This window comes from Magnolia sinica, chromosome 2 (genome assembly GCF_029962835.1).
Source record: "Magnolia sinica isolate HGM2019 chromosome 2, MsV1, whole genome shotgun sequence".
NCBI classification, from domain to species: Eukaryota; Viridiplantae; Streptophyta; class Magnoliopsida; order Magnoliales; family Magnoliaceae; genus Magnolia; species Magnolia sinica.
In genome coordinates, this window is record NC_080574.1 from 6,345,727 (window position 1) to 6,417,815 (window position 72,089).

General features: G+C 41.0%; 3 protein-coding genes and 1 non-coding gene across 5 annotated transcripts in view; all 4 read left to right on the forward strand.

The window, feature by feature from the left end:
- The first annotated feature begins 20,715 nt into the window (after nt 1–20,715).
- On the forward strand, nt 20,716–38,812 carry LOC131233026 (uncharacterized). 2 transcript variants are annotated; one of them, XM_058229594.1, is made up of 4 exons: nt 20,722–21,301; nt 24,259–24,854; nt 27,553–27,639; nt 38,437–38,812. In XM_058229594.1, exons 1-4 carry the CDS (start codon nt 21,062–21,064, stop codon nt 38,750–38,752), a joined length of 1,239 nt encoding a protein of 412 aa, XP_058085577.1. In that variant the 5' UTR covers nt 20,722–21,061; the 3' UTR covers nt 38,753–38,812. The 2 variants fall into 2 exon arrangements, with proteins under 2 accessions (XP_058085584.1, XP_058085577.1); XM_058229601.1 differs by lacking the exon at nt 27,553–27,639 and having other exon boundaries at nt 20,716–21,301.
- Nucleotides 38,813–59,848: 21,036 nt separating this feature from the next.
- Nucleotides 59,849–59,929, forward strand: TRNAL-CAG (transfer RNA leucine (anticodon CAG)). Its single transcript has one exon. It is a non-coding gene; the product is annotated as a tRNA-Leu (tRNA).
- A 2,087-nt stretch (nt 59,930–62,016) lies between these two features.
- Nucleotides 62,017–63,840, forward strand: LOC131233039 (elongation factor 1-alpha-like). The gene is made up of 2 exons (XM_058229608.1): nt 62,017–62,478; nt 62,687–63,840. The coding sequence occupies exons 1-2, from the start codon at nt 62,017–62,019 to the stop codon at nt 63,566–63,568; spliced, it is 1,344 nt and encodes a 447-aa protein (XP_058085591.1). The 3' UTR covers nt 63,569–63,840.
- Nucleotides 63,841–70,983: 7,143 nt separating this feature from the next.
- Nucleotides 70,984–72,089, forward strand: part of LOC131233044 (uncharacterized) — a 6,137-nt gene continuing 5,031 nt past the window's right edge. The window contains exon 1 of the mRNA XM_058229615.1: nt 70,984–71,448. Within this exon, the coding sequence (XP_058085598.1) occupies nt 70,999–71,448 (450 nt within the window). The 5' untranslated portion in view covers nt 70,984–70,998. The remainder of the gene's footprint in view (nt 71,449–72,089) is intronic.

The following is a 72,089-nucleotide window of genomic DNA, read 5'->3' on the forward strand; positions in this document are numbered from 1 at the left end:
GGCGCGTGTACGTAAAATGTGCATAGTCGTAATGCACCGGATCGGGAATCCCGGTCAAATCTGGTTGACCCGATGAAGCCATGAAAAGGAGGATTTTCCTCTCATTTCCTTTCTTTTCCCGCCAGCGACGAATGGGATTCGTCAATTTGAAGGTGGGTCCACCACCATCGTCCGTTCGGATGAACTAAACCGTCCATCTGTTTTGGACGAGAGGTTTGACCAATCCCCTTGATCTTTCGGCATGAGTCGCACACGCTCGGACGAACGATTTCGGCTGTAAGTAGTGCCGTGCGCGCACGTTTCATTTCCAAAACGGAAACCTTCCTTTGCTGCCTAGCTGGATTAATCCGTGCGGAGGGCTCCTTTCATCTTAGCCGTCCAGACCGAGGCATCTCCGCCACTCACACAGTTTAGGGTTGGGTGTGGAAACAAGCCGCACATATAAATAGAAACTTTCGGCTCCTTTCTCCTAGGGCGTCCGAAAATAGAAAACCCTAGAGAAGATCTTAACCACCCATTTGAATCACATTTCACGAAAGAGATTGAGAGAGAGAGGGAGAGAGAGCGAGAGAGGAGGTGGGAGAGGGAGCTTTTCTGACTGCTGCCTTGGTTGCGGACGACAACGTTTAAGCTTCAAACCCACCGCAATAATGTTGTTGGAGCTTCGTTCTCTCGCTTCTACAAGCATCGCGTGGAAGACCCTGATGCCCTAGCATCATCATTTCGAAGTGAGAGGCCTTCGTCAAAGGACCGCCATTAGAGCGTGCCATTTTCTCTGCTGCATCAGTCGGGCGGACAGCGAGCTGCAGCACAGCGTCTGAATCAAGTCCGAACTCGTTCTTCCCATCATCTGAAAAGGAGGGAAAGAAGAAAAGAAGAAGAGGCAAAGAAGTAAAAGAAAGAGGAAGAAACAGATGGAAGAAGAAGAAAGGGAGAGTAGGCGAGTTGTTGCTGCACCAACTCGCTATCGAGTCTGGACTGAGTTCAGTCCTTGGATCGAGGTTCGGGTTGGCTGGGTCTGGCATGAGTTCAGGCCTTGCTAAAGACCAGAGAAACGAGAGAGAGAGTAGAGTGGCTGCTGCACTGATGCCAAACCAGCTTGACTGGCCGGAATCGCTGTCGAGTCAAGCCCATGACCCGTTAGTTCGAGTCACTGCCAAGTTGGGGCTTGAATCCAGGCTTGGGTCTGGTCCGTGTGATGCAGAAATCCCAGTAGAGAAAGAGAGGGAAAGAAGAAGAATAGGAGAGATAAGAGAAAGAAAGAAAGAAAGAAGTAGTGAGAAGGGTTTGTGCTGCTAAGCCGCTGAGTCGACTCAGTCCAACCCGAATGAAGTCCTGGACTGAGTGGTAGTCGAGTATAGGTGTTGTCAGGCGGGGCAACAGAAAGAGAAAGATAAAGAAAGAGGAGGAGGAGAAGAAGATTTGGGGGAGGGATACAGTAACCAGTTCAATTGGTGTCGCTGAGTCAACTCGGTGAGTTTCACCAAGTTCAGCCCGACTCTTAACTTTTAGGGACGTTTCATCCAGCGACTCAGGGAGGTCTTGCTAGAGGGGCCTCAACTTCACCAGGTTAAAGAGAACTCGGGTCGAGTTATGACAATCCGATTCGCCACCTCCTTACATTTAGTCAACTGAGTCTAGCCGAGCCATCATCTAGGTGAGTCACCTCCAAGGTTGAGTGTGGGTGGATCAATCTCTCAACATTACATATTTCATTTGAATTAGGCTTGAGTAATGATTAATTAAATTAGTGTGTTAATCTGTTTATAGGGACTTGTGTTTTCTCCAAATCCCTCATTTAGAATACTTTCTGATCAAGTGCGAAGAGTACCTACATTTAAAAGTGAGGATTACCTTCAAGCTTTTCTACATCTTGATAGTTAGCGCAACTTGCTTATTTCATCTCTTGCCTAAAATAATACTTAGTGAAATCGTTAATAAATGCTAGTTTCTAATTGAGTACTTTTTGATAATGACTGATGGTTAGATTTATATTCAAATGTGAACATGCGATAGGTCTCAAATTAATTATAGTTTTACATGTGTAATTACTTTTGACAATGTGCTTGCCTCGATTTTGCCACTTGCGGTTATCTTATGGTGTTTGTGAAAGTCCTTGAACTAGTGACCTTTCCGCCAAATAGATTAAATGGAATTTCCTTATTGTGGACTCACTACCCTGTGTATCATTTGTGCCTACATGGCTTTTGGGGAATAATCCCCTTTTTATCACACCACTAGGTGAAATATTTGACCCTTGCGGTCTTTATGAAATAACTGCCCCCACTTGGCTTTAATGAATTATTTTATATAACCTTGCAGTGGTAAGTTCCACTTGTTGGACAATGATTGGCCATTAGTTGGAGAGTTCTATCCTTAAACACTATATTTGTCGGTCTCATGAGCAAGGAATGGTGGAATGGGACACTATACCTGAGTTGTTGGCCTATGATGGGTGATAAACCCCCCATAGTGACCTTTAAGCTTTCTTAAAATGATTGTTTGAAATTTGAATAATAATGGTTGGGCTAATTATACATTTTCATGGCATATTACATGGTCTTTTCTGGGTGGTTAGTTCTCCTTGAGTGTACCTTTATGTACTTTTCTGAGTGGCTAATTCTCCTTGGGCGATCTATATTACTTGGTCTTTTCCGGGTGGTTAGTTCTCCTTGGGCGTACCTTTGTGTACTTTTTCGAGTGACTAATTCTCCTTAAGCGAGTACTTTTCCTGGCGACTAATTATCCTTGGGCAATCTATATTATATGGTCTTTTCTGGGTAGCTAGTTCTCCTTGGGCGTACTTTTGAGTACTTTTCTGGGTGGCTAGTTCTCCTTGGGCGTACTTTTAAGTACTTTTCCGGGTGGCTAGTTCTCCTTGGGTGACTTTTTACCAGCTGGATGTGCATCCCCAGGTCTGTGAGCATGTGCATACATCCATGCATTTAAACAAGATTATTTTGTGCGATTTATTTAATGAATATATATTTGATGAACCTCACCTGATTTTCATAATAATCATTGTGTAATAATTGTTATACAGCGTCTATGATAACTATGCTTAATTATCTTGATGATACGATAAATCTTGGGGGTTATACCTCACTGGATAGTCATTGACGCTATCAAACTGTACTCAGTGTGCAGGAGACGTAGATGATGCGTACGCTGGTGTTCAGGAGGAATGAGAGGAGCCAGATGATCTTGCGACTCTCCATTCCTGATTTTATTTGTATTTAATTTATACTATTATGTTTGTAAAAGTTAAGACATTGGTTTGTATAAGTTTTTGGGTAACCTCTTGAAACATTGGTTATGTATATTTGGACTCCCTCTAATATCTGATTTATTTCCATCCCGCTATATTATTAACTCTGATAAAAGAAAAAAAAATGTACGTGGAATTTGGGTGTTTTCAGAGGTTAACACTCGGGTTTTTGGAAAAAGAGTAATGTACTCGGGTTCCGGGAACCGGGGTATTACAATGACCCATACCTCATGACAATTACGATGCTTACAACATTACAACCACCTAATGCGACCTATGCTACTATATAGATATCATTTGCACGACTATGGCGTGACTCACACTAACTTGGTGAGTACATAGGATAAACGATATCTACGTATGTCATGTACTAACTTTGATGGACGATAAAGATCTTATGTGCAAGTCACGCCATCGTCGTAAGTATGTAGCCATATGGGTTGTGGTTGTCATGTTATATGGGTCGCAGTTGTAATGGAATAGTCATATGGGTCGTAGTTGCCATATGGGTTCCATATGGGTTGTGGTTTGCATAGGTCATGGTTGTCATGTTATATGGGTCGTAGTTCTCATTTCCTGCTCCCAAATTGCATGATAACCATGACCCTTACCTCATGACAACCATGACCCTTACCACATTACAACCACGACCCTTGTGGTTGTCATTGTAAGCCCCGTATCCTAGACCGTACCGTTCCATAGGCTTCCGCGGTCTTCCCGGTCGAATTTCGGCAACCTTCGACCCTTAACCGGTATTTGCTCACGACCTGGATTCTCGTGCCGTCAACCTGAGTCGACTTAACCCAGGACTTATACCTTAGCGACCGCGTCGTCGCCGCGTTTCTGATGCCGCGACTTGCGCGCCAAGGCGATACCCTGGTTGGGAGATGTGGGCCAGCGTTCGGTGCGAGGAAAACACCGCGCGTGCGAATTTCGAGGAAATCTCTATGAGGTGTCACATCAATCAATCAATCCCATCAATCCCATCATGTCAAGTACACATCACCTTTCACCCTTTCCCAAGCAAGCCCCAAAAGTTAAAAGTTTCTTACAACCCATAACTTCTCTTACACCATTAGCCAAAAAAGTCAAAAAGAACTCTTACACCCATCCCTCTCTCTCCCATCCATCACTCCATCACCCATCACTCCCTCTCTCTCTCCCTTTACAACTCTCTCTCTCCTTCTTTTTTTCAAATCCAATCCAAGCTAGAGCTCCTCACGTCCAAGCATTTTCCATGGAGAGAAAAATGCATTTGTGAGGCCCACCTTTCCTACCCCTTCATCTCTCATCTCAACCATCCATTTCTCATCTTCCTCCATCTAAGAGAAGCACAAGGAGCTAAGGAAGCCAAGGGAGCAAGAAGATCAAGTGGTGGGTGTTTTGATAGGGTAGATTTTGATGTTTTTAAGATGGGCCAAGTGAGGCCAACCGATCAATGGTTTGGATCTCACTTTGGACCCTAAGATGTGGCCGATGGCCCACTTAGATCATCATGATCATTCCATGATGGGGCCATTCTCCATGGACCCCATCATGATGTTTATTTCTTTGCATGCTTAGGGTCATCTAGACCGTCTATTTTAGTGGAGAAGGGATCTCCACCGTTGGATTTCGATTTCATGGACCCACATGTAATGGGACCCACTTGATGTATGATTTAGTGCAAGGGAGGGCCCATAGTGCCGGGGTCCCTCCATCACGCGGATCTCACCCTCTATCTCTCTATCCCTCTCTCTTTTATTTTATTTTATTTTTTTTTGTAATGATAATGAGTTTGTGTGGCCCACTTGAATGGACCCCACCATGAGGTAGGTATTTTATCCAAACCATTTATAAGTGGGGCCCATCTTATATGTGTAGTACCCATGACTTGGTGGCCCACCTAAGCAGGGCCCACCTCCAACGTATGTGCCAAGTCCAGCGTCCAGGGACGCTGGACGTTTGCTGGAAAGAAACACAAATATCAGCTTCTTCCCAAGCTTGGGGATGGTCCACTCATGTAGGCCCCACCTTGATGCATGTATTCAATCCATGCCGCCCATTCCTTTCCCAAGATTGTTTTAGGCGTTGAGCCGAAAGATGGGACCAATCAGACTTTCAGGCGGGCCATAACATGGTAAATAGTGGGCTTACCATTGAAACATCCCCTATTGCTTCTATACACTGAAACAGGCCCAATATTGGGCTTGTTTTGCTTGTCTTGAGCCGTGGAGGGCCATTGGACGGAGTGGATTATCGGACGTGGGCCCCACCTGTGAAAAACCACAGGAAATCATTTTAAAAAAAAAAAGAGCTTGGGCAGCAGCAACGCTGCTGCCGTTGTCAGAGAGTAGGCAGCGCCTGCTGCTACCTGCGCCAGCGTCCAGCGGACGGACGGTCGGGCAGCCTCTCACGGCTGTAGCCGTGGGCCCCACCTTGATGTTTATCTCTCATCTGACCCGTTCATCGGGTGGGCCACCCCCTGACAAGGGCTCACTCCAAAAATCACCTTGATCTAAGGCTCAGGTGGCCCACACCGTATGAAACAGTGGGATTTAACCTCTACCTTTGAAACCCTTTTGGGGCCCACAGAAGTTTAGGATCAAAATGAAATTTGTTTCTACCCTTCATCTAGGCCCACGTGGCCTTATCAAGGGGTTGGATGACATATAAATATTATGGTGGGCCCCACATGGAGCCCACAGTGATGTATGTGTTTTTGGCCACCGTCCAGGCGGACGGTGGGGCCAGCTGTGATGTTTGTGTTTTCCCCACCGTCCAGGGACGGTGGGCGTGTGGTGTGCGTGCGTGTGTGTGTTGTGTGTGTGTGTGTGTGTGTATATATATATGATATTATATTATATATAATATTGTATGTATTATATATATATATATTATATTATATTATATTATATTATATTATAAATAATCTAATGGTGATGGGAGGCCCATCTCAGCCTACTTCTGACCCATGGTTGAGGCCCACTTCGATTTATATGTAAGGCCCATGGGTCGAGGCCCATTTGATGTATTAGGGGCCCATGGGTTAAGGCCCATGAAGGTGCATTGGGACCTATGGGTTGAGGCCCATTTGATGCACGTATGGGGCCCAATTGGCGAGGCCCATTTGATACATATAAGGCCCATGTGAGTAGGCCCATTTGATGCTCTCTAAGGCCCACGGGTCATGGCCCATTGCAATGCGCATAAAGCCCATTGGTAAGGCCCATTGATGTGACCTATTTGATGAATATGAGGCCCATATGATACGGCCCATTTGATGTATTGAAGGCCCAATGGGATATACCTAAGGTCCATTGCAATGTGCAATCCCATCATGATTTATGCAATGATGTTTACGACGGGCCACACCTTGGGAGCAATGGCGGTTTGACGTCCCCATTGCAAGTATAGTGTTGGTTAAATGTCCGCATTATGACTTTCCCTAGGGCCCATACGTGTAATGTGTAGGCCGTCTAGGCCCATCTTCATCAGGAACATTATCCATCCCATATAACATGTTTAATTCCATGATTCATGATCATATGCATCATACGTATGCTTGATATGAGAAATGACTGATCATAGCATATGCCCTCGGGCAGATTGTTTAGGGGCTCCCGTACAGGGGGTGTTGCCCTACATGAGCGCACGATACGCGCAGGATTGCTGTATGACTGGATAGTGTGATTCATGCATTTGCATTGTGTGATATGGTTACTGTACGCCCTAGCGACATCAGGGCCGTAGCCTCCACAGACGTATCGTGGTTGGCAGGATTGGATACCGAAAATACTGTTCTACATGGGGTGCGATAGATATCCCTGGGTGAAAGTCCCTAAACCCTTATGGTACCAGGAGGTTGCTCCAACGTCTAGACCGAGTGGGTGCATGAGCGCTGAGTGCCGATTACCACGGTTGCGCTTTCCACCGTGTCGTGGTCGATTGGAAAAGGGTGTGGCCTTATCCGCCCGAGAGTAGGGGCAATGCTAGGCCGAGTCGACCGGCTCGAGGAATGGGTCCGCTATTGACGAGCCGAGCCCGATATTGGCGGGGAGATAGTGAGGTCTTTTCCACTCACCTTATTGCGCGCGATGGGGCGGCAATCTGGCTTGGAGTGTACTAGACCCTGGTGATATTCCAGATTTTGAGCTGTATTGATATGTGGACTTAGATGAGGATTTGCATGCTTGAGTTGCATTTCGCATTGCATGGCCTTGGTATGGCCGACATCATTCTTTGCACCGCATGACCTTGGTACGGCTAATGGTATTCTTGGCATTCATCAGCATGTTCCGCATTACCTTAAGCATACACTTTCACCACCCTCTAAGCTTTCTATAAGCTTATGCACGACTGTTGCGTGCAGGTGACGTTGGATCGCAGCAGCGCTGAGGCTTTGACGCGTTGCTGATCATTTTCGAGTTTTTGTTCATCATCATTGTATTTCCCTTATGCTCATTGTACTTGTAAAGTTTTTTATTATAGTGAAAATGTGATGGAGTTTTTGGTTGTTGTTTATGGGTTATGCCTTTGGTTATGCTTATTACGAATCAAACTGATGTTAAAAATCCTCCTTGTAGCATCCCAGGATCGGAACCTGGCGAATGGGTGCTGGGAGCAGAGAATGGAGTTCTACGGAGGCTGTCGGCGCCAGATTCGGCGATCGGGAATTTTGTAAGCCCGGTTTCCGAGTTTGGGGCGTGACAGTCATATTATATGGGTCGTGGTTCTCATTTCCCAAATTACATGACATCCACAACCCTTACTGCATTATACTAATTTGGTGATGTGCCCATACATGCACATAAGATCTTTACCGTCTATTAAAGTTAGAAAAGTAACGTACTCATCCATACTAAAGCTAGCTTGGTGTTTTTCGAATGTGAGATGACTATTGATAGACTGCAGGAGCATGAAATGTAGGTTATATGGGTCGTAGTTGTTATGAGGTTAGGGTCATGGTTGTCATGTTATATGGGTCGTAGTTGTCATGTTATATGTGTCGTAGTTGTCATGTGGGTCCCATATGGGTCGTTGTTTGCATGGGTCGTAGTTGTCATGTTGTCTGGATTGTGGTTGTGGTTTTCAATGTGTTCATGTAACGCCCCGTATTTTCCTTGGGCGTTATCATCTTTAGACTAGCGTCATGGTGGGAGTGGGACCCATAGAATCAGTCAAATGAAGTGGATTTCACGAACAATTACTGTGGACCCTACTTTTGAATGGCGCATTGTACTATATCTCTAGCCCACTCAATTCGGGCGTAACTGAAAGATTCCAAAAGAAAGAAATCTCCTACTTCCTTTCCCGTGTTCCTACCTAGCTTCGGTTTAAAAGAAAGATTTTCGTTTGCATCGATTGTGGCCCACCATCATGGGCCTTTAGCTAGATCCAAACCGTCCATCTTGCAGGTGGGTAGGTTTCGAGCAAACCCCAATGTGGTTCACACGAAGACGAGCTCACATGTATTCACAGACTCAAACGCAAACTAGCTATGTATTACTGACTTCTGAAAATGGGAATTCTGTTATCCACGTAAGCTTCTGATCCACGTGCGTGGGAACCTTTCGATCTCGCCCCTTCATTTACAAACAATCCTAGCCGTGTATCCCTCCTCGACGTTAGGGTTTACAACTTAAAAATGCAGGAGTCTTTCCATTCGGGTGCCAACTCGATCTTAGCAATCTGTGGGTTTCTGAAAGCCACTCCAGATCAATCCTAGCCCTTCAAATCAGGATATAATATCCCAAATAATCCCAGAACCCTAGCTACAAGGAGAGAATCCACAGCTGCAATTGGTTCTTCCCAGTTTTTTTGAAAACCACCCGATTCCTTCTTCATTTGAACCCACCAAGAAAACTCATCTGGAACTCCGAGTTCTTGCATCCTCAAGCTTCAGTGCGATGATTCAGACCACCCAAAAACTCCGTTTTGAAGAAATACTCGCTGAGTCGGGATCTGCCATTGAAAACAGTCTTCTTCTTCGTCGTTTTTGCACCACCACATGTTCTAGTGGGAGCTTTAATCTGAAATCCAATCCGTCCAAAAGGAGGCCTACATGGTATGCATCTAATTGTCATTCATCAAGCCAATATAAAACCCACCAGTAGTTATGTAACACCCCGTACCTCTGGTACACGAGTGTTACCCTTTTTAAACCCGTATTAACCAAAATTAGAATGGACTAACCAAGTAGTCTGAACTCAACGTATGTAGGATGGGACTTCCGGTCAACGTTAAGGCCATCCATCATGGGTCTATAGGAGATGAAACACACCCTACAACAGTCAAGGAGGCGAGGTTACCCGAACACTCCAAATTTAAAACCATTATGTCAATGGATACTAGTACAACACTCTTGTTATCAACACTTGGGGATTAGTTAGTGACCAAAGAGGCACTCAGGGCCCCTTAAATCCTCGTTTAGCCGTCAAAACAAAGTCTTAGACCCATCCGACCATTGGGTTACGATGTGTGGGCTAATTGGGGCCCCGGAGGGCATTATATGGTCCACCTGGGTCTCACCATCACCCCAAACCGGGCCAGGACCCCTATATGGGGATCCCAAGATAAATGGATGGAGTAGATTTGTCGCAACCATCATGGTGGACCCCCCACACGGAGTGCATGTGCACCCCATTCATGCGTGCACGACGTGCACGGGAACGATGGGCTCAGCCAAATGGCCTTTAACTGAGCCAAATTCGAAAATGAGATAAATGGCTTCTCTCCCACCCGTTTGGGATTCAAACTGATGACCTTTGGACCTTAAAGCGGCCCACCATGGCCACTTTTCGAGCCATCTGAGCCATTCAATTTCTCCGTGGGACCCAACTTAACAAAACCGTATAGGCTTTTGAGCCCTCTTAAACGGACGAAGGTGATGGGTTGCAACCGTCCAATGCATTGCATGTGGCAGATATCTATAAGATGGGACCCATCTATGACCCCATGGGTGGCCTGTAATGGCCCTGATCAGGCCATCCCATCCGTCCATCGCCTGAGAGAGCCGCGCTCTCTCTCTACCAAAAAATGGCCGAGCAAGACCTGTGCTTGGAAAGGCGAGAGGTGAATTTCCACTTCAGGAAATTGCTGCTGATGCAAATTCCAGCCGTCTACGAGACCACGTGGCTCCATCTCTGCCCCTGGTTTTGGGCAAAATGAGTAAGAGACAAGAATACATGCTATCTCATGAGAATTAGAAATTCTCTTGAGATGTTTTGTAAATGACCTTTGGGACCTAAAAAGTGGGCCCCACATTGATCTAAGGCCTCATCTGGACCGACTAGACGGACCGGATCGTGACCATACACATCAGATGATGATCCGCCATTAGAGGCCAGGTCATCTTCCCCAGTAAAACCTCAAACGAAATGACGAGATGGGCCCTACCAGACCAGAAAAAGTGCTTTTCTGGTGGGCCTTGGGGTCAGCTTCCCATCCAAACGAGTGGATGGACCCCATGCAAGGCCAATCTCAAATCCCAGCCGTTGCAAGATGGGTCATTTCCAACCATTGAAGCCCTCTCCTCCACTACTATATAAAGAGCCCTGTAGCTCTTAGGATTCGCACTAAGGAAAATAGAGGGGGAGAGAGAGAGGGAGAGAGGAGAGATTGAGCAGTGGTGAATCTCGGTTCTACACTGAGTCGACCCAGCTATTCAGACTGAGTCGAGCCAGTGAAGGCCAGTGACACCCTATAGGACCATTCGAATCGAGCCACAGCTGAGTGACGAACGTTAAAGTCCAGGTAATGCTCTGGTCATCACTCTATTCCGAGTTCCAGCATTGTAGGACGACATACCTCTTTTAATCTGTCCATTACCGTCCATAAACTAAGCCAAGAAATGCCTGCGTTTTGGACTAGAACTATGACAGATATCGGGCCTCTATAAAGCCGTGTTCCAGACTTACAGCAGGCCAAGCCACTCCATGGTTGCAATTCAGACCAAGACAAGGCTGGAAAACAACTCAGTCTCAGTCCAGGACCAAGCCAATCGATGGTTGTGGGTCAGACTGAGAAACCAGTTAAGATAGGGTCTCTGTTTTGGACTGAAACTGAGCCGATCAATGGTTCTGTTCCGGGCTGAAGCCAGACCATGTAGTGGTAGTGTCTTGGGGCTAAAATCAGACCCAATTGTAGCATCCATCTCAGGCCAAACCTATAATGTGTTCCAGGTTGGAACTTAGTGACGCACGAGCTCTGTTTTGACCTGCAACTAGGCTAAACAATGGCCATAGTTCGGATTGAATCTAGGCCTATTAACGGCTGCAATTCCGGCCCCAAACCAGCCCTCATAATTCCTCTATGTTAGGCTGAGAAACAAGCCATGAAGTGGCTGTACTTCAGACTGAAAATCATGCTAAATGATGGCTGGATTTCGGACCGAAGTCAGGCTAGAATGGTAGTGGCATTTTGGACTGAAACTATGGCCGAGTTTGGGCTGGAAATGTGGCAGGGAATGAACCATGATAGCAGTTGAAAACGGAGCCTAACAAAAGCTCTGTTTTGGGCAAAAAACTAGGCCGAAGTCGGCTTTCAAACTGCCTGTGTTCAAGACCAAGCTCGGCCTCACATTTGGACAAGAAAGGAGGCAGAGTTCGGGCCGTGAGGATGGTGCCAATTGCTGCACAGTTGCAAGCCCAAAGATATGCCCACATCTTGGGGTGAAGCACTTCAGCAGGTTGGGCTGAAATCACCATTTAACCAGAGACTGTAACAGGCCATGGTGTGATCATATTGCAGCAGCAGGCCTAGCCAAGTGACGACCCAGACCTCCAGCAACACAGGTGGGTCGCAGTTGTGCCTAGCAAATCAAACGGCTGTAACGGCCTAGGCCTTGGTTTTCAGGTAGTAAAGGTCTGAGAGGAGGGCGGCACCACGCCATTTGAAATAGGTGGGCCACACCCTCAGCGGGCACTACTACAAATCACAGTGTGATGCACCTAAGATCAGATCTTAGTGGGCCACACCATGTAGATATGGTGTGACGCACCTGAGATCAGCTCCCAGTGGGTTAGGCCGCCAACTATGATGGGCTACACATTGTAAGGTGCTGGTGGGTCACTCACAGCGAGCAGATTGAGAGCCTGTGCACGTTCAAGCCCTACATACTGCAAGTAGACTGCGCCCCAGACCATGGTGGGCCACACACCATACAGTTGGTGGGCAGCACCACGTACAAAGCTCAGTGGGTTGCACCTGAGGGCACCGTGGGCCTCGTCTCACATAGTTGTGGGCCTAGCCACTCTAAGACCGGCCAAACGACCTTAATTTATGGCCTTCCAATCCTCCACCAAATCCTTATGCTTTAAACCTTGGAACTCATTATTTAATGCAAATAAATTTATATAGGGGACTACTTGAGTGGTGTGGAGTCACTATCTTCTCGAGAAAATTTGCATTTATAAGCGTTCCACGACTTGTCTGGTGATGATTTTCTTTCCCTTGAGCTTTTCATCTCCAACTAGACTAGAAATAGTTAACATAAGGGTTTGATAGTTAGTTAGACTAGTGATAATTATTTGTGAGTAGACCGCACTTACTTGATATATTTATTTAGAATAATGACTCCCATGCTTATTACTTGCTTAGGTCTTTGAACATGTGTATTGAAATAGCTAGATGATTAAATCAGTTACTAATTGCATGTGTCATATGTTAGCTCAGTTAGTATGTATTGATAGAAATATATGTGTTGTTCCTTATTTCTTATTCATGATAAGATCTATGATGCTGTTATGCTATTATGATTTACACATTGTTGGAATCTCTCCATGGGAAGTCCTAGCAAAAAAAGAGTTCGTGCTTAGGGTGTAACTAGACTAGTTGTGATGTAAGTAGTTTTGCGCAGCACGCCAACAACGTAGTGAGCCTAGATCCAATCTCAGGCCTCACCCACAAACGATAAACAAGAAGAAATATAAACTAGAAATAGATCAAAGCATTTAAAACAAACCACAAGACAAGATATACGTGGAAAAATCCCAAACTAGGGTAAAAAAACCACGGATGCAAACTTCCACTATGAAGAACGAATATTACAAAACAATATACTAACCTCTCCCTTAGAAGCACATAGAAAACCCTTTGCCCACACATTAGAATAAATTTTCCTTGCTTTTTCTCTATATGAAAAAACCTTAGGAACCTCTGTTTATAGTTTAGGAAACTACCCTTTCCGCATCTCAGTTGCGAAAGGACTTGCGACACAAAATTCGCGCAAAATCGCGGAACGAATCTGCGTAACCTCTATTGGTCGTGCAGCCTGCACGACCGATCGAGAGGACCCCACGACTGGTCGTGAATGGGCTACGACTGGTCGAATACTTCGCGATCAAAAAACAGTGCTCGCTAGACTTTGAGTCGAGCCGGTCCACGACCGGTCGAGCCGGATCCTACGACCGGTCGAGCATGGCTCACGACCAGTCGAGGATGGTCCCAGATGTGGCTCCACATCTTAACAATCTCCCACTTGGAGACACATCACCTTAAACCTTCGTCTTCTTCATCCGGAGTGCATCACCTCCCTGTCTTCAAGCCTGAAGACCAATCAAAGCTGAACAGAGCTTCAGCTTCTCTCGTGTGACCGCCTTGGTCAGCATATCCACAGGATTCTCACTTGTATGAATCTTCTCCAGAACAATCGATCCATCTTCCAGTAACGAACGAATGAAGTGATATCTGATGGCAATATACTTGATCCTTGAATGAAAGGCTGAATTCTTAGTCAAGTGTATTGCACTCTGACTGTCACTGTACATCTTGCAATCCGCTTACTTCTTACCCAACTCTTCCATGAAACCTTGCATCCACACCATCTCCTTGCATGCTTCTATAGCCGCAACGTATTCTGCTTCTGTCATATTAATAGATACCATCTTCTGTAACTGAGAGACCCAACTGACTGCAGCATTACCTAGAGTAAAGACATAACCTGTTGTGCTTCTTCTGCTGTCGATGTCTCCTGCCAAATCTGAATCCACATAGCCTTGTACCTTGATTTCTGATCCACCATAGTACAGCCCTACATCCTTAGTACCTACCAGGTATCTAAGAATCCACTTCACAGCTTCCCAATGTTCCTTCCCGGGGTTGTTCATGAACCTGCTAATAACTCTCACTGCTTGAGCAATGTCTGGCCTCGTGCCCACCATAGCATACATGAGACTCCCAATAGCTGACGCGTATGAGACTTTAGCCATGTAGTCTCATTCCTCCTACGTCTTTGCACCTTGCTCCTTAGATAGCTTGAAGTGGTTGGCTAATGGAGTGCTAATCGGCTTAGCACCTCCCACATTGAATCGATCAAGTACCTTGGCTATGTACTCTGCCTGTGACAAAACTAGTTTCTTGTTTTCCCTGTCACGCTTTATCCTCATGCCTAGGATTTATTTTGCAGCTCCTAAATCTTTCATGGTAAATTTTATAGACAGTTGTCTTTTGAGATCTGAGATGTCCTTTATGCTTGAACCGGCCACAAGCATATCATCAACATACAAAAGAAAGATTATGTATGACGTATCAAACTTCTTCAAATAGCAACAATGGTCTGCATAACATCTCTTATAACCGTTTCCCGATATGAAATTATCAAATTTCTTGTACCACTGCCTCGGAGCCTGCTTCAGGTCATATAGACTCTTATTTAGTCTACACACTTTGTTCTCCTTTCCTGGTGCCACGTATCCTGTCGGCTGATGCATATATATATATATATATATATCTTTTTTAAGGTCCCCATAAAGAAAGACTGTCTTAACATCTAGCTGCTCTAGATGTAAGTCCTCTGTAGCCACTATACTTAAGACCATACGAATCGTAGACATTTTCACCACAGGTGAAAATATTTCAGTGAAATCGATACCTGCCTTTTGTTGAAACACTTTCACAACCAGTCTAGTCTTGTACCGTTTCAAACCATCGTGCTCCTCCTTCAATCTGTAAACCTACTTGTTCTGAAGAGCTTTCTTACCCATAGGTAGGGTGACTAGCTCCTATGTACAATTGGACTCAAGAGAGTCCATCTCCTCATCCATGGCCTGCTCCCACTTAACCCGTGTATCAGTCTTTAATGCCTCTTCAAAACATTCTGGTTCACCATTATCTGTCAACGGTAAATAATGTAAGGAGGGTAAGTATTGGACCGTGGGTCTCCTCTCCCGAGTAGACCTCCTCACAACCGGTGTATGCGGCTTTGCCTCATAATGCTCCTGTGTATGATCATCTTGTAACGATATAACACCCGTGTCCTGTAACTCTTCCATCTCTACGAATTCTTTCTCCTCGGCCTTATTTTCCTACACACTGTCCTTATGCATCACTTTTTCATTGAAGACTACGTCCTTGCTTCTGATGATTTTTTTATTTTCTGCATCCCAAAACCTGTAGCCAAAATCATGCTGCCCGTAGCTTATAAATGTGCACCTCCTGGACTTCGCATCCAGCTTGTTTCTGTGCTCTGCATCAATGTGAACATATGAAGTGCAACCGAACACTTTGAGATGTGCAAGGTTCACTTCTTTCCCAGTCCACGTTTCTTCTGGTAGCCCACCATCCAATGGTGTTGAGGGACTTCTATTGATGAGATATGTGGCAGTATTCACAACATCTGCCCAAAATGTCTTGGGCAACCCTGCATGTAGCCTCATGCTCTTGGCGCACTCAAGGATGGTCCTGTTAATGCGCTCAGCCACACCATTCTGCTGTGGTGTCCTTGGAATCATTTTCTGATGTTTGATTCCATTTGCTGCACAATACTCCTCAAATCTCTTATCACAGTACTCTCCCCCATTATCAGATCTGAGACATTTTACTGTTCTACCTGTCTCGTTTTCTACCATAACTTTTCACTTCTTAAATACGTCAAATACATCAGATTTGTGCTTTAAGAAATAGACCCACAATTTTCTACTAGCATCATCAATAAAGGAAATAAAATAACGTGAGCCACCAAGAGATGATACCTGTGCCGGTCCCCACACATCAGTGTGTACAAGCTCCAACAGATGCGTCTTTGGAGTGCGTCCTGTCTTCTTAAAATTTACCCTCTTCTGCTTGCCATATACGCAGTCCTCGCAGAATTCCAAGTCAATAAACTTCAGCCCTGGTAACTTTCCTTTTGACAATAGCACTTTCATCCCTTTCTCACTCATATGTCCTAACCTCTGATGCCATAACTGCCTGTTCACTTCAGTTGATGCGACTGAGAGTGAACAATACGATCCTAAAGTCACGTATAAAGTACCTTTCTTTTTCCCTCGAGATATCACCAAGGCATCTTTTGTGATCTTCAAGGAATCACTAGTGAATGTTGTCACATAACCGGTATCGGCCAATTGTCCCACTAAGACAAGTAACGTTTCAAACTCGGTACATGTCTGACATCCTTCAATTTCAAAACCGTTCTGTCTTTCTAATTGACATGAACATCTCCCTTTCCAACAATATTGTACGACTCATCATCACCCAGGTAGACTCTCTCAAAGTCGCCTAACACATAATCACGCAGAACTTCCTTACATGAAGTGGCATGAAACGAAACACCCGAGTCTATAACCCAAGACTCATTCCTCGCATCAAGAGACAAGATTAAGGCCTCTGTGTAACTCTCCTCAGATAAATTCACTGAATCCTTCCCACCTTGAGAGCTTCCTTCTTATTTCTTGAGCGTCCTTCAATCACGTTTCATGTGTCCCTTCTTGCCGCAATGCCAACACCCGTCTTTATCTTGAGGTCCCTTGGACTTCTTCCTCGACTTAGAATGGCCATTTTTATTGCTTCCTTTGTTCAGCGATCTTCCTCTTCCTTCAACATTTAGAGCATTCCCTGAATCCCCTGAAAATCCTTATGCCTTTCTTCTAGATTCTTCACTGAGAATTAGACTGGCCACATCATCAAATTTCAACTTTATCGACCCTAAAGAATTGCTCACAGTAATCACCAAACTATCCCATCTGTCTGGTAAACTGGATAAGATCAATAACGCCCTTACCTCATCCTTAAAAATAATGCCAACGGATTCCAACTGGCTCGTGACTATATTAAACTCGTTTAGATGTTCAGCCACGCTCCCACCATCTGACATCTTCATGTTGAATAATTGTTTCATAAGATGAACCTTGTTAGATGTTGATGGTTTTTCATACATGGTGGTTAGGGCTTCCATTAATTCTTTTGTCGTTTTTACCTTGGATATATTGAAGGCGACGCTCTTAGACAAAGAGAGTCGGATCGTTCCTAAAGCCTTCCTATCCAGTAAAAACCATTCATCATCTGTCATCCTTTCTGGATTCTTCTCTTTTCCTCTTAGATAATCTTCCATCTGCATCTTCTAGAAGGTAAAGTTTGAACCATCAAACTTCTCAATTCTAATTTTCCCTTCTTCCGTCATCGCTCCCAATAGAACTAAACCAATAGCTCTGATACCAGTTGTTGCGCAGCACACCAACAACGCAGTGAGCCTAGATCCAATATCAGGCCTCACCCACAAACGATAAATAGGAAGAAATATGAACTCGAAATAGATCAAAGCATTCAAAACAAACTATAAGACAAGATATACGTGGAAAAACCCCAAACTAGGGTAAAAAACTATGGATGCAAACTTCCACTATGAAGAACGAAGATTACAAAGCAATATACTAACATCTCCCTTGGAAGCACATAGAAAACCCTTTACCCACACCTTAGAATAATTTTTCCTTGCTTTTTCTCTATATGAAAAACCCTAGGAACCCCTGTTTATAGTTTAGGAAACTCCCCTTTCCGCATCCCAGTTGCGAAAGGACTTGCGACACGAAATCCGCGCAAAATCGCGGAACGAATCTGCGTAACCTCGACTGGTCGTGCAGCCTGCACGACCGATCGAGAGGACCCCACGACTGGTTGTGAATGGGCTACGACCGGTCGAACACTTCAGGATCAAAAAACAGTGCTCGCTGGACTTTGAGTCGAGCCGGTCCACGACCAGTCGAGCCGGACCCTACGACTGGTCGAGCATGGCTCACGACCGGTCGATGACGGTCCCAGATGTGGCTCCACATCTTAACAAGTAGACCCCTGACATAGAGGTTGGGTTGTTGGCATTTGACTATGGGGTTTACCACCCATGTGTGGTTCCACCTAATTGACTTGGGATGAACCTTACAACCTTTTAAATATCGATGTTTACTTATCTTTGAACCATTCACGCTGTCATATTTTAATCGTCATGTTTAATAATTTTAACATTTCATTTCCAGTCAGCATTGGTGGTGGCCCTTTACATTGAATTGATTGACCATGTGTCAGTGAGTACTATACACACCCTAAGGCAGTAGCCTCATGGGCTGGGGATGGTGGTCATGGGACACTATGCTCGAGCCGTTGGCCCACACTGGGCCGTGAGCTCCCGGTAGTGACCATTGGCTGGTTGTAATTGGACTAATAATGGGTTGGCTAATCAAGCATACATGGCACAAACCAACATCTATTGCTATCGCACGTGACATGCGTATTTGCTTGACTGGATGTTTTTCACGGGGCACAGACCATCATCTATTGTTATCGTATGTATTTGCCCGACTGAATGTTTTCCCGGGGCATAGACCATCTGGATGTTTTTTCTGGGTCGATGATTGCATGGGTAACGAGCCCACTGTTTGCATGGATGAGCATCCCCGAGGCGATGATTTCATTTATGCATTCATGCACATAATAAGACTGCATCTGCTGTGTTTTGGATTGTTTGTATGTTTTATGTTATTCCTTGTCTGGGGCGGTGGTGTGTAATCTTGAGGGGAGATCACACTGAGCTAACTACTCATTCATCAATGTTCAACCGTACAGAGGATGCAGGGACAGATGGATTTACGATGGATCAGGAGGAGGCCACTGTCGAGGAGGAGCCTGGAGATGAGGAGCCATATCAAGAGGCAGCGACGTATTATGGCCTTAATCAGTAGCTTTCCTTTGATAGTTTATTTGGAATTGTTGCATTGAACTTAAAGTTTTGTAATTGGCCCCCAGTTGAGTGGGCTAGAATATTGCTCAGATGTTGGATCAGATATATGTTATATTTCATTTCCGCTATTTACACTTTGATTCACTTGTTGATTACTATTATCATTAGCTAACTCCTAGGTTTTTTGGAATGTTAGTCGTATACTCGGGTTTTGAAAACCGAGGCATTACAAGTTACCCCAATACATATATGGCACGCGGGCGTTATTGAGTGCCTGACCGACTATTTGAAAGGTCTATTCATTTGTTCAACTGGATGTGCATCCCCAAGCTGATTGCATTCATGCATTCATTTATTAATCAAGATTAAGTTAGCGATTGAATATTGTGTATGAAGTGTATTGTATCTTCTTATGTTATACATTAAATTGTAGTTTGGATGTTATAACTATTTGTGTTATATTTGTGGGGAATGGATTGTATCTCTACATGTTATACTTTGAATTCTGAGTGGATATGTAGTTAGTATTGTACTTGTGAATTGTGAAATGTAACTTAGATTTATAGTTCCTTGGATTGTACCTGTAGATTGCGTTTTCTTCTTATATATAAGTGGTATCATCTTATATGTCACTTGGTAAACATAAATTGTATTTTTTTGTATTTTTCTCATGAAGTTTACGTTTGATATTGTATTCTCCTGAGTTATTTGAATTCCATTCTTGACTATTGTAATACTTGGTAATCTTGGAGGGTATACCTCACTGGGATAACCATTGACGCTATCAAACCGTATTCAGTTGCTGGAGGTTATGTAGATGACATGCATGTTAACATTAACGTGGAGCACGAAGAGTTGGATGATCTTACGATTCTTCATTCTACGTTTCTTACTTTTGTCAAGATATTTCATTTTTATATTTGAGTCATTAATTTGTATAAGCTCTATGGGCAACCATTTGTATAGTTGAGATATACTTAGACACTTCCTTTGTGTGTGGTTTGTTTGCTTCCGTTGCGATCGCTCGCTTATACTTATAAAGGAAAAAAAAATATTACCGTGAAATGTGGGCTATCCTTGTAGGTTAACTATCGAGATTTTGGAAAATAAGTATAAAACTCGGGTTACAAGATCCGAGGCGTTACAGTTCACTTCCTTTTCTGCCAAACCATTGATACCATATAGCACCGAGCACCAGCCATTGCCTGGTGACAGGGGGAGTAGCCAATTCATTACTTTCTCGGGAGAATAGTCATTCCATCTCTCCATGACCATATGACTTCTGAAACAAGGACAGGGGCATTTTCATTCGAGATAACATCCAAAGCTTGTCAGAAGGCCACTCTTAAGATATTTGAAAGGGTGAATCTCTTTAGATAATTTGCCCAAACGTCAAGGTGAATACGGTCAAAATTCCATACAATGATCATAGTTGACTTTCTATCAAAAATACAGTTAAGTGAAATCAGAATCTGAATATGCCCTTATCTCCCACGAGTACTTGTCGAGAAAAAGGAATAGATAGATCAAGAGTATCTTGAATATATTGAATGATACACAAGACAATTGCCAAATAGATTAATCAACAAACAAGGGTTGCACGCAACTGGCGTCCAATGCCAAGAAATGTCGACCCTCACGGAATTCCCGGACATTTATGCCCCTCCCTTTATCCAAAATCCGACGCCTTTAAATCCCTTCCCTGCTACTGTAAATGCGGATCAGAGCGACCATGGCGAGAAGTAATCGCCGCTCCAAAACCCTAGATTTCATACTACAGTCTCGACTCGGAGTCTCCTTCCGATTCCGACTCGGAGCCGTTTTGTCTCGCTCATCAGAAGTTGCAACTCGGACAGGCAACTCAGATGGTCGCGTGGAAATCGGCACTCCCGCTGTTGTTTGCTGCAGCCCTGATAATCTTCGAAGAGAGGGTCTCGGTGCCGTCTTGCAAGATCGTGTCCGTCGATCGCAATGATAGTAGCAAAATCCAGAAGAATGGAGAGGATCTAAAGGTGATGATGGTGGCAGATCTGCTATTGACGGGATCGGAAGCTGGCTATACGAGTCTTTACTTCAGAGATTCTTACATGGCCAAGTTCCTCAGGGTAATAATCTCAATTTCGGCAACTTTCGTTTTAGTTTCGGATAATATTCATTCTAGGGTTAGGATTCTAATTTTATTTTTATTTTTTTGTTTAAAATTTGGGTTTCTCTATTTTGGAAGTGGAATTTACACACTCATGCCGGCTAATACCACCTGCGATAGTACCATAAAAAATAGGGGCTGTAAATAGATTCTTCCTTTTTCTTTCATGAATTTGCGAGGGGTGTCAATACACAGATGCTCATGCTCTGCCGAACAAAATGGTGTCATTTGTTCGACCCAGAAACTGCATAGCTGGGACCACCTTTCGGCCTGGCGAGAGAGGCGGTCACAATTTTCTGATCAGTTGCCCGTAATTGGATGGTTTATCCAATGGTCCACACTGGTAGATCACACATTTATTTTATGGGCAGTTTGTAATTTGCGTGTAAATTATATTTTGTGCTGATGCTGATTTGAAGTGAAGTTGAAATTGGGTTGTTTCAAAATGAGGTGAAAATGTGCTGGTTGATTGATGTTAGTTTTGACGACCCTAGGAGTATAGGAGGGCACCACATTGTTGGGTGTGAGTTTTCTCTAGTAATGGACGTTTATGGATGGTTAAGAATATATTTTCCAATAATATTTTTTGGACCATGGATGATCCATGTTCCAATAATATTTTTTTGGACCATGGATGATCCATGTTGGAGCTGACTTGTCCAATACAAGGCAAAGTTGATGCATGCTTTTGAACAAGTTTTCAAGTAATGTATGTATAGACCAAAGTGTTTCGCACAGAGAGAAGTTTGAGTTCCTGGAGAGTGATAGATGTGGGTGAGACTTGACAATGGGACTCTAAGAAGATCATTGTCTAGTATAAATGCATGGATGGTGTGCTGAATGGGAGTGTATCGGCATGTGACTGCTGTCAATGCGAAGCTATGATGTAGCCACTTCCAGAGCTCGGGTAAAAGACGAAGCATTATTTATTTATTTTGGAAAAAAAAAAAAAAAACAGAAACTAGAAGATGCAATGATCCATTAAGCTTGATGTCTAGTGGGCAGTGGATTGTTAATCTTTTGCACATTTTCCATTTAAAAACAATCACAGATTGCTGGGAGAAAAGTTCAATGATGGCGATGATGATGAGGATGCTAGTAGGTGGACAGATAAATATAGTATGCTGACCATCTACATTCCCACCCGGTTCTTGAATTTCAGACCTACTAATTATTTAGAGATGAAAGTGAATGTAGTGTTGTTGTTTCTTTTTTTCTTTTCTTTTTTAAGGTATGAAAGTGAATGTAGTTTCTGGGCTACAAGACAGATCTGATTTTATTGCAATATAGATATAGCATTAATTTCAGGTGAAATATATTAAGAGAATAGTCCTTGTATTAGTTTTAACCAATCTTTGCTGTTCTAGTATATTGAGAAGTTGGTGCTACAAGACCAAGTTGGTACACAGATCAGAGATTGATCAAGATAGGGACTGGATGAGAGCGATCTGCAACTCCCCAACTTCTAAAGAATTCTAGAATGAGAAGGATAGGGTCAAACTTGCATGAGGATTACATGTTAAAATCGTTTTCCATTGATATTGTTGTTGTATGTATAATTTTTTTAATTTAAAACAGTTCAAAACTAATTTATCATATGCATGTTATAATGAAACCAATCTTTGTCGTACTATTGTCATTCAAAGTTTGGGCCTAGACATGATAGAGATGGTGGAGTGTGTGTGAATGATCCAGGGTTCAATCCCTGGTAGTGTTTCCTTTCAAAAAAAAAAAAGGTTCCCTCACATCCAGTCCTTGTTGTGGTTGATGTCTGCACTTGTGTACCCAGACCCAGGTAATATAACTGTATTGCATGACTTCAAACATAATAAAAGAAAAGGGGGTCAAGCATTTTGACACGGGGATGGATGTGTTGAGGTCGAGCGTCGTCTTCCTCAGGGGGATAAGTACTCCGAATCCACGGAGCTTCTTTGGACTCCTCACAGAGATGCCTTGAATCCATGAGGAAAGATAGAAACTAGAAATAATTCTAGAAAATTCAAGATAAATTGCTTGATGTCTGATGTGTATATGTCTCTGTTACACTATTAATAAAGAAAAAAAAAAAAAAAGCCAAAATTCATAATTACCAAAAATAGCAAAATTCTAACTCTAATAAAAATCCTAATTCTAGTAAAACTCTTCTAAAACCTAATTTCTAAAAAAAATAAATCCAAATAAACCTTTGCTAGAAAAGTCCTAGCATGATCGCAAGTTATTTCTAAAAAAGAAGAAAATCAAAAACTCTAAAAATAAGAAAATATTAAAAAATCGGAATTACTAAAAATAGTAAATTTGCTTTAAATTTTCCTTTTTGAGTTGAAAGCGTGCGTTTTCTGGCGAAATGGACAGATGCGACCCACTATGTGGGTCAATTCACCTCGGATGGCCTGTTGTAGTAAAGATTGATAGGTTGTGCGGCCCGTAACGATACCCGGATCAAAAGTTATGGCCAATTTACGGTTCACCTTCTTTTGGTCCAACCATACTAGGAATGTATTTGTGCCACATCCTACATCACATTTCTGATTGTATGCATGAATACAATCTTCTTCTTAGATAGCTTTCCTATCTACTGAAGATTTTTCTACTCATACTTTTGGTCCAATCGCAACATTGATTTGTCATAATATTTTCATGCTTAATTTATCAGATAATGATTCCAGATTCCATCCTCACCTAATTTGCTTTATAGTTTGTGCCCAATGAATCCATTTATCTAAAGTGCAAAAGATGGGTTGTTGTAAGTTGTTAAATGCATCACTGTCATGTGTTGTATTTGTAGTAAACTAACAGCTGTTACTTGTAAGAACACTGAGTAAGTAAAACCATCATATCCTCTTGTTTTCTGTTTGAAGTGGTTTTTCTGGTGATCAAATAATTTAAGTATTTGATGTTGGCTCCTTTTTGAACCAGAAATCCTTTGAGAGGGTGAAGCCTGATATGCTTGTAGTTTTGGGAGACGTTTCTGCAAAAGGGTCAGAGTTGACAAACATTAAATGGATATCTGTGCTGCAACAGTTCCAAAGGATGTTGGATCCCTTTCTTGGTCTTCCTCTTCATATTGTTTTGGGTGACAGGGATGTTGGAGATTGCAGTAAAATAAATTCAAAGTCTGTTCATCGGATGGCTAACAGTTTGCCAGGATTGGACTCAGCCGGTTGTGGTGCCTTTGAAGTTAGCAATATTAGCTTTATCTCCCTTAATGCTGTTGCAATGCTTTGCAGCAGCAATGATTTGCGCTTCAGTGTTGAAACAGTTATTGAGAGAGAAAGTCTAGATCTAAGAAACCATGCCAAGGAAACAACAGATGTACTAAGTGAGCCTGTCAAGTGGAGGGATGATTTTGAGAACTTCCACTGGAGGGAAAATCCTATGGCGTCAAGTTCTGGTCCTGTCCTCTTACTTCATTTTCCCTTGCATCGGACGAGCAGGATCTGTGAAGGAACCAATTTTCCTACTACAAACCTTGGGCAGAGTCACCATGAGAGTTCGAGGAAACCTGAGCACCGGTATGTTCTTTTCTTTGAATTAGTGTTTCTATATCTGTAGTATATAGTCTCGTGTTATGGATCTCTATGATAACTATATTTGTCAAATGCTTCTTTATCATGGTTTTGTTTACTGTTGAATTTGAAATATAATGCATTTAAAAACCATTCTGCTTCACATGCGTATCATGCATGATGCATACTTTTCCCTAGTGGCTACCACATGATTGGAGCACAAGATTCTTTTAGGAGGCTTGAAAATGACAGCCTATTGATTCCCGTCCAGGTTATGTTAAGGAAACATTCTTGTTGAATCATGTCTACATGCATGGAGATTTTATGGCTAGTTTTGGAATTTTCAGCAATGAATTTAGTAAGCGTAATGATCAACGTTGCTGCAGTTATCACTGTCTTCCATGCTCCATCAAAACCCACAGGCTTATCGGTCCATGTCACCTGGAGGTTCCATCCCTTGGCCTTAAATTGATTACTGCCATGAGATGGATGATGGATCATTGTTAATGCCACTGGATATGTGTTCACAAGCTTATCGCCTTTACCTTGTTTCTCCATGATGTACAATTCTGTCAGGTTGCACCTCATTGAGGAGAGCTTCTGTAAGCTGAGTCATTGTGCAGCACTTTGGGTGACTAAGATTGTCCATGTTTGACTTGTGCTAGGCAGTAGCATGAGCTAAGCAGGAGGAACATGATAAAGAGGTTTTATGAGGTCTAGAGCTGACTAGGGTCAAGGATAGCTTGTGTCATTATGCACTGTGTGTGTGTGTGTTTGGGTGGGGCAGCATGCTAAGAACCAACCAGTACACCAAAAGCTCTACTTTGAAGTGCTGCACAATGTATCATCAGAGGTGAAATTCCAATATTGGAATTGCCAAAAGCTCTAGGACTGATGGGATGCGTCAAGTTAGGCTCTTTAAACCGCTGGGATAGTAAAATTCCATCACGCTGCACAGCCGACTCTACGGTGGCCCACTCTGTGGCGGCGCTCACTTTGGCCTCTTTTCTGGGTAGCCTTTTCCCAAGGTATGGTGACTGCATTCTGGTTATTTAGGTAGCCCTTTTCACTTGGTGGCTGCACTTTGGTTGTCTAGGTAGCCCTTTTCCACATCATAGCAGCTTTCACTCCAGTCCAGATTGCCCTTTTTCACAGGTCACCCCTTCTAGGACTCGAACATAGGACATGTTGGCTCTGATACGCAAAAGCTCTAGGACTGATGGTACATGTCAAGCTAGGCTCTTTAAACTGCTGGGATCATAACATGACACCAAAAGATTTATTAAGATGTCCCTGGGAGCAAGGTATACCAAAAAGGTTACGTAATGGCACGGGCCATCACACAAAACGGGGTCATAATGGCCTGTGCCAAAAAATTCAGACCGTAATGACCCTGTAATGGTCCGTTTTGACCATGCATAACAGTTACCGGGGTGGGGTGTCTTTTCCCTTTTCTTTTTGACACTATTTTCAACTCATTTTCGAATGAATTGGTGCAATTTTTAATGTTTTAAAAAAATTGGTGCATTTTTTGAAGATTAAAACCCAAGATTTGAACCATTTTCGAAGAATGGAAAATCCAGGCCCAAATTTGAGGAAAATTGAAAAATAGGTAAAAAAAAAAAAAATCATCATCTAAGCCTTTTCCCAATTACTTGGGGTCAGCTACATGAATCCTCTATAGTCTCATGAAACTCTAATGCATAATTACTGTTAACTAAAATGAGATGAACTCATTTTTAGGCATCTCTACCAAACAGGGCTTTAGAGAAATTTTATTGGATCTCTGGAGTTTGATGCAATTGTCATGTACCACTCAAACTGAAAGGAAATTTTATAGGATGGCTATCAAACCAGCCATACTTTATGGGATAGAATGTTGGGCAGTTAAAGAAGACCGTGTTCTTAGATGAGTGTAGCTAAAATGAGGATGCTGAGATAGATGAGTGGCAAGACAAGGGGGCCTAGTTCCATCACTTAGTTATAGACAAATTGTTTCATCACTGAGATCATGGGATCGAATGCCCAGGTGGGGTGTGTGTGTGTGTGTGTGCGTGCGTGCGTGTGAAATTTAATTTAATTTAATTAAAATTTTTTTTTTTTAAAAAGAGTGGCAAGATAAGGAAGGATAAAACTAGAAATGAATGCATTCGTGGGAATTTAGGAGTAGCACCAATAGGTAGTAACATGAGGGAAAGTAGACTTAGATGGTTTGGTCTTGTGCAATAGAGACCAAGAGCTGCACTGGTTTGGTGTGAGTTGGTACAAGTTGAAGGCTCTAAAAGGGGAAGGCCCGAGTGAAGGTAGAAAAGATTTGATGACCTATGGTCTAATTGAAGTTATTACCCTTGATAGAGTTGAATAGTAGAAAAGGATTCATGCAGCCGACCCCAATTAGTCGGGATAGGGCTTAGATGATAATGATGATGATTTTAGCCGTCTGGTTAGTAGGTGCCCCTCCAAGGCATTGACCTGGGATCGAGCCTTTTGGCAGATGTTCACGGAGGCAGTGGCCCTGATGCCCTTGCCTGAAAGAAATCATTCTTATTATGTTCTCATTTCTAATTGATTGGTTCTTTGTTATCAACAACTATGAATTAGAACTGAATCTTTGGACTCTTCTGTCATTTATTTCAACTGTGGTTGATCATTTATCATGCAGTCATCTCCCATTTCTTTTAAGTTTTTGCAACTTTCTGTGCAGTGGATTTGTTGGTGCAGGCCCATACGAGTTCTTTCACACAGTCCCCCCGAATGTGACTGAATATATCTTTCAGGCTCTCAGACCAAGGTCATTACATGCTCTTGAACCTCGAAAGAGTTATTATGGCTTTCTTTATTCGTTGGCTGTCTATTTTGATATTCATCATCTCTGTGTGGTTCAATTTTGTGCAAAGCTGGCTCCTTGCTAATCATGTAGTAGGCTCGTATTTTGGCTTGTTCACTTCAGAGTATAGTCATTTTAAAAATCACTTCTATTTCTGGACCCTTCACTGTGATAACTATCGATCCATAACATTTAATGTTTAAGATCTTGATTGATGTATCATGTATGGTTCTTTAATTGCGTAAGAGCTTTAATATGCCTATCCAAGATTCCAAAATCGCTTAAAGAGGCTGCATTTTTCTTTTCTTTTATTGTTGACAGTAACTGTCTCACTTTTTATTTTAGTTTATGTATTGGTTGGTTGGTTGTGCTTGAACCCGTGACCTCAATGTTGAAACATGCCCTAAATACCATTGAGCTATGGGCTTGAACTATCAACGTGTCCCAGTTTTAGTACCTCCTTCATCCATGTTTCTTTTGTTGGACTAATAATGTGACCTTTGAGGTATTTTACATTGATCATTTCATGCACACACTGCAGAAGTGTGATGAGGGAAAAGTATGCTTTCTCTAATGGGGGTGGTACCCAGGTGTGGTGAAACATGGGCATTAGTTGATGGGAGATGATAAGAAGGTTGGCAGCAATATTCTGTCATGGGGTATGAAATTTTCAAGTTGGGAGAAGGTGACATGGTGAATTTTTGGGAGGATGATGGCTTGGTGGTAATCCGTTACTTATGATGTTCCTGAGTTTGTGTAGAGTGACATCGAACATTGAAGCGGCCATGAAGGTTTTTTCAGATATTGGGGGTAGTTTGGTTTGGAATTTATAGTTTAGAAGAAAATTGAAGGATAATGAAGTACAAGACTTCAATGAACTGGGTTTTCTTCAAGTTGTTTCTGTCGTTTGATGAGGACACCTAAGTGTGGTAATGAAATGCCTTAAATGTATTCTTGCCAAAATCATTTTCTGAAGCTCTGTATGTAAGGAAGATTCCTCTCCTTGTTTTGCATTGTTTTGTGTCCCATGGAGTTGTAGGGTTTGTGTGGGTAGTGGCAAAGGACAGCGCCCTGGATCATTTAAGAAGCAAGGGCATAATCCTCCTTGATAGGTATGATGTGCAAGGAGCTGATGCGCATCATCTTTCCATCCAATGCCTTGTGGCTAGATCGATATGGCATTCTTTTTTGTGAAATGTTCGGAGTAGCTTGAACATTCAATGAAAAGCTAGGTGGAAGTGATCAATAGCTGGGGGTCATGGGAGTACAAAAGACCTCCTAGTCTGATCTAAGGTTCCTATAATAAAAATTGCAAGGATTTAAATGAAAATGCAAGCTCCTTAATTTATTATTTGAAAAGTGGGTACAAGTAGTTTGAACTATAGAAACTTGGTTACAACCCTAATACCCTGTTTGGGGTCAGGGAAATGAGACTAAATCCATCAACTTGTCAAATTAATCAATTTGCATTGGATTTGGATTTGACAAATCTCAAAATCCACTGTTTGAAAATCAAGCTCCAAAACCCTAGATCATTTAAGAAGCTAGGGGTATCATCCTTTTTTTATTGGCGTGTGTTGTGCGAGGAGTCCGCGCATCATCTTTCCATCCAATGCCTTGTGGCTAGATCGGTACGACATTCTTTTTGTGAAAAGTTTGAGATAGCTTGGACATTTAATGAAAAGAGCAAGGTATTCAAAAATGATAATGTTACAACCATAATGATAACGCCCGTTATAGAAAAAAAAAAAAGGCTCGTAATGGGGCTGAAAGTTTTTTTTTTTTTTTTTTCCAAAAAAAAAGAAAAGAAAAAAGAGAGAGGCCACAATGGCTATTATGGCCCGTATCGTAATGATAATGGTAGTAGTTGTTAAGGCCATCGTTATAGTTACGGAATACCTTGGAAATGAGACTATGGATTTAATAAATCCATGAACTTTTTAAATTCATGAATTTGCATTGGATTTGGATTTTGCAAATCCCAAAATCCACCGTTTGGAGATCAAAATGTTAAAAAAAATAAAAAATAAAAAATTGGATATCAAGCTGCTAATTCTTGAATCGATTTAAGACCATTTATGTCAATGACGGAGCATTTACTACATGGAAAAAAGGTTACTGCTCTTAAGCAAGTCTCTGATTTTGTGCATTTGCAAAATGTTTATATATATATATATATATATATATATATATATATATATATATATATATAGGGAAAAGGTTCTATGCGGTCAAGCTCATGGGAACTTCCCATGAGGTCGAGTTGTGTGGGCCCACCGTGATGCGTGTCGAACATCTATCCCATCAGTCAGATGCACCATTCCATGCTGGGCCTAGGGATTAAAAATCAAGTCAATTCGTGACTTGTGTGGGCCACACCACGTATAAAAGTTGAGAGGGGTTACCCTCCATTAAAACATTCATAATCATTTGTTGGGCCCACCGAGATGTGGTTCACAAATCCAGCCTATCCATTATGTGTGTCCCAATTGGATGAGGGGTCAGACCAAGTTTCAGACGCATCCAATTTTCATGTGGGCCCCACCAAGTGCTTTTATATGTTTTAGGCATGTCTTCACATGATTTTAGTTGGTATGGCCCACCTGAGTTCCATATACGACTGATTTTTGGGATATCCCATAATTTAAAGGGGACCCATCAAATTCACGGTGTTGATGTTCGACATACATCATGGTGGGGCCCACACGGCTCGACCTCATAGGAAGTTCCCATGAGCTCGACTGCATAGAACCTTTTCCCCCCCCCACACACACACACATATATAGGATTTGGGTGAAATCCATGGATTTATGGGGGTGTGGATTTGCGAAATCCACTAATTTAAAATCTATGGATTTCACAAATCGCTCCCCCAAATAAACCCTAATGGTTAATCTTACTCCAGCCTTCCATTTTGAATGTGTGAGAGTTGTGGACACTTTGTTGGTTCATTGTTGTAATTGCCTGATCCCTTTCTCATAATTTTCACTGTAACAACTCAAATTCGTGTAAACGATTACACACACTTCCGTGCACACAAACCTAGTTGAACGTAGTAAACACTTAGACACATCGTTGATTAGAGAGGAGGATCCTCACCCGTTCTCATGATGGATGTGGTTGAATTTCGATAATGAAATTCTTGTAGGGGGTAGAATGTAACGACCCAGGATTTTGGTGCATATGCATATATGTGCATGTGAGTATACTTGCATTTATCTAAGCATCCATCTATCTATCCATCCATGCACACATGCATCCATCAATCCATGCAAGTTGTGACCATTGATATGCGTGATTGATTGATTGATTGATTTAGTGTGAATAATTGATGTATGTAGTTATCAATTATATGATTTTGTGTGTGCGCACTTGCACTCTCACCACTTGTACTCATAAGACTACCTGTTTATTCATAAACTAGCTTGAATCTAACTGTAGAACATACCCTAAATCTACCCGATCATAACCCACAACCCATGTATCAAAACCACTTAACTTGGTCCATATAACTACATTAAAAATTTGCCCAAATAAATTACTTGTACACCCAATCAATATATTCTAAATCGTACAAGCTCGAGTTACACCTACCCATGGCAAACCTATAAAATTAGAGATCAGGTCGCCTTTGTTTGACCCATGATCTACACCATATGCATGCATCACTAATGACCGTTGAACCCACAACTTAGATCAGCCTTCTAAGACCAGTGATAATGTGTCCGAAGCCGTTTAAAATAATCTAACAATGAAGATGAGTCAATCCCTCGATCCCCACCCTTAACCGATGTGCACAACTTTCCAAATTCTATCACTAAATCTAGGCAATTTATTCATTAATCTTCACATCTACTCGTATACACAATTATTCACCAAATCAACTGTAAAGCTACTTAATTAGACTGAGATCTAACGATCTAACTGTCCACTTATAATTTGGACCGACACATCATCATTAAATATACAAAGAGTTCATCTAAGCTATTTACATTCGATGATCAACGACTTTAAACCATTCATCCTGATCCTGATACACTAAGGAATGTTTTGCGCCTTTAAAGTCAAATTCTAATTGTCACAAATACACCGTTGATTATCAAAAATTTTCTATGGTGTACATGACATTACTCTTTAGAAAACCTATTTTTGGGAGTCTGATTGCGATTAAAATTTAACTGATGCTTACTCAACCCAATTGAATTGTGTATCTTTAATTGCGACATCTAATTCACAAGATCTATTGTCCATCAAATTTGTTAGATGACCTGCCTGGAAATCAAATAGTGGTCATCATTACGATTCACGGATGATCCCCAATGAATGTACCAATTTACACTCCACACCACGACATGTCTGGACCTATTTTCAGAGATTCCAGATCCGATATAAGGAATCCTACACATCCTACAATTGCTAAAACAAAAGGGGACCGATGATCCTATATTCACCTTACACCGTGTATCCGTAATGAATCATGTTCTCGCCGTTGATCTTAAAGATTGATCGTGCATTTACGACTTGACACCTCAAAAGACTTTGTAGACCACTCGGTTTGTGTTTTTAATGTCACCCGACCACTCTTTTTAAACGTAATATCTTTTAACTATATGATCAAGAATAGCCAACTGTGAATCATTTTTTAACAATCCAAATCAATCATTAGAAGGACCACTAAAGACCTTGATCCGTGATCAACCTTCGGTCTCAATTCCAACTATTCACACGTGTGAACGGAGGTCAAGCAACAACTGGGATGCACATGCAACCCGTTAAGAAACTCGAAAATACGGCTATCCCCGTATTCTTCTCCTTCTACTTCGATTTTTGTCTTGAAACTAATTTCCTATTCTGCTAGCGGATCGATGAATTTGATAGATTCCTTTGAACTGACCTTGCTGGATGGTTGGGATGATCCATAAGATGCTTATGGACCCTATGTTTCCACAGTTGGCATTGTTTTGATTAGTGGGTTCTCGGAGGTGGGCGTTTTTTTTTGCCACCGCACAATATCAAGGAAAGCGGAGAGAAACTCGGGGTCTGTCGTTTGGTTTCACTCCAACGGAGTGGAGATTGGACAGTTCAAATGATAGATGGTTTGAGATGGTTGGTTCCAAAGACCGCTAACACTGTCTTTGCCTGTCACGGTGAAGGAGGGAAAGTTGGATATGGAATCAATGATGTCGTGTATTTGACGAATTTCATGGTAGCAGCACAATCCAGTTTTCTTGGATTATAGGGACTAGTAATGGCATAGGTTCCACGATTTCAATGGCCAAGATCAATGGTTAGTGACTCCTTTTGTGATTGGGACTTGAAGGGGACATAATGTGATGAAGATCATGTGAAATTGGTTTCTGGAAGCATCGTGCGGAGGATATTTGATACCAGTTGATGATGGGTGGTAGAGGTGTACACGAACCGAACTAGCTCGGTTAGCTCGCTCAACTCAACTTAAAAAAGCTCGATTCGACTCGGTTCGAAGCTGAGTTCGAGCTGAGTCGAGATGATTTTTTGAGCTCGAAAATGAGTTTGACCCAAGTTTGAGCTAGCCCCAGCTCGACTCAACTCGGATTGAACCCAGCTCGAATCGAACCAGTTCGGTGACTCAGTTACTTTGATATTGATGTTGCTCACCAAGTGTTTGATGAAATGACTCAAAGAAGTGTGCCTGGTGGCAAGGAAGGTATGTATATGAAACCAACACTCTTTTTTTGTTGATTTTTATGTTGCTTAGAAGGTGTTTGATAAAATACCTGTAAAACCATTGTTGTTGTCTCAAATACAGTGAGTTTTTGAAGGTGCGGGTGTTTGTGAAAATGCTGCAATGGCGAACTCGGCTCGATCTTGGCTCGAACTGGCCCGAGCGGCTGACCGAACTGAGCCAAGCTGGCCAGTCAGGCTCGAGGACCGTGCCGAGCCGAGTTCGAGCTGAGGTCAGCTAGTGGCCGAGCCGAGCACTCGGTTCGACTCGATGTACACCCCTAATGGGTGGTTGTTAAGGCCATGAACGGTTGGGATCAACGCACGACGCCTCTTTACACCAAAGGTTTCACAATAAGAATCGAAGTATAAGGAAAAGAATACTGGGATAGCCACATTTTCGGGTTCTTGATGGGCCGCATGTGCATCATAGCTGTTGCTTTGCCTCTGTTCACACAAGTGAGCAGTTAGAATCGGGGCCGACGGTTGATCACAGATCAAGGTCTTTAGTAGTCCTTCTAATTATTGATTTGGATTGTCGAAGAATGATTCCCGCTTGGCTATTCTCGATTACATGGTTAAAAGATGTTAAGTTTGAAGATAGTAATTAAGTGACAATAAAAACACGAAACAAGTCGTCCACATGGTCTTTTGGGGTGTTGAGTTATGGATGTATTGTCAATCTTCCAAATCAATGACGAGATCATGATTCATTGAGCAATGATGCACGGTGTAGGGCAAACATTGGATTACCGGTCTCTTTTGTTTTAGAAACTGTAGGGTGCGTAGGATTCTTTCTAGCGGATTTGAGATCTCCGAAAATAGGTCCAGACATGTCTCAGTGTGAAATGTAAACTGGTAGATTCATTGGAGATTGTCTATGAATCATAATGATGTTCTTTGTTTGATTTTCGGACGGATCATCCAATAGATATGATGAAAAATATGATGGATGATAGATCTTGTGAATCAGATTTCGCGATTAAAGATGCATAATTCAATTGGGTTGAGTAAGCATCAGTTAAATTTTCATCGTGATCGGACTCCCATAAGTAGGTTTTCTGAAGAGTAATGTCGAGCAGAAATGTGTACACCGAAAACTTTTGATGATCAGTGGTGTATTTGTAGCTTGATTGTAACAGTGTAAAATATTCCTTAATGTATCAGGATCAGGATGAACGATTCAGAGTCGATGATCGGATGTAAATAACTTTGATGGGCTCTTTGTCTATTTAATGATGATGTGATGGTCCAAATTATAAGTGGACGGTTAGATTGCTAAATCTAAGTCTAATTAAGTACCTTTACAGTTGGTTTGGTGAATGATCACGTATAGGAACAAATGTGAAGATTGATGAATGAATAGCCTAGATTTAGTGATATGAGTTGAAGTTGTGCACGTCGGTTAAGGGCGAGGATCGAGGAGTTGATTCATTTTCGCTAGAGCTGTACACGAGTCGAACCAAGTCGAGTTTTGCACAACTCGACTTGGCTCGACCACTAGCTGACCCTAGCTTGAACTCGGCTTGGCTCGATCCTCGAGCCTGACTGGCTAGCTCGGCTCAATTCGGTCAGCAACTCGGGCCAGTTCGAGTCGAGTTCGAGCCTGTGCGGCATTTTCTCAAACACATGAAGTGCACCTTCAATTTCTCACAACTTGCAAAACAACAGCAGCAGTTTATAGGTATTTCATCAAACACTCGGTAGGCAACATCCAAATCAAGATCCAAGGTTAGTTTTATTATGTAATGTTTGTTTTTTTGGTAGTGATTTGTTTCATATCCAATACCTTCCTTGCCACCGGCCGATCCCACAAAGAATGTATCCACCTGAAACAACACTTCGTTGAGTCATTTCATCAAACACTTGGTGAGCAACATCAATATCAAAATAACTAAGTCACCGAACTAGTTCGATCCGAGTTGATTCAAGCTCGGCTCGAAATTTTTTCAAGCTCCAAAAATCAGCTAGACTCGGCTCGAACTCAGTTTCGAACCGAGTCGAGTCGAGTGAGTTAACCGAGCTAACTCTGTTCATGTACAACTCTAATTTTCATTGTTGGATTATTTTGAACGGCTTAGGATACATTATCACATTTCTTACAGGGCTGATCTAAGTCATAGGTTCAATAATCATTAGAAATGCATATCTTGGTTAGGATCATGGGTCAAACAAAAGTGAATTGATCTCTAATTTTATGGGTTCACTATAGGTCGGTGTAACTCAAGATTGTACGGTTTAGAATATGCTAATTGGGTGTACAAGTGAGTAATCTATTTGGGCAGATTTTTAGTGTAGTTACAAGGCTCTAATTAAGTGGTTTTGATACACGGGCCGTGAGTCATGATCGGGTAGGTTTAAAGTATGTTCGATGGTTAGAATTAAGCTAGTTTAGTGATAAACGGGTGGTTTTGTGAGTGTAAGTGGCGAAAGTGCAAGTGTACATATACACACAAAAGATCATATGATTGATACCTATATACATCAATAGTTCACACTAAACCAATCGATCACACATATCAATGATCATAACTTACACAGATTGATGGATGCGTGGATGGATGATTGGATGAATGCAAGTGTAATCACATGCATGTGTATGCATGCACACCAAAATCTAGGGTCATTACATTCTACTCCCCTTACAAGAATTTCATCATCGAACTTCAATCGCACCTACCATGAGAATGGGTGAAGATACTATTCTCTAATCAACGCCGTGTCTAAGTGTCTATTATGTTCTACGTGTCGTAGGCTTCTGTGAACGAAAGTGTGTCTAATCGCTTACACGAATTCGGGTTGTTACATTCACTCTTTAATTTTATAGTTCTAGACCCACATATTTAATCATGGTGGAATTGGTGCAAAAACGGGAGACGTCATGGTCACGGTTGGCAACTTCTTGAACTGGAAGGTGACCTTCTTGGCTGCTTTGACCCGGTCCTTTCTAACCATGATTGAAGTGGTTGTAGCTGGAGATGGGTGCAACTGAGTTGGGTGGAACCAGAATGGTTTTTACCCACTGTGGGCCCAATCAAGGCGGTTGCAGGCTTGCAGCTCATAATGGGTGCAACCAAGGTTATCACAACTCATTTATGGTATGGCTCGGTGGCCATAGTAACTGTGCCAATTCAGCCTGTATTTGAATTTGGTTGGCTTCAAACAAATTCACACATGCCCAGTACATTGAGACCTCAGTTTTGGCATGGTTTCCAGAGGATGGGTGAACCCCAGTAGTCATCTCTTGATGAATGATACTAATCGTTTATTCCAGCATTAATCTGATGTCAGATTGACTCCAGACTTTGCAATTTGCATGTATCTGGTACTTGAGACTTTTGTTTTGGCATCCCTAGAGCGGATCGAAGGTGGGGCCCGCTAGCCATCTCTTAATGAGTCATTGTAACCAGGCATTCTGGCATGGTCTAACATTGGATCATGTGCATGCATGGAGACCTTTGTTTTGGCATATCTTCTAGACAACAATCCCACTAGCCATCTCTCATTGAGGGGCAGTTACTGGGCCATTTCGGCATAATGTTGACTCAGATTTGTCACCAAACTTTTCATGTCTCAGGTACATTGAGACCTTTGTTTTTGCATCTCTCTTGCTGTGGATTGGCTACTAACCCTGCTAGGCATCCCTTGATGAATGATAGTAACATGGCCATTCTTGTATGCATAAGATGTAGGATCAACTCCGAACCGTTATCGTACAAATGTAATGTGGACTGACTCCAAACTTTGTGTGTGTTCCATACCTTGAGATCGTTTCGGCATCTTCCCGACAATGATGGGCGGCTCCCACTAGCCATCTCTTGATGAGTGAAAGTAACCAGACCATCCCAGCAAGTATTTTAGGCCGTATCAATTTTGAACTTTGCATGTGTTTTGGACCTTCATTTTGGCAACCGTATCAATTTTGAACTTTGCATGTGTTTTGGACATTCATTTTGGCAACCGTATCAATTTTGAACTTTGCATGTGTTTTGGACCTTCATTTTGGCAACCGTATCAATTTTGAACTTTGCATGTGTTTTGTACCTTCATTTTGGCAAATCTCTCAAAGCACATTAATGGGTGGATCAATGTGACATTGATGGGTGGATCCCTTTTGTGACATCCATCACAATATATGGACCTCACACTGTTGAACCGGCGTATATCATGTTGTTCGTTAAACCCTTATACCAAGTAATTGGGGCCAGCTGTATGAATCCTGTTGTGCCATACCACTCTATTGTGGACCATATCCTGTTATGCCATTTTGTCGTTAATTCTTCCAAATAATAATAATAATAATAACAACAACATTTTGCATTGTACGGGTTATTGATTTCATTTGGTTAAATATGTCTCACATACTGTTGGCGGACTCAGCTTCCAAGACATTTGGAGAGATCTTCCATGAAGAGATTATGGATCGTGTCAGTTAAGTGATGGGTTGATATCAGGATTGATCTGTGTGTGCCTAATCAGGACATTACTGCTACCTTCTGCACTCAAACAATTTTGTGCTTTCCAACGTATGCTTCTTCTGTGTGCATGATTTCCACAGCAAAAATCTTTTACCAATTTGTTTTTTCTTGTTTCATAACAATTTCTTTCACATTGTTGCGTAGGGCTTTGGTCTTAGACATATGTTGTGACTATTAGGACAAGCCCTTATAATACATTCATAACTTGGGAGAGGCTATGATTGATGATTAGTAGGATGAGTGCCTGTAACATTTTTGTCCTCTTCTCCATTTCTCATATCATACTTGCAGAATGATATGGTCGGACCCACCCATCATCGAAACCATATAGTGGGCTCACCCACATAAGAGCAACTGTTTAGATTGCATGCATGTGAGCCCTATCTCTTTGTCGGAATTTATCCACTATAGTCATCAAAATATTTCTTGTATTTCATCTATCTAGGTTGACAGTCGAGTATTCCTTTAGAGGGTTATCATTGCCAACATTTGATATACAATTTTATTTATTTATTTATTTATTTTTGTAACCCTTGAAAATGCACCTTCTAATGGATACATTGGTAATTGGAATGTGCAGAATAGTATTCAGTGCTCACACTCATCATTTCTGTGAGCACATCCACCAAGATGGGACACGTGAGGTGACAGTTCCGGCCATGACATGGTTTGCAAGGGATGACCCAGGATTTGTTGTTGTCACATTCGGACCTGACCATTCAATGACAGTGAGCCAGTGTTCTTTAGCTAGAGAGTCACACGTATTAATGGCCTATGCATCTGTTTTGGTTCTATTAGTATCAACTATACTCATAGCAAGCAGATCACGTATGCTAGTGTGGGCAAATGATCTCAGACACCTAACATTACCTCATGGTGGTTATAGAGGTAGTTGAATATTACCTTCAGATCCACATAGTTGGCTGTTTTTAAATGAAGATAACTGTTGTTGTTGTTGTTGTAGATGATAAAGATATGTGCTGTCACTCAATGAGCGACTCCTCATGTGAGGGGGCAGAACACACGTCAATGATTTGGCATACTTGTCCAATTTGGGTCATTCACCAGGTAGGGCATATTGTGAACATGCCCTGGACCAAAAATAATATTTGTCCACTTGACAGGAAGGTCATACTTGTGTGAGAAAAATTGGTGGTTCGGAAAAAAAGAAAAGAAAAAGTCCAACATTCCAATTCCAAGTCGAAGAGTGTATTACCCTCATTTTGTGATATCGCATGCTTGCATTGCACCGTACCTGATGAATGGTCTGGTTCTCTGACATTTGTGCCCTACGAACAGTTCTATGACGTGTTATATCTCCCACTTGAGGGGTTGATTGAGTCATGACCCTAAAAATTTTGGGGGGAATGTTTCTTGATGTGTAAGTGGAGTCCCGACTTGTGAATGTTATTAAACGTGCAACAGCCTGGTATGCTGACAATTTCCATCAGATGCAAGGCCCATGATTTGTTGATCCATGTAATTGATATGCGGAGGGACTCCAAGATGGATATGAGCCATTGCCCAAACATCTTCCGTATTGTAAATCCTGACCCTTCAATATTTGGACTTTTTTTTCTTCCCCTGAATGCAGACCTTATTGTTATTGTTGTTGTTATTATTATTATTATTATTATTTTAAAACCATTTGTAGGCCACCAATAGAAGGGCTAGGATCTACCAGTCTGGGAGATTTTTCAGGCATTTTCCATCCACTGTTGGAGCCCCTCGGGATGTCAATTGACTAGGCCTGGGCCAAGCGAATGCAAAATTTTGACTAAGCTTGCCCAAATGGTTCAAAATCTAGGCCTACCATTCAAAAAGATGAGGGAAAAAAGGGTTGAAAATGTGGGCTAAGACAACTCTAAGCCTGGCCATAAACAGCCCTTCCCGTCATGTCAGTGATCTGGATCACTAAGCCATGGTCCCACATGCGGGAAATTAGAGCATCAGCAGATCATACATTTGCAGTGGCTCAGGATCAGGGACCTATAATACACCCTGGTCCATAGCTCAAGTGGTAGACTGAGTGAAGATGCCCTCGTTTCAACACTGAGGTCTTGGTATCGATTCCTTAGTGGGGGTGGCTAACAGTGGAGTGTGCACTGACAGTGGGGGTGTGTACTAACAAGCTAACCCGTCCCACCCACCAAAAAAAAAGAAGGATCAGTGACCTATAATATCTCTTTATGGTTTATTTAACTAAAGATATGCAAGGGAGATCCTTAGTTGCGGGAATATGCAGATTAGTTACTTCTGATCTTTGTATATATTTCATAAATGTAAACTTTATGAAACATGTTCTTTATTTTCATAAAATGTATCTTATATTTACCTCAGGGAATCTGAGGACTGACAGAGAACCCATCCCATGAGTTCGACTCTTTGGCGTATATGAGATTTTAGGTTGTCTTCTTTAACGTGGTATTAATCATCCATGGGAATTCTACAAAATATTACCTTATTAATAAAGTATTTACATCCCGGTACCTTTTTAAGTTACGTTTTCATGAAACTACCTCATTAATCAAGTTATTGTCAGAGGATACCCTTGGTTAGTTTTCCTTCATTTCCTTGTATTTTCCTAAAATGCCCACCAATTAATGAGATTGCTTAAGAAAATTAAATATCATTAATGAGGTGTAATTATTTAAAAAATCCAAGAGTTTTTCTCAATTGCGTAGGGATGTGGCTACATGTAGGTGCTATGTGGGCCCCACCATGATGCATGTGCATCCATTTTTTTTAGATCAGTTTAGGGCATGAGACAAAAAATGAGGCAGATCCAAATCTGAGGTGGAACACACCATAGGAAACAGTAGTGATTGAACGACCACCATTAAAAACTTCCTAGGGCCCACCATCATGCCCACCGTAATGTTTATTTTCCATCCAACCTGTTGATGAGGTCACACAGACCTGGGTGAAGGGAAAACACAGGTATCAGCTTCATCCGAAACTTTTGTGGCCCCCCAAGAAATTTTAATGGTGGGCGTCCAATCACCACTGTTTCTTGTGGTGTGGTCCACCCTAGAATTGGATCTGTGTCATTTTCGGGATCATACCATAAGATGATCTAGCAAATCGGACACCGTGGATAGAACACATACATCATGGTGGGCCCACAGAATTCAACAACTTCACGGATTTACGAAATATACATTCTTATTTCCCTGATCCAAAACAGGGCCTTGGGGTTTTTTTTAAAGGTCAATTGGCATGACGGGAGAGCACAGTCCGTATGAAAATATTAAGTACTCGCCCTGTGCTATATTGAGGTATGAGTTATGTTGAAACCCCGTGGGATGTCTTCTGCATTGAGATGCATTGCTTCTCTTTAGGTTTGTGTAGGCAGTTGTTGTTTTGAATGTATCAAACCACTGGTGAGAACTCATCATAGTACATTTTGAATATAATGGCGTGCATTCTGATAAATTTATCTTGGCTGTGAAATTGAGTTCCATTAAGATTATCTTCAAGAATACCTTTTGAGACAGTGCATTGGTATGATTGATAGCAAGTGAGAACAGATATCTAAGTTGAAACAAATGCAATTAAGCTAATTGAACCACAGATAATTACAACACAGGACAAAGTTGAAATAAATTACATGCATGGACCTTTCTTCCGAAATGCTCTGTTGGATCCCTTTCTTAGGGCGCGCATGGATGCTCAATTAAAATCAATAGCAGTAGCTCACTTCAGTAAGGCTGCAAGAGGGGCACGATTTCAAGCTTGCAATTGTAGTGACAGCAACTTGTATCTTATGAAAAGCATGTGCCATGCATGTGGAGGGAGAGGAAGAGCAAGTGAGATGAGAGAGAGAGAGAGAGAGAGAGAGAGAGAGAGAGAGAGAGAGGAGGGAAAGCGTGCAAAAATTATAAACAAGAGAGAAAAAGAGGGTGTAGGCTACTCATATAGTAAGGGCGCGACCTCTAATGTCGGCCTGACCAATGGGGATGCCTGAGCCAGGCATAGTTAATCACGCCAGCCAACTGCACAGGGTGAATATGGATTTTTGACTAGTTTTTTGAACTCTTTTTTTTTTTGCAAGTGGTAGCCCATCTTATGAGTGGACATGGCTGTTCGTTGCTCATTTCAATTTCAAGGTAGATTCCACCTCATTCACACTCAGACAGTCCTCATGTGCACGGGTGAATGTGCATGGTGGTTGGAGTTGAGATTTGGAACATCTTCGTGAGGAAACGCACCAAACCATGTCATTGTGAGATTTTCGAAATCTTGGTAGAATTTAAAATATCAAGTTTTTGTGGCAATATTATCTTGACATTACAACAACACTGGCTCAGAAGCTAGTAAAACCCTGAAAATTTTGTTATATAAATATTTGTTTTTGTTTTAAATTTATTTATTATTTACTCTAAATATTTTTACTTATTTTTATTCTCAATGAGATTTTTCTAATAATATTGCAAGGAAAACCTCAAAATTTGAAAAGTTCCCAAGAAATTTATGGGCCAAGAAATTTCTGGTATGTTTCAACATTGAAATCTTGAGTTCCAATCCAAATTATTACCGATTAAAAAAGGACCATGGTGCATTCATGTTAATTTGACAAAAATTAAAAACTCAGCCACCCAAGTGGATGGAACATTGCCTTAAAAACCACACTAATTGTGCCGTTGTTACCATCAAAGGATGATTAAAAAGAAGAGGTTTTGATACATAGCACTCTCCTTTTGCCCCAAAGACAAGTAACACGCTTATGTTCCCAGATAACACCTCTCAAAACTACCCCATGGGCAGAAATACCATCCACAGGTAGGTTAACAATTTCTTTTTAAAAAGTGGTCATATTTACTCCTATCTGAATCCTAACCTCTCTTTCCTTTCTTCTGCAAATCCCAGAATCCTGGCTCTACCCTCCCAAAGCAGGGGACAAAAAGTTTTTTTTTTTCATGATTAATAGTCATCCATGATACTTCTGACATGGTTCTGTCATGTTTTGCCGATGGATGTTAACCGCGGAGTGGTTTTTGACAAATGCCCTTGCCAAGACAGACTGAGTCCTAATAGGGGTTCTGTGTGGCCCAGTGTTTACGTTCTGTATACTTTTCCAGATCATTTAAGGGGTATGAGCTTTAAAATGAGGCAGATCCAAAACTCTAGTAGACTGCACTGAAGGAAGTAGCGGAGATCGTGACATCCACTGTTGAAACCTTCCCACGGCTCACTATGATGTTTATTTGCCATTCTTAAGGTCATATAGACTTGAATGAATGGAAAACACAGGTACAAGCTTCATCAAAAATTTTGCAACTCTAAGGAAGTTTTTAACAGTGGGTATTTAAAAAGTTGTGGTGATAATGACACCTACTGTTGAGACCTTCCCACTATGATGTTTATTTGGCATTCATAAGGTTATGTTGAAATGGATGACTGTAAAAAATTTTAAAAAAAATTTTAAAAAAAAAAATCAACTTGATCAAAACTTTTGCAGCTCTCAAAACAAAATTTAATGGTAGGGATTCAATCCCCACCATGGACGTGAGCCTTCCATTTGCCTCATTTTCGGAATCATGTTTTAAAATGATTTGACAATATGGATGGACAATGCAGATAAAACCCATATATCATAGTAGGCCCTACAAAGCCCTGCTGGTAACAAGTCCGTCCGGGTAAGGGCAGGACGCAATCTACATCCTTTTTGGACCGAATATGGAAAAGAGAAGTGATATTTGGGAAAACAGCAAGGGTATTATTTGTCTCTGATATGAAAGGAAGGGTACTACAACGAGATTTATCAAATGGCTGGGATCATCTCTTCAACGAGATTTTCAGGCGTGCTGTATCGATAGTGCCCGACTGGGGGCATGCATGCATTCCACCTGAACGGTGAATGAGTTACTGCAATGTAATGCTGATACTACCTGGATAGTTGCCAAATGGAAATTGGGCCATTTATCAAAAAGGGGCCGTTAACCAAATGCTAACTCGTTAGAATACTAAAATGTCAGTCTCCATACTTTTAAGTCTGGTCTGCTTGTTAAGCACCGGTGGGGATCTTGATCCTTTGAAGGGGTGTAAATGGACCGAACCAAGCTGAGATAGGAAAAGAACATCCAGGGTGTTCAAATGACTGGGCCCTTGTAACATGCTTCTCGTATAAATAAATGGTCTCTCTTGCGTGACTATGGTTTAGGAACCCTATTCCCTCGATTATGTAGTCAATATATATAATATTACCAATAACAATAACCTGGGTTGTATCCAACTGCCCTACATTGGGCTATCATGGGCCCATACAGCCGCCCCCTTCATGGATTAAAGGGTCACGTACGAGGTGATATGTACTGGACCGTATTTCAAAGCACTGGGTTGTACTTGTGTCCGGCCCAGTCGAGCCCAAACCGCTTTCGCCCGCATATGAAATAGCAAGGGATCCAGTGATGTGTATGCCATAATGTCATTTACCAAAGATCCATACCGGTGCATGCGTACGTGTGGACATGATCCAGACCTTCCATCTGTTAGGTCCCGTTGTGGATTAGTATACCCAGAAAATTATAAAGACCGGGTAACCCTAGATGCCGATTGGAGGATTCTCGAGGATTAAATTCGGATGGTCAGAAAAACGGTCCAACTAGTGGTCCAAGTTCAACAGGTTTAAGTCCTGCAATGAATGGCCATGATCATCTAATGTTTTCTGGGTTGTGGTCTACCCACCGTGGATTACAATACATGAACAGTTCGGATCCCGCAAATGTGCGCTGCCTGTGTGGATTCTGAGATGCATTAGGGGCCTGCTGTACATGAGCCGGATCGACTAGCTCGGCCAACAGCCTACCCCAGCTCGAAGTCAGCTTGGCTTGGCTCGGTCCAAGCTTGCTCTAACTCTATTTACTGCGCAAGATTAAATGGTATGAAATTGCATTAGATAAAATTAACACCATTATTATACAATAATTGTATATTTGGAAATAGAATAGTATTTTGACCTTACAAGAATTCTTTATTTGGAAAAAACACCTTATTAAGTGAAATCGAGGTTTGGTGAACCATGGAATTACAATTAATGATTTGGCAAATGATGCCAGTCACGTATACACATATTCAACTTGAATGCCATGTGTAAAGTGTGAATATGAATAGATAGCGTGGATAAAACTCTCGGCTCATAGATGTAGTGGGTTTGGAAATCCATCATAAATCCGATAATATCCATTATTGGAACGAGATGATATGATACCTTTATAATTCAATCCTTCTTGTTGATACCAAACACTTGAAAAATAAAGGCATCCCCAAGAGAAATCATAGCCTTTAAATAGGTGTCCAACAAAAGAAATAAAATAATGTAACATGATTTGTTCAACCAAGAAAAGGTGAAATATTCTATAGCTACGATTTGTTGGACTTTGGAAATTTTGGCTCACATGTCGTCTTGCTTATTACCATCATATGAATGGTTGAGACCAATAAGTTGTGAACCCACATGTGCAAACTGAAAACTTGAATGTATTTGTTAACATTCTGTTGCGCAGCACGCCAACAACGCAATGAACTGAGATCCAATCTCTGGTCTAACCCACAAACGATAAACAAGAAGAAATATAAATTAGAAAAAGAATCAAAGCATTTCAAATAAACCACAAGACAAGATATACATGGAAAAACTCCAAACAATGGCAAAAAACCACGGATGCAAACTTCCACTATGAAGAAAAATGAAAATTACAAGACAATATACTAACCTCTCCCTTGAAAGTACAGAGAAAACCCTTTGCCCACACCTTGGAATAACTCTCATAATACCTAGAAAAGCCTTAGGGACACATATTTATAGTTTAGGCAACTCTCTTTTCGCGCCTCTGCGAAAACCGACTCAAAAATCCGCAATCCACATCAAATCTGAAAACGAATCTGCAGACCCTCGACTGGTCAAGCATGGGCCATGACCGGCCGAGTACCTCGGAACCCAAAACCTGATACTTACTGGACTTTGAGTCGAGCCACTTGACCGGTCAAGCGGGGCACTCGACTGGTCGAGCGGCCCCCAGATGTGGCTCCACATCTCAATAATCTTCCACTTGGAGATACATCACCATAAACCTTCGTCTTCTACATCCGGAGTGCACCGCCTCCCCGTCTTCAAGCCTGAATACCAATCAAAGCTGAACAAAGCTTCAGCTTCTCCCGTGTGTCCGCCTTGGTAAGCATATCCACAGGATTCTCACTTTTATGAATCTTCTCCAGAGCAATTGATCCATCTTCTGGTAACGAACGTATGAAGTAATATCTGATGGTAATATGCTTGGTACTTGAATAAAAGGTTGAATTCTTAGCTAAGTGTATTGCACTCTGATTGTCACTGTACAACTTGCAATCTGCTTGCTTCTTACCTAACTCTTCCATAAAACCTTGCATCCACACCATCTCCTTTCACGCTTCTGTAGCCGCAAAATATTCTAATTCCGTCGTACTGATAGATATTATCTTTTGTAACTGAGAGACCCAACTGACTGCAACACTGTCCAGAGTAAAGACATAACATGTAGTGCTTCTTCTGCTGTCGATATCTCCTGCCAAATCTGAATCTACATAGCCTTGTAACTTGATTTCCGATCCACCATAGCACAACCCTATATCCACAGTACCTATCAGGTATCTGAGGATCTATTTCACAACTTCTCAATATTCTTTCCCAGGGTTGTTCATGAACCTACTAACAACTCCCACTGCTTAAGCAATGTTTAGCCTCGTGCTCAACATAGCATACATGAGACTCCCAATAGTTGACGCATATGGGACTTTAGCCATGTAGTCCCGTTCCTCCTGCGTCTTTGCACCTTTCTCCTTAGATAGCTTAAACTGGTTAGCTAATAGAGTGCTAACGGGCTTAGCACCTCCCATATTGAATCGATCAAGTACCTTGACTATGTGCTCTGCCTGTGATAAAACTAATTTCTTATTTTTCCTATTATGCTTTATCCTCATGCCTAGGATTTGTTTTACAACTCATAAATCCTTCATGGTAAATTCTCTAGACAATTGTCTTTTGAGATCTAAGATGTCCTTCATGCTTGAACTGGTCATAAGCATATCATCAATGTACAGAAGAATGATGATATACGATGTATCAAACTTCTTCAAATAGCAACAATGGTCTGCATGATACTCCTAAAATTGTTTCCCGACATGAAACTGTCGAACTTCTTGTACCACTGCCTCGGGGCCTGCTTCAGGCCATATAGACTTTTCTTCATTCTACATACCTTATTCTCATTTCCTGGTGTCACGTATCCTGCCGGTTGATGCATATATATCTTTTCTTCAAGGTCCCCATGAAGACAGACTGTCTTAACATCTAACTGCTCTAGATGTAAGTCTTCTATAGCCACTATACTCAATACCATGCGAATCGTAGACATTTTCACTACCGGTGAAAATATTTCAATAAAATCAATACCTGCCTTTTGTTGAAACCTTTTTACAACCAATCTGACCTTGTACTGTTTCAAACCATCGTGCTCCTCTTTCAGTCTGTAAACCCACTTGTTATGAAGAGCTTTCTTACCCTTAGGTAGAGTGACTAGCTCCCATGTACGACTAGACTCAAGAGAGTTTATCTCATCATCCATGGTCTACTCCCACTTAACCCGTGTATCTGACTGTAATGCCTCTTCAAAATATTCTGATTCACCATTATCTGTCAGCAGTAAATAATGTAAGGAGGGTACGTATCGGACCGTGGGTCTCCTCTCCCGAGTAGACTTCCTCACAACCGGTGTTTGTGGCTCTGCCTCATAATACTCCTGTGCATGATCATCCTGTGGCGCTGTAACACCCGTGTCCGATAACTCTTCCAACTCTATGAATTCTTTCTCCTCGGCTTTATTTTCTTACACACTGTCCTTATGCATCACTTTTTCATTGAAGATTACATCTTTGCTTCTGATGATTTTTCCGTTTTCTATATTCCAAAACCTGTAGCCAAAATCATGCTACATATAGCCTATAAACGTGTACCTCCTGAACTTCGCATCTAGCTTGTTTCTGTGCTCTGCATCAATGTGAACATATGAAGTGCAACTGAACACTCTGAGATGTGCAATGTTCACTTCTTTTTCAGTCCACGTTTCTTTCAGTAGCCCATCATCCAATGGTGCTGAGGGGCTTTTATTGATAAGATATGCGGCAGTATTCACAGCATCTGCCCAAAACGTCTTAGGCAACCCCGCATGTAACCTCATGCTCCTGCCGTGCCCAAGGATGATCCTGTTAATGCGCTCAGCGACACCGTTCTGTTGTGTTGTCCCTAGAATCGTTTTCTGATGTTTGATTTCATTTGCTGCATAATACTCTTCAAATTTCTTATCACAGTACTCTCCCCCATTATCAGATCTGAGACATTTTACTATTTTACCTGTCTCATTTTCTACCATTACTTTCCACTTCTTAAATGCATCAAATACATCAGATTTATGTTTTAAGAAATAGATCCACAGTTTTTCACTAACATCATTAATAAAGGAAATAAAATAATGTGAACCACCAAAAGATGATACATATGCCGATCCCCACACATCAGTGTGTATAAGCTCCAACAGAAACGTCATTGGAGTGCGTCCTGTCTTTTTGAAGCTTACCCTCTTCTACTTGTCATACACGCAGTCCTCGCAAAATTCCAAGTCAATAGACTTTAGCCCTGGTAGCTTCCCTTTTGACAATAGCACTTTCATCCTCTTCTCACTTATATGTCCTAACCTCTGATGCCATAACTGTCCATTCACTCCAGTTAATGCGACTGCGAGTGAATTATATGATCCTGAAGTCACGTACAAGGTACCTTCCTTCTTGTCTCAAGATATCACCAAAGCACCTTTTGTGATCTTCCAAGAATCACTTATGAATGTCGTCACATATCCGGTATCGGCCAACTGCTCCACTAAAATCAAATTCCGTTTCAAACTCGGTACATGTCTGACATCCTTCAATTTCAAAGTCGTTCCATCTTTCTGATTTATATGAACGTCTCCCTTTCCAACAATACTACACGGCTCATCATCACCCAGGTAGATTCTCCCAAAGTCACCTGATATATAATCACGCAGAACTTTCTTACATGAAGTGGCATGAAACGAAGCACCTGAGTCTATAACCCAAGACTCATTCCTCACGTTAAGATATAAGATCAACGCCTCTGTGTCACTCTCCTCAGATAAATTCACTGAATCATTCCCGCCTTGAGAGCCTTCTTCTTGTTTCTTGAGTGCCCTGCAATCACGTTTCATATGTCCATTCTTCCCGCAATGCCAACACCCGTCTGTCTTTTGGTCCTTTGGACTTCTTCCTCGACTTAGAGCGTTCGTGTTTATTGTCTACTTTGTTTAACGATCTTCCTCTTCCTTCAACGTTTAGAGCATTCCCTGAATCTCCCGAAACTCCTGATGCCATTCTTTTAGATTCTTTGCTAAGAATTATACCAGCAACATCATCAAATTTCAGCTTTGTCGACCTTGAAGAATTGCTCACAGCAATCACCAAACCATCCCAACTGTCTGACAAACTGGACAAGATCAATAATGCCCTGACCTCGTCCTAAAAAACAATGCCAACGGATTCCAACTGACTCGTGATTGTATTAAACTCGTTTAGATGTTCAGCCACACTCCCACCATCTGACATCTTCATGTTGAATAGCTGTTTCATAAGATGAACCTTATTGGACGCTGAGGGTTTTTCATACATGGTATCTAGAGCTTCCATTAATTCTTTTGTGGTTTCACTTTCGATATATTGAAGGCGACGCTCTTAGACAAAGAGAGTCGGATCGTTCTTAAAGCCTTCCGATCCAAGAAAAACCATTTATCATCTGTCATCTTTTCTTGTTTCTTTTCTTTTCCTCCTAGAGGAATATAGAGGTCCTTCTGATACAGATAATCCTCCATCTGCATCTTCTATAAGACAAAGTTTGAACCATCAAACTTCTCAATTCTAGTCTTCCCTTCTTCCATCATCGCTCCCAATCGAACTAAACCAATAGCTACGATACTAGTTGTTGCGCAACAACGCAGTGAACCGAGATCCAATCTCCGGTCTCACCCACAAATGATAAACAATAAGAAATATAAACTACAAAAAGAATTAAAGCATTCCAAACAAACTATAAGACAAGATATACGTGGAAAAATCTCAAACAAGAAAAAAAAACCACGGATGCAAACTTCCACTATGAAGAAAAAACGAAGATTACAAGGCAATATACTAACCTCTCCCTTGGAAGTAAAGAGAAAATCATTTGCCCACACCTTGAAATAACTCTCATAATACCTAAAAAAGGCCTAGGGACCCCTATTTATAGTTTAGGCAACTCCTCTTTTGCACCTCTGCGAAAACCGACTCAAAAATCTCCAGTCCGCATCAAATCCGGAAACGAATCTGCGTAACCTTGACTGGTCGAGCAGACCCTCGACCAGTCGAGCAGGGGCCTCGACCGGTCGAGCACCTCAAAACCCAAAACCTAATGCTCATTGGACTTTGAGTCAAGTAATCCTCGACTGGTCGATGTGGCTCCACATATCAACACATTCACTAAAATACATCTTAGTTACCATGCAATGATCCAAACCATTCATGCATGGGCCTTACTGTGGATGGAGATACCCAGGCAAAGTATCAGACTCATGCATTTCAAGTTTCAACTCCTTGATCATTCATCGAGTTTTTGGTCATAAGGTGATGTGGTTATGGCGGGAGCCCCATATAGAAGAGAATAAAGAATTGTAACCCTTAATTTACTTTTTTCACTATTCAAATGATGAAAAATGCTCATTTACCACAACTGCCCTTAGTAAGGTAAGTTCTCGCTTCGGAAAGTGAATGGTCCTTTTAAAAAGGGATGTAGACCCCATCTAAAATTGAAACTTAGGTCACCCCTTGCCTGATATGATCCAATCATTTTTATTGGACAGCCGTGAACGAACAAAAGAGTCTTTTCAGTTCTATATTTGAAGCTACCTGTGACCCACAATTACACTAATATTGTGTGTTAATTTTGAATTGTTTTCTCATGTATAATCCATCTATAATGAGTTTTGCCCTCAAACTTGGACCAACGATATGAAACTAAAATCCATACATGTGGATGAGATGAATTTTCTTACAGGCAACCCAATGGGCCCCCACATAAGATGTTGATAGGTTTAAAAAGTGGAGCCCTTCTGCACGAGGGTCATTTAATTGTTTCTTTCTTCATTCCTTGATTTTTTTCGTGGGAGGGGAGGATGGTGTTTTTTGCCTCCCTTCCTTCTTCTATCATCCTTATTTTCCTTTTGGTTTCCTTTATAGTTAGTTTTTAGGTTTTTTTTTTTTTTTAAATATAAATGGTGGTAGTTTGTGAAAGGGAATAAGGTGTGGAAAGATACTGTAATGGATGACTTTTTATAATGGAAGGATGTTATAGTGAATAAATTTTGTAATGGAAGAATATTGTGATTTATAAATTTTGTAATGGATGAATGTGATGAATGTTGGAATAGATGACTGTTGTAATGGGTGAATTTTTATAATGGAAGAATGCTAAGATGAAAGTATGTTGTAATTGATGAATGTTATATGCTGGAATCGATATTTACTATGAATCACCCATATTCATCATAAATCATTGATATTTTCACCGTGGATCACCGATATTCAATGTAGATCGTCGATATCTATTATGGACCACTGATATTCACTATGGACCACATATATTAAGAACCGCCCGCTGATATTCATCATGAACTGCTGATATTCACCGTGGACTGCTAATATTTCATTGTGATCGCAAATATTCACTATGGAGTACACGTTTGATGAAAACGCACATAACTCCATCATTACATGTCTAATTTATGTAATTTTATATTTGTTAGAAAGATAATTTGAACTTTTAAATGGCTTTGGAATCAACTCATTTGGACATGATTTGATTACTCAAAAATAGACACAAAGTTCATCAAGATCACTATAGGCCATCGATCTGATGAAAATGGCTATAACTCCCTCGCTATATGTTTGATTTATGTGATCTTATGCTCATTGAAAATATAGTTTGATGAAATTTCAAATGATTTTGGAATCGTATCATTTTGATACTATTTCATTGTTGAAAGCGTGGGCCCAAAGTTCATCATTCGTTGTGAATATTTGATATTCACTGAGGCTCACATTTGGGCTCACTTTTAAGCAGTCAAATGATGTTCAAATGAGATGATTCCAAATATATTTGAAAGTTCATCAAATTATCTTTCCAATGAACACATGATCACCTAAATTTGAAATGTAATGAGGGAGTTATGGCCATTTTCAATTGACCGGTACCCCATAATGAATATCAATGATCCACAATAATCTTGATGAATTATGGGCAATTAAATGGTGTCCAAATGAGCTAATTTCAAAGTCATATGAATTTTCATCAAATTATTTTTCCAACAAGAATAAAGATCACCCAAGATCGGACATGTAATGAAGGAATTAGGTTATTTTCATCAAACGTATACTCTATAGTGAATATTTACGATCATAGTGAAATATCAGCGATCCGCTTTTAATATCAGCAATCAACAATGAATACCGATGGTCAACTTTTTAATATCAGTGGTCCATAATAAATATCACTATATAAACTGAATATCAATGATCCACAGTGAAAATATTGGTGATCCACAGTGGATATGGGTGATTCATAATAAATATCGATGATCCACCATACAAAATTCATACATTAAAAATACTTCTATCTTAGCATACTTCCATTACAAAAATTCATCTATCACAATAATCATCCATTTTAATGTTCATCACATCCATCCATTATAAAATTTATGCATTATAACATTCTTCTATTATAAAATTTATCAATTACAACTTATTTCTATTATAAAAAGTCATCCATTATAATATTCTTCCACACCCTATTCCCTTTTACAAACTCCCACCATTCGTTCATTCATATCAACAAAAAAAATCATAAAAAATAACTATAAAGGAAACTAAGGAAGGAAGGAAGAAGAATGAAGGGAGCTAAAACACACCATCCTCCCCTCCTGTGAAAGAAAATCAGAAGAGGAAGAAAACAGCTAAATGACCCTCGTGCGAAAGGGCCCCATGTTTTGAACATATCCACATCTTATGTGGGGGCTATTGAGTTGTTTAGAAATAAGTCTATACTATCCACATTATAGGGTTTTAATTTCATGTCACCGGCTCAAGTTTGAGGACAAAACTCATCATATATGGATTATATTGGAGAAAATAGTTTAGAATTAATGCACAACATTAGTGTAGTTGTGGGTCACAGATAACTTTAAATATAGAATTGAAACGACCTTTTTGTGTATTCATGACTGTCCAATTAAAATGAAAGGATCACATCAACTAAGGAGTGAACCGAATTTCAGTTTTGGGCGAGGCCAATGGACAACGATAACAGAGGAGCATTTTCGTCATCTAAAAACTGAAGAAAGTGGATTATGGGTTAGAATTCTTTATTCTTATCCGTACGAAGCTCCTACCATAGCTAAGTCTCCTTACCACACTATGTTGAACCAAAAACTCTCATTCTTCATCTCTTTTCCTTTGAATATATATCTTAATATGTGGATCATGTGTCAACACTACCACCCCACTATCCAACGTGGTGTGGATGTGTTGGGCGTCGTAGGGCCCAACTTATGCATATGCTTTATATCCAAGCTGTTATGGGTAAATCTGAACCGAGGTACGTCGAGATCAACTTTGGCATAAATAAGCAAAGCTTTAGGTTCATAAGCATCTGAAGTGAGGTGAATATCCGACTTGAGGGTTCTGGTAGAGCCATGACATAGACTCGAAAGTCACACGTCCTGGGGCGAGAACCACGGAGTTAAGGTGATGTGTCCAAGCCGACTCACTTCCAAGTGGAGTTCTTACGACAGCTCGGTTATCACGTGTTCTATAGTCTTACCTCCGAGCCGATACTTCATATTCTGCTCAAGTAATTGATTTGTTCATGGGCTCGGACCTTCGAGTATAATCCTAACCATGAGGTCAGCTCGGATGGGAGCTTGGACAGCAATAGTATTAATGAGCAACCCCATGACGCACGATTGGAGTAATGCCTAGCGCACGATTTTCGGGTAATGGCCGACGACCGCATGCGCGTAGTTTTCGCGTAGTGGCGATGACCGTGCCAAGATTATCGGACACGTTCAAGGCGACCCTCAAGTATAAATATGGATCATTTCTACAGGAACAGGTACGCAAGATCTTGCACCCTCATTCTACTCTACTCAACTTGGACCCAATTTCCCTAGCCCGACTTTGGCATCAGAGGGTCTCCTGTTTGAGCCAGGGTCTCCTTTGTTTACTGTTCATTGCAGGGCCAGGGTTCGCTCCGAGCACTCAAGGCTCAGCGTGGAGGGTGACCCAGATTTTGATATCAACAAAAGCCATATTTCTTTTTTGGCTCCCCTTATTTTAGGATATGATATATAAAAAAAAATGAAGCAAATTGAATATCTACTGTGACCACCCCATAAGCAATAGAGGTGATTGAATATTTATCATTAAAAACTTTTTTGTTTTTCTCTTTTACCGGTTCCCGGGCGATCTTCTTAATTTTTAGATTAATATCCTAGAACGATATGGAAAAACGGATGTACTACGTTGATATAAAACAAATAATCAAAGTTTAGGCCCTACGCATCAACACACGACCGCTGGAGTGGTGATGGCAACACCAGCTAATCCGCGGCCCTTCGAACTTTGCTTTGTGGGCCATGATACGATCTTCTAGTCTGTATTAATTTTTGGATATCGACAGCGACCACGGTGAGGCCTATCAAATGAACGGTCTGGATCATTGCAAAGTGACCTATATTTAACTGTTACAATGTCGACTAAAATAACAACCGCATGGATGGTAGCAGACCTCGTAACGGAGATACCCTAAGCCCTAACACTTATACAGGCAAGTTCACCTCAAGAGACTCGTCCTGTCTTCCCACCGTGCGACGATTTTGAACCTTTATACATGAGCTGATCGTCCACATGTCAAAACCCTCATTTGCTGTAGTTCTAATAACAGCATTTTAGAAAAGAAGCTCGTATCGTGCCTATGTATTTTAACTCATCACGTGGGCCCCAGCCGCCATCATCTCCTGGGTGAATGGTTCTGATCATGATTTGGTAGGGCAGAGAAGGCGAGTCTCGTGGGCGAGCCTTGCTCCTAGTTCGTGGGCGAGCCTTGCACTTATTGCTCGTTCGAAGATACCTTGCGTCCCAAGTTTGGTGTCGCCAAAAGGTATCTACGAGGACGGAAACCCTAGTTCCGGAAAAGACGAAACTAGCCCCACCTGATATTCCAACGCTGGGGCAATTTGGTCTGTCATTACCCTATAAATAAAAACCAATACCTAGGGTTTACTTTCAGTTTGCATTCTACACACTCGAAGCAGCCGCTGTTGAGAGTTCTACGTAAGCTTTCTGCCGATTTCTGGTGTAGTTCTTCTCTCATTCTCTTTACGAAACCCTGAATTCGTGTTATTTGCCTCTTTTCCCAATCATGTTGTTGATTTTGTAAGGTGTGCAGTTTTATTTCGTTAAGATCTGTTTGAATCGAATCTGATTCTTGCTTATTTGTGAATGAATTTCATGTTCTTTTAGTCGATGTTGTTATTTCTTGATGAATTTCCTTTTTTTTTTTTTTGTGTGTGAATTTTCTTATGATTCTGAAGAAGACGAACTGTTTTGATGATATATTTTTTGTGTGAATTTTCTTATGATTCTGAAGAAGATGAACTGTTTGATCCTTATGTGTCCATAGTAGTTTGAAATTTATAGTTTGAAATTTAAGTTCCTGGAAGTGGTCCCATGTCAGGGTGATATAGATCGTTGATCTGATGGTGGCCCAACGCTTATGGTGTAATCCATCTAGAATCAAGCAGATCGGAAGATCTTAAATCCGATCTTTTGTTGACTCTTGGATTTTGTTGTATTTTCTTCTCTTCCGTCTATTTTCAAGCAACTGTTTGGAGGATTAGGATTCTTTCGTTGGTTGACTTCTGATAGTTGAGACGTGACTTTTTTAGTACGGCGTTGATGATCAGCTTAGCGATCTAGATCTTCCAAATCTGGTCCCACTTTTGATATGTGAATTGAAGGATCGTACAAGTCATCTTCTGAAAAATCAATGTTGCACGTTTTCTAGATCTGAGATTTTCGTTTGTGTTACACCGTTTAGATCTTCTTTCTTGTGATCTGGCTGCTTTGCTCCTGTAGGGCAACAGTGACAAATTGATCACTAGGAGAAGTATTGGCCCACCTGAGGTGTCAAACTCCATTTTGACCAAAAGATCTGAGATATGTAGCCCAGATGATGCAATGTTTGCACATCTGTGCCATTTTGGCATTTGCGTTTGCATGATTGTGGGCAGGGCTTCACATTAGATTTTTTGAGAGAATGGAAGAGATGTGTTCTCTACTCTCAAACTGGGTTTTAATCCTTTGGCCTGACTTTTTTGCTGTTTTGCTTCTCCTGGTTCTGTACATCTCATCTTTTAGGCCGTGTTTAGATGCTTGTAAGTTTTTTAAGTTGTAAGTTATATGTAACCTACTTACAGGTAAAAGAAAGTTACTGGTTATCTTGTTTGGGTGTAAGCTGTAACTTACTTACAGGTAACTTAATTTTTGTGTTTTGATAACTTGTAAGTTAGTTACATGTAAGATGCTGTATATTCACACCAACTTGAGTTTGGAGTATGGAATCGTTTAAAAATTAGATTGATGCATAGAAAGGTTTGGATAAAAGTATGTAATTTTATTGAGCCCATATAGATGAATAGTTGGACTGATTTTTAAGCTAAATTAATCATTAGGTGAGTCCTAAAAGTGAGCTCACGTATTCAAAAAACATGTAAAAGTGGGCCCACTTATATGTAACTTAAAAACTTTTGGAGGGACAAGTTTAAAATCAAACTAATATTTGTTTTTCCCTTCATCCAGGTCTTTAGGGCCTAATCATTACGTAGGACGTCAAATAAACATTACAGTGGGCCCTATGAGGTTTTAATCGTGGACATTCAATCACTACCATTTTCTCATGGTGTGGTCCACCTAAGATTGAGATCTGCCTCGTGTTCCTCATTTTGGGATCAAGCCCTAAAATGATCTGAAAAAATGGATGGATGACATCGATTAAGCACATGCAACTTGGTGGGGGCTACAAAGCACCAATCAGTTGTGATCTAGCTATTGGCTAACGTCGCTAGCCAAACTAGAGTGGATCCATTGAGGTGGGTGGGATCCCAGATTGTGGAGCCCATCGTGATGTATTTTCCTCACATCCATGTCGTTCATCCATGTTGCAAGCTCATTTTAGGGCATGATGATATTTATGGTCTCTTCATCCAAGTCTTTGTTACCTTATCAACAGTTTGGATAGCAAATAAATATTTCACTTGACCCTATGAAGTTTTTAGTGGTGGGGATTCAGTCAAGATTGTTTCTTATGGGGTGGTCTACTTGAGATTTGGATTTGCTTATTTTTTGGATCATACCCTAAAATGAGCTTTCAATTCGGATGGATGGTGCGAATGTAAGGAAAGTACATCATGGTGGGCCCCGCAATCAGGGATCAGAAACCGCCCCCTGGCCAAATCGCGCCTCTTCCGCCCTGACTCAAAAAGAAAAAAATGATGAAGAGGAAAAGAAAAAGAAAAAAGAAAAACAAATAAGGGTTAGGGCTTACCTTGTTAGAGCAGAGAGAGAGAGAGAGAGAGAGAGAGAGAGAGAGAGAGGAGACCCTTAGAGAGGGAGAAGTAGACGTTGTATTTGAGCAGGTAAGTGCACTTTCAATGCATCGCTGATGCAGGACATGGAAAATTAAATATGATATGCAAGATTTCAGGCTTATATCCTACCAATTCAGAAACAATCACACAAATTCTACGTCCCACATGAAAATTCAAACATTCAATTAAAAAGGGGAATCTATGCGGGTCCAAGCCGACACAGGTTAGGATTGGACCAATAAAAATTATAGACCAAACAATGTCAAAGGGAAATAAAATCAACTACTCATGCATAAAAATCAGTCCCTAATCCAAGGGGTTCCCTAATTTCAATTTAAGGAACCCTAAGGTGATAAAAAGGGGCAAATCAATTAGGGATCATGTAATTTAGGGTTAGGATTCATGAAAAACGGCTATGAGAGGATAAAAGAGGATAAAAACCTGAGTCAAAAGATGATCCCGCGTGTGGACAGCAACAATGGCCCAGACGGACGTGCGTGTGATCCCGGCCGCACGTGTGTAGGGCCCACTATTCACAAAAAGGCCACCTTGGCCCTGGTCGGCCAGGGATGGACTCCAAAACCCCCAAATCTCAGCTCGATCTGATGTACGGTTTGTGCGTGGTGCTCCGCCGAAGTTTCAGCTCGCCTGTGGGCCGAAATCTGGAAACCTGCTGTAATGAAGAAATCTGATGCAACAAAAGGACAAATTTTAAGTATGGATGGTGGGGGAAGATGGAAAAAAAAAGATGATGGAAGATGGGGGTGAATTGGGATCGATGTGGCTTCGCACCACGGTAGTTAGCCCTTCGAAAGGGGAGAGCTTCGCACCCACTTTTGAATTCTTTCACAACTCACGAAGAGAGCAGAAAAATAAAGCAGGAATTTTTTTATTAACTTCGATTAATGAAAAGAACTACAAGGGGTGCCTATTTATATGGTGAACCCTATACCCAAAAACTCGCACCATGTGCGACACCTATTATTTGGCAATGAAGTAAACTAAAATAAAAACCAAACAAGGAAATCTAAAGCGTTCACGATGTTCTAAATAATAACAATAAGCAAAACCTAAAATATAAAACCAATCCGACGAGTAGGCCACGATCATGAGATTTGATGGTGGGCTTTTCTTGACTATCGGGCCATTTTTCTGAACCAAAACTTGACTTCTAGCTAGGAGGCCCTCTCTAGACGTCGTCATCGAGCCAGATCGATGGTGGGTTCCTCCTTTTACGTACCTACGTGCGTAGGGGGGGCGGCGTAAGTGCGCGTGATGTCCCCATCAATCGCTCTCCCAAATTCGAAAAGGATAGCCGTTGCTTGTAACAAAGTAACTTGTGACTTGAAAAACACCTAATTCCCCTGTTACATTTCTTGCAATCTTACCTGATAAAAAGTTACAGGTTGATACTTTGTTCCCTGTAACATTTCTTCCCCAAACACAAACTGTAAGAAAGTCACCTGTAACCTTCTTACATTTTACAGAAGTTACAGGCATCCAAACGGCCCCTTAGGTATTGTGTAATATCTGAAGTCTGTCTTTTTACCATTTGCTGTTTCTCCTTGTCCTTTAGAAACCATTTGCTCTTTTTGTTCGTTAGAAATCTTGTCCCTAAGATGCCATCATCTCACTTCAAAATGCCTGGAAACTTGTTTTGATGCCTAATGCACAACTTGGCCAATGTGAAACTAGTTTTGATATAGTTTACTTTGGAATGCTTCTTTTTTATGTCTGGTATTTGGGTGGTTTCATTTATTTGCAGACTAGTAATTACTGCTATCATCCATCTTATTTTGTTTATACACCTGAGTTTAATTATTTCTTTTGCTTCAAAACTGCAAGATGTTCATTTTCCAACATAATCCATCAGGCCAATGACTTCATATTATGTTGCTGCAGCACATTGGCTGGTGTAATATACATCAGCTTGCCATTTACATGGGCTGCTTTATATAGCATTGATTAGTTATTACAGATTTTTTTTTAATTTTTTTTTTTAATGTCTATTCAAATTCTGCATCTAGAATTTCTTCAGGTAAACCTTGGTAATGTTCCATCTAACTAAATATGGGTTTCATATATTTGTTTGTTTTTGATTGATTTTGTGCAACTCTTATAAAGGTTGCTAAAGATGGGAGTGAGGAGATTGTCACTTGTGATTGTGGCCTTTTCCTGCCATCTTCAATCTTTTTTACAAGTCATTTAAAAAATGTCAAGATGGCCGAGTTGGTCTAAGGCGCCAGTTTCAGATACTGGTCCGAAAGGGCATGGGTTCGAATCCCATTCTTGACATATTTTACAGCTCAATTAAACGGCGCCTTGCTGCTACCTTGAGGTTGTGGGTTCAGTTTGAGACTATTATCACATGTTTCATTTGTAATTTTAGAGAGTTGAGTATTTGATTTTCCTTGCAAAATCAATTCCTTACATTTTTTTTCTTTCTAATTTCCTTGTACTTGTTAATTGCGCTAGTGTTATTTTAATAAATTGTTGAAAGTTCCATGCAATATAGCACACTCGCACAGGGTTTGATGATGGTGATACTACTGAAGATATGATTTTAATGCTTGTGATACTTGATGCTTGCACATCAATACATGTCATTGCCTAGCTTTAATTAATGAGAAGAAAGTTACCATCCATGTTTCATTTTCTGGATCAGTTTATGCTTTTATCATATAAAAATGTGCAATATGTTGCTATTTGGGTGATGAATATGGATGGGTGGAGAGGTTTTAATCAGTATTTTTGTGCCTTATTTCTCAAAGTTTTTTTTTTTTTTTTGTAAATATTCTAAATATCATTTGCAATTTATTTTGACCACTATTTCTGTTTACATTTCAATTCTGATTTGCAGAACAGCGGTAACTCTTCTAGTCTATTGTTTTTGTTGTGCCTTATATTGAAGATAATCCATAATGGTAAAGGCAGCCACGCCCTTTGTGATATGGCTGTTAAAGATTTTTTTGAGAACCTATTATGGCCTTGTAATGGACTTGTTGTGGGGCCTCTACAGCAGTCACATGACTGTTACATGCTATTACTGGCTGTTACTTGTCAATTTTTCCGTAACAGCTGTTATGGCTGCTACTGTTGCTGTTATGGCGTTATGTAACTGCTTTGGGATACCTTTGTTCTAGCTCATGCATGTTATGATTTAAATGCCTGCTTGCCTTTTTTGTGAGGACCCCTGAATTTGTTCAATTGGGAGATGATACAGTATATCAGGAAGAACCGCAGTATAGTTGAGAGCAATGTCTTCACAGGACACGAGGGAGGGCATCCATGCATCCATTCAACCCATACATCTGTGCCTGGATTGATTGCTTATGTTTTAAAAATAAAACCCCTGGGACAGGTCCTATCCAATTCCAACCCACCTTGTACAGTTTATCTAACTGCATTAATTTTCCACCGTCAATTTTAAAGGTCAAATATCAGATGGATAGGATAGTCTAAAGAGTGATTTTTTGCAATATAAACTATCCATGCTATCCCCACCTATGCATGGACCTGATTTGCATATCAACCAGTCAGTCTTGTGAGAGCTGGATCTACCATACTGCAGTTCTCTGACTTACAATGTCGAATGATGGAGTTGGTGAAACACAAATTTCAGAGCTGTTGAAATCTGCATGTGTACCAAATAAGAAAGCTGAATTATTGAAAACCTGGACCAGAAGCTAACTTTTTTTTTTTTTTTGGGGGGGTTCAACTGCTGGCCAACCATTCTGACATGTGCTGGCCTCGGAATCTGTTTAGTTTAAATTAATCACGCGTAATGAAAAATTAACCCATCAATGTGCATTTGGCAGTGGTTTGACAGTGTTTTTCTGCCGTAGGTCCTGGGTTTGAATTTTTTCCTTTGATATTCTTTCTTTTCCCCTTGTGTATATAAGCTGTTTACCATCTCAATTGTTCCAGGTTCATTGTTGATATGCCATCTCAATTGTGTATATAAGCTGTTTACCATCTCAATTGTTCCAGGTTCATTGTTGATATGCCATCTCAATTGTGTATATAAGCTGCTTACCATCAGGTCCAGTCTGGCTATCAAAACACCATTTTCATATGCTCTTTAGTGCATTTTTACTGCCTAATTTTTCTAAAACAAGTTCATAGGTGAACAAATTGTTGTTCTCAACGTATTGTTTGCTGAGATGGTGAATTATTTGCTTGTGTTATCTATGGCTGCACAAGTGATATGATAACTTCATACCATCTTTACATTTTAGTTTCTTCAACATGTTTTTGCTATTGATATTTCATTTTAGTGTATATTTGATTGATTGTTAAATGAATTCTTTACTGATAGCATGTTGTGCCCTTATCTGATTGTTCCAGTTTCTCTTGTGTAGCTTCTAGTCAACAAAAGAGTAATGGGTAAGGAGAAGGTTCATATCAACATTGTGGTCATTGGCCATGTTGACTCTGGGAAATCGACTACCACAGGGCATCTCATCTACAAGCTCGGAGGCATTGACAAGCGTGTCATCGAGAGGTTTGAGAAGGAAGCTGCTGAGATGAACAAGAGGTCATTCAAGTATGCCTGGGTGCTTGACAAGCTAAAGGCTGAGCGTGAACGTGGTATCACCATTGATATTGCTCTGTGGAAGTTTGAGACTACCAAGTATTACTGCACTGTGATTGATGCTCCTGGTCATCGTGACTTCATTAAAAACATGATCACGGGAACATCCCAGGCTGACTGTGCTGTCCTCATCATTGATTCCACCACTGGTGGTTTTGAAGCTGGAATTTCAAAGGATGGCCAAACCCGTGAGCATGCATTGCTCGCCTTTACTCTGGGAGTCAAACAAATGATATGCTGCTGCAACAAGGTAAATTATTTTGCCATTTAAATGTGTTCCTGCTAAAGTCCCGTTTAAATTTGTTCTTTCTATTTGATTCTCATGAATGGTTTGGTAAATTTGATAATGAATTTTCATTGTCAAATCCGTTGATTCCTCAACTCGTCCAACCTGTTTTCACTTCATTGCCTTCACACTTAGGGATGACCACTGTGTTTCATGTTTAAATTTTTTACAGATGGATGCTACAACCCCCAAGTATTCAAAGGCAAGGTACGATGAAATTGTAAAGGAAGTCTCTTCCTACCTAAAGAAAGTTGGCTACAACCCAGAAAAGATCCCCTTCGTCCCTATTTCAGGCTTTGAGGGTGACAACATGATTGAGAGATCCACCAACCTCGACTGGTACAAAGGTCCAACTCTCCTTGATGCCCTGGACATGATCCAGGAGCCCAAGCGCCCCTCAGACAAGCCTCTCCGCCTTCCCCTCCAGGACGTCTACAAGATTGGAGGTATTGGGACTGTCCCCGTTGGCCGCGTTGAGACTGGAGTCCTCAAACCAGGCATGGTTGTCACTTTTGGCCCCACTGGACTCACCACTGAAGTCAAGTCTGTGGAGATGCACCATGAGTCTCTCCAAGAGGCTCACCCTGGTGACAATGTTGGCTTCAATGTTAAGAATGTCGCTGTCAAGGATCTGAAGCGTGGGTTTGTCGCCTCGAATTCCAAGGATGACCCTGCTAAGGAGGCAGCCAACTTCACCTCTCAGGTCATCATCATGAATCACCCAGGACAGATCGGAAATGGTTATGCCCCTGTGCTTGATTGTCACACCTCACACATAGCGGTCAAGTTCGCAGAGATATTGACCAAGATCGATAGACGATCGGGGAAGGAGCTGGAGAAGGAGCCCAAGTTCTTGAAGAATGGTGATGCTGGCTTTGTGAAGATGATTCCTACCAAGCAAATGGTTGTGGAGACCTTCTCAGAGTATCCCCCTCTGGGTCGTTTTGCTGTCAGGGACATGAGGCAGACTGTTGCTGTTGGTGTCATCAAGAGTGTGGAGAAGAAGGATCCTTCTGGTGCCAAGGTCACCAAATCGGCAGTAAAGAAGAAGTGAAACGCGAAGAGCTGTGTATCAGCTGGGTTGGTTGTCGTCATTAGTAATAGTGTTTTGTTCCGTTGCTGTGGTCTTGAGTCTATAGGCAGCTCGGTATCGAGTGGTTGGATGCAGAACTGGGTGCTCGACCGACGGTGGCGGAGGTAAGTGTCAGTTTCTGTTGTGTCATTTTCGGGTTATCGACTTTTGGAAATACTGTTCATCTCTCTCATGGATTTAAGTTTTGGTTTGAATTGAGTAAATTAATAAATTTATGCAATAGTGCTTGCTTATCTGAGGCTTTCTTTATTATTTTTATGTTGAGGTTAAGTCGGTGTGTTTATGTTTGTTTTTTCAAGTATCCTGTTCATTGAATTTTTGGTATGTTTGGAAGGGCTAGTGCGAACTTCCAATATGATCTGGTTTCATACTTTGTGATGGCCCTGCTGGTGAGGTTTTGAAGTATCATCCGATACTGGTAGTTATTGTGTTGGTCACCGATCTCTTACGCCCACCTAAGATGATGTTGGGAAGTAAGAGAGCATAGAAGTGGAAAATTTTCTATTTTGATCTCATGTTAGTTATTGAGGTCTTCTTGAATTGCAACACACCCTCTTGGCATTATTTGACGCTTTTGTTGTACTTTATGCTTTTACAATGCTTGGTATTTTCATCTCTCACCAAGTCAGCTCAGCTATGTAATCAAGAACCAGGAAAGTTCATTTTACTTGGTTTAAGAGAGCACAATCTCTGAAACCCGCACTTGCTAATGTGTTAAAACTCTGTGAAACCTGTGGTCTTCAACAGGTATTCCTACCCTTTAGGTTTTATGTTTTATACAATCAAAGGTATAGCTCTTCATCAATACCATTCATCATGAAAAATGGGTCTTACCTCTTTGATTTCATAGGTAACGTGTTCAGCTTTTTATTGATTCTTGGGAAAGTGGATTGCCTATGTTTGACTGGACTAGAGAATGCAATAATCTTTCGAGGTCAGTGTGGCTCTCCCGGGTATTCTGATTGATGTTGCCCTTTGAATCTCACTGGATTGAATTATTGTGTTTTGGCCAAACAACTTGGATCATGAGCCCTAGTTGCTGGTGGAATTCTTGGGAGGATCTAGATTGGTTGGGACTGCTCTGCTGTCTGTCTCTATCCGGTCATATGTAGCCTGTCAATTCACGGCTCAATCTGCATATGCAATGTCAGCATGTATTATCCTCATTTTTCATGGGCGTGCCTGGTCGCAGATGTCTTAAAAAGTTTGGATGGAGCTTGGGTGCAGGGTATACTTGGTGTAATGGTGAATGCATTGAGGCTGGGGCATAAAAATCTGACTAATCGGCCTATCATATTAAATTACAACAACAGGAATGAGTTAAAATACAACTAGTTCTTTTATTCTTCCCTGATGAAATCATCCATCCGGGTCTCACTCATTTCTACTCTGCCCACCGTCAGTGGTAGGAAACGAGTGGATGGTCCACATGATTTAACTGTCGGTTGTTTCTTATCCAATGACACAAGGGGGTTTTAAAGTTGTCCAAGAAAAATACAAGCACGCCCATAAATTGTACAGTTGCACATCCAATAATCATAGCTCATTTTCAACCATCGAAATAGTGGTACCTGCTGCAGAGGGCATGGTTGGGTCGGGTGTAGAATCATCAAGCAGACAACATTCGTCGGAAGACATTTAGAGCAATGGTATTTGGAGTGAGAAATTATCAGCTCATTTTTTGCACAGGCTATATATATGTTCGACGTTGAGACTGTTCATTTGCTATTTCCAGCATTCAGCATACCATGGTCCAAAAATTTCCTCTCTTTAGTACCTTTAATTGGTGGCAAAGAAATGGATACTAAACGGGAATGGCATTCAGCTCTTATTTACTAGCGGTTAATATAGTCCATTCAAAGCAGATTTTAGTGGCTCCGTGCTGGATTTGGATTATAGTACTTGCCCAACATGCCCATTCAACGGTAGATTTTTGGTCAATAAATATTGAGCCCAAAACGCCTATTCAACTGGAGATCTTCTGTCGAACAGTCTTGGTCTAAGAGCCATGGGGCCATTTCACAAACCCAAGCCATTTTAAAAACCGGGGAGGAATCCGAGGATGTATGCATTGATAACATAACTGCACATAACGGTTACACAATTGTATGATTTTTAGGAATTCAAATATTTCAAATATCTCAGCTATCACAACAAAACTATAGCCGTTTGTTATTCTGTGTGATTCTATTAGATGGTTGTACAAATTCCATGGAGACTCTCTCTCTCTCTCTCTCTCTCTCTCTCTCTCTCTCTCCCTGATCAAACTGTCCATCAGTTTTCGATCACATCCTTGGGTCCTTAACTTGTACAAGAAATGGTAATCTAGACCATTGGTCTTATGGGCCTTTACAGTAGATGGAGCTTTGCTAAAGCTCTCAACTGACCGCACCCTGATCGCCTGCAAAACCTAGATCTCGTGGATTCGGTCTGTATTCTTATGGATCCAAACTTTACTCATTCTTCTGATGAGTCTGCTTATTTTGTGGTTCAGACCTCACCCGGACCTGATCCAGATTTAAGAGGGTTGGATGTGAGGCCAAAAATACAGACCCTAGTTGATTGTATTTGGGTCCATGGATCCAAACCCAACACATTTATTGGATGAGTCTGCTTATTTTGGCTCGTACTTGAACCATACCCGATCCAGATTTTAAGGGGGTTGATCATATCTGGATCTCCTCTCAACCAACCCAACTTGACCACCTTAAAGGCCTGTTCGGGGTGAGGGATTCGTGGTAGGGTCTCCCCTTGTTTGTCTTTTGTTGGGATGTTTCATGAATTTCAAATCCATACCACTGTAAATCCATTGTTTTGGGGTCGTTTGGCACCATGGATTTGAGGGGATTTGAAATCCCCGGGTTGTTTGGTACCGTAAAGTAAATGGGGTTTCAAATCCACTCAAATAGGGGGTTTGAAATCAATGGTGAGAGCTTGGATGCATCTAAAATCCTTTCAAGTGTTGCATGTGTAACATGTATGTCGGTGTACTATTATTCTATTGGGCACATGACCCACTAATGATATCCCAAAATAATTAGATTATCAATTGCATCACTATAATTACTTTAATATGATGATCAACACGGTCCAAACATTGTCCATGTAAATCAATGGTTAAAAATCATTGGTTAGTTACTCGGACATGATCTTCGCTTGTGACCCATCCGAGACTTGGAATTTGAAATCTTCTGTAAAAGCTTAGATTACATCTAAAATCCTTTCAACAATTGCATGTGTAACATGTTTGTTACTAGTGATATCCCAAAACACTTAGATTATCAATCACATCACTATAATTAGTTTAATAGGATGATCAACACCATCTAAACATTGTTCATGTAAATCAATGGTTAAAAGTTGTCGGTTAGTCACTTGGATATGATCTTGTGCTTGTGGCGCATTTGAGACGTTGAATTTCATCAGGGCAAAGTATATATTTCAACACAACCATTGTGTCAAATATTACATACAGTCATTGATTAAAGATATTAAAGTTGATTTAGTAATTAAATTCAAACCCTTGTAAATATGCTATTCACTGATTAAAGATATTAAAGTTGATTTTAAATTCAAACCCTTGTAAATATGCTATGTATGGCTATTTTAGATTAAAGTTGATTCCAAATTAAGGGTGCCAAACACAACATGAGGATTTGAAATCCAAGGGGTTCGGAATCCAGGGGTTCCTAATCCACACTAGTAAACATGCCCTAAATCTCGAATAAGAGATGCTCCAGTGCTCTCTTACTAGCATTGGAATGCTTAGACAGTCAAATCAATTGATCTAGATTGTTCATTAGGGTCGGTGTACATTTCACGGGTCACCATACAAATCTCTCACTATTCTAACAAATACTGACCATATGATCAATGGTATGTAATATGGACGGTCAAGAGAATTTACAAAAAAATGGACCAATCAACATTTTGATCCATCTATCTGTTAGGGCCAATCATGGACTGATTATGATTCTAAAGAAGCACTTTTGTTAGGCAATGGTAACCATCCCATCCATGGCTTAAAAGTTTGATGACTCTATAAAATAAGATCAAATCAAAGATGGTTTGGATCATTGGATCGGTATGATTTTTCTAAAATAGTCTAAAAAATGTGTTCTAGACCTAATGGACTGTTTAGATGGATTGAATGGACTATCCAAGTGAACTGCTGCAGCTGGAGCACTATAAATTATATATGCCCAGAGAACACTTGAGCATTTCTTCTCAACAGAGCAAGAGGTTTTATCCAATGCGTCATGACACATTATAAAGGAAAATTCAGTGCCGTCGCTTCACCGATGACTCCATGTACGCCGGATTTCTCTCTCCCAAATGGATTACGTTAACGTGTGGAACTTCTCCAGAGCCCGGAATGATTTATATTTTATATCCACACTATCGATCAATTTTTACGGATCATTCCCGGGCATGAGCCCAACAATGAGGAACATCCAAAGCTCAAGTGGGCCACACTACATAAAGCAGCTGGGATTGAATGAATACTGTTGAAACCTTCCTAGGGTGACCTGGATGAAGGAAAAACACAAATATCAACTTGATCAGAGCCTTCTGTGGCCCCAAGAAGTTTTCAACAGCAGGTGTCCATTTCCCAAATGTTTTTATATTGTGGCCCACTTAAGCCTTGGATCTGCCTCTTTATTGTTTCATTCTCTAAAATGGTATGGAAACAATGGATGGACGGTGTGGATCTGATAAATACATTAGGGTCATGTAAGTTTCACATGTCAACATCCACGAGCGGATTAAGTTATACCCCGGCTTCATGCAAGACAGTTCTGCCCTTACCGTGGTGCCCACTCTGATGTGTGTGTTCTATATCTATCCCGTCCATCCATTTTTCCAATAATTTTAGGGCATGATCCCAAAAATTAAGAAAATCCAATTATCAGGTGGACCATATTTCAGGAAACAGTGGTGAATTTTATTTTATTTTTAATTATTATTATTATTATTTGGGTTGGCTTGTTAGTAAGCAGCCCACTATCAGTCCGAGCCAACCCCACTGGGGATACGATGGTGATTGAACACTCTATCATTAAAATTTTCTTAGGGAACACCCTAATGCTTCTGTACTTTTTATTTGCCATCTAATATATTGATAAGTTACCGTAGTTTTTAATGAACAGAAAAAGCAAATATCAGCTTGATCCATAACTTTTGTGGCTCATTAATGGTCAATCACCAATGTTTCTTATAGCATGGGCCACCTAATAATTGTAACTACTTCACTTTTTAGATAATGTCTAAACACAATATGGAGAAATAGATGGATGGCGTGGATATAGAATACACACATTAAGGTGGGCCTCCTGGTAACAGCTGCACCATCTTAAGCAAGGTATGGGGTTTCTTGACGCCTTAAATTTACCCGGGATGATGTATTTCTTTGATCCACACTGTTCATTCATTTTTTTCAGATCATTATAAGATATATCTCAAAAGCAATGAAGATCCAAAGGTTAAGTTGACTACACCACTGAAAACATTAGGAATAAATGATATTGTTGGAAACTTCTTAAGGCTAACCAAGGCTATAGCCAAGTTGTTATTTCTATTTTAAGTGTTTACTTTCATCTTAAGTAAGTGTGAACTTATGAATAGTTTAAATGGAAAATAAGCCTCACACTTAGCCTTAGGAAAGTTTCAAAGTAGTTTAATCAATCCCCACTACTTTTCCTGAGGTGTCATCAACCTGAACTTTGTATGTATTTCATTTTTTCGGTTCCTGATCTAGAATTATTTGTAAAAATTGATGGACAATGTAAATCTAACAAAAAAATTAGTGTGACTGAAAAAGCTTCAAAGCTTCACATTGAAAAGTAAAAATATTACGCAAACTTTGTATATAAAATACAACTTCTCTCAAAAAGTGTTTCGGAGGCAAAATGGAAATCTCAAAATTTTGAATATTTTTGATTTTTTTAAAAACCGCAAATCTCAACAAAAGATGGCCGTTGTCTAATGCTTTTTGGTCAGCCAAGACATTGGACCAAATGCGTGTCAGAAAGAGAGCGTGCAATCAAATAATTAGTTAGCAGTGACATGCTTGAAGGCACGTGACGGCATATGATTAACCATGGTTAGCTAACGACCGACTGAAAATACGTAGATGATGAGGAACCGTCAATCAGATAGACGTATATGAACCATCAAAAGAAAATGACCGATGGCATATATTCGATATAGAATTCCGATGGTCAGTTGTTTGATTCACAGTGGGCTCCCTTTGATGAGTGGCCCTGATATCAGAGAGCCGCGCCGGTCAGCACGTGTAGTGCTTTCCACGGGCTGGGCTGATGGGCTCTCCGACTAAGACGGGGGTTTGATATTAGGCCTGAGCGGTCCAAGCCAGCCCCGAGCCCGTCGGACCAGTCCGGCATTTGACTACCTATCCGCACCGTACTCGTGCGAATCGCTTTTAGGATTCGTTGAAGCGGGCGCGGATTGGGTACTTCCCTGCCCGTCTCGAGATAGGGACAGGCTAGGGATCTGAGGGTCACTGTAATGTATGGATTTTATCCACACCGTCCATGCATTTTTCCATGTCATTTTAGATTGGGATTACAAAAATTAGGCAGATCCAAGGTTCAAGTGGGCTACACCACAGGAAGCAGCGGTGTTAGTGACATCTACCGTTGAAAACTTTTTATGGCCCACCTTGATGTTTATTTTTCATCCAACCTATTCATAAGGTTATAGAGACCTCGATGAAGGTAAAACAAAAAATCAGCTTGATTCAAAACTTTTGTTGCACTCAAGAAGTTTTCAACGATAAGAGTTTTTCGTGGTACAGTTGAGAATTGGATATGCCTCATTTCTCGGCCCAAGCCTTAAAATGACATGGAAAAATGAATAGACGGGGTGGATAAAATCCAAACATCACATTGGCCCTCAGAGTCCTAGCCTGTCTCTATCTCGGGACGGGCGGTGAAGTACCCGGACGCTGATTTCCTGCAAAAGCCTTTCGAAGTTCCTGCGCAAGGATTATCGTTGGGGCAATGCGATGTTTATGTGAAATCCAACCCGTTCATCCGTTTTTCGAGATCATTTTAGGATATTCGACCAAAAATAAGGTGGAACCAAAACACAAATGGGCCACACGAGAGGAAACAATGAGGATTTAGCATCCACCGTTGAAATATTTATATAGCCAGAAAAGTTTTGTATCGGTGTAAGTTTCGGTGTTTTCACTTCATCCTAGTGAAAATAACCATATGAATAGTTTGGATGATATATAAACATCAACGTGGAGCTTAGGAAGTTTTCAACGGTAGGAATTCCTTTCCCCACTCTTTCATCTTATATGGCCCATTTGAGTTTCGGATCCTCCTCATTTTTTGTTGCATGTCGTACAATAATCTCGAAAAATGGATGGACGGGTTGGATTTCTCATAAACATTACAGTTGACCCACCTTGCATCCCACCGCAGGAACTTACCGCGAAAGGCTTTCGCAGGAAATCTGCGTCCGGAGTATCGAATCCGCGCCCGGTTGAAGCAAGACTCCAAAAGAGGAAGAAAGAGGTGATAATATTCCGTTTGGTTAAGGAAGAAGAAAAAGCGATGGTTCGTAAGAAGAAAGAAAAGAAGAGTAAGAAGAAGAGGAAGATAAGCTCTGATCAGATCTCTGCTCTGAAATCCATCCATGAATGGGTTTCTCTCGATTATCCTCCTCCGCCGCCCTCGGATGATGATTTTCAGGTGCCAAAAATCCATAATTTATCGGAGCCTTTGGTCTTTGATCTGCACTCCCATTCCACCTGCAGCGATGGCTTTTTGTCGCCTTCCGCTCTCGTCCAGAGAGCCCATAGAAATGGGGTCTGTCAATCATCCCTTCATCTTTTCCTTCTCTTTTTTGGTTTCTTATTCTTGCTGCTGATTTTCTGAAATGGTTTCTTCACAGATTTGCTTTTGATGCGCTTCTGTTCTTTTACGTATTTTTAATTGAATATCTGATTTTGTTGCGCTTTTGTTCTTTTATTTTTTTAATTTGAATATCTGATTTTGGTGCCATCCAAAAAAAAAAAAACAAAAAAAAAAAGGACTGAAGAGTCTGTATACTACAAATGGTTAAAAAAAATAGAAGTTTCTATTCTACCGAAGGTTTGAAGTCTTGATCACGACAGCGGGCCCCTGAATCTGTTACAAGTATGCCGATATTATGATCAATTTTATTATTTCTAATGTATAATGTTAACATATGTCAGGTGTTTTCAATCAAAATTTCAGGTGATATATCACCGTTTTCGGCCAATCGACTGATATTAACAAGAGAGAGTAGTGTATCTAATACCATAATAGCACTACAAATTTATTTAATTTACTAGTAATGTCTTTATTACTTCAATTGAGCTTAATTAATTAAGTAATTAGTAATTAGCAACCATGTGTTTGTTGTTGCAGTGCACGCTGTTAGTTCCTTACTGCTATCTTACTACCATTTTTTCCATTTCATAGCA

Coding starts and splice junctions, on each gene's coding strand:
- LOC131233026 (XM_058229594.1), top strand. CDS start 21,062: ATGGTCGCGTGGAAATCGGCACTCCCGCTGTTGTTTGCTGCAGCCCTG. Junction 21,302..24,258: donor ACATGGCCAAGTTCCTCAGG/GTAATAATCTCA, acceptor TTTTTGAACCAG/AAATCCTTTGAGAGGGTGAA. Junction 27,640..38,436: donor TTTCAGGCTCTCAGACCAAG/GTCATTACATGC, acceptor TGGAATGTGCAG/AATAGTATTCAGTGCTCACA.
- LOC131233039 (XM_058229608.1), top strand. CDS start 62,017: ATGGGTAAGGAGAAGGTTCATATCAACATTGTGGTCATTGGCCATGTT. Junction 62,479..62,686: donor TGATATGCTGCTGCAACAAG/GTAAATTATTTT, acceptor AATTTTTTACAG/ATGGATGCTACAACCCCCAA.